At 43.9% G+C, this 72089-nt stretch overlaps 1 protein-coding gene and 1 pseudogene across 2 annotated transcripts; one reads left to right on the top strand and one right to left on the bottom strand.

Moving 5' to 3' along the window:
- Window positions 1-17854: 17854 nt before the first annotated feature.
- Window positions 17855-19119, bottom strand: LOC147423348 (uncharacterized; annotated as a pseudogene).
- A 3174-nt stretch (window positions 19120-22293) lies between these two features.
- On the top strand, window positions 22294-65317 carry LOC147423347 (translocon at the outer membrane of chloroplasts 64-like). 2 transcript variants are annotated; one of them, XM_086500906.1, is made up of 13 exons: window positions 22294-22747; window positions 22925-23077; window positions 23156-23280; window positions 62803-62928; window positions 63022-63210; window positions 63288-63447; window positions 63532-63694; window positions 63855-63989; window positions 64058-64264; window positions 64354-64481; window positions 64559-64610; window positions 64699-64768; window positions 65025-65317. In XM_086500906.1, exons 1-13 carry the CDS (start codon window positions 22395-22397, stop codon window positions 65108-65110), a joined length of 1947 nt encoding a protein of 648 aa, XP_086357032.1. In that variant the 5' UTR covers window positions 22294-22394; the 3' UTR covers window positions 65111-65317. The 2 variants fall into 2 exon arrangements, 1 of the variants encoding a protein (XP_086357032.1); XR_015186525.1 differs by lacking the exon at window positions 64354-64481 and having other exon boundaries at window positions 65025-65091.
- The last annotated feature ends 6772 nt before the right edge of the window (window positions 65318-72089 follow it).

The following is a 72089-nucleotide window of genomic DNA, read 5'->3' as shown; positions in this document are numbered from 1 at the left end:
GAAGGTGGTTCATCTTTTAGTGATAATTTTTTCTCCAATTTATTTTATTTGAAAATCTTATGGAGGACATGGTGCGCATGATCTTGGAAGCAAAGTCACTCGGGATTCTTTATAAATAGCCAAAAAAACACTAATTTTATTCATTCATTCATTTGCAAGTTTCTCTATGTTTTTATTTTCACAAGCTAATCTTTTAATCTTTTCTCATTCACATATTTACCATGTTGAGGGGAAATCACGAACAACACGATCAGCGCCACCCGCACAATGCTGGCATGGTCCTTAGTGTGATTGACCACACCCGCGTGTTGAACCCATCAACAATGTGCATGATAATAACATTCTCAACAGTGTGTATGCGCTGCTATGGATAATTTATGCACAACACAAAGTGCGTGCAATATACACAGAGGCTTTCCATACAGTCAAAGATGCCACAATGTCCATATCCAATGCCATGTATGGCCTTGATTGAAATGCACATCCAACAGAAGGGGATATTGAGAAGATTGCCACTCTTGCCAACAATGCAATCATGATTGGGGGGAACATGGTTATTGCACCCCATAGGAGTGTACAGCCTTTGAACGACATGTGGAGGCTTGGATAGAAGTGTGGATGACATATATTAATGTGCAAGGACAAGCCAATGGAGCCAACGATGACAACAACGAAGCCAACAATGACACCAGCAATGAGGACAAGTAGATTTCACCTTTCTTCTCTAGTGTTAGAGAAATAAGCATTTGACACCATATGAGCATATTGTTTTGTTTTGTTTTGGTTCATATCTATTTGTTGTAGTTGGAGTTTTAAACTCTGTACTTTGAACCTTTTTAATATTAGTTTAGATGGGTTTTTTATTGTAGTCTTTTAATGTTGTTCAATGTTGTTAACCGTTGAAATTGGCTTGTTGGAAACGATTTGTGTGCAATGTATCATTGTCCGATTGATGGCTAATCTTGTTGCACGGTGTAAATCAGGATGTTTGAAAAGAGTGTGTGTGCTATGATCTAGGTATATTTTTTGTGTTTGTATACGAGTGTGCATGTGTAGGAGTGCACACAAGTGTGGAAAAATAGAGAGAGACTTATCAAGTTGGTGGTTAAGCTTGTTGCCCAACGTATATCATGACATTTGAGAAGACTACGTGTGTAATCATTCGGGTGCATTTATGTGCTTCTATGAGTGTACATGAGAGAAGCAAAAGAGAAAAAGAAATTTGTAAATGATGGATGTTTGATCGAGGTGTGTTCGCCAAGAGATAATTTCAATGTGTGTGTGTGTGTGTGTGTGTGTGTGAGAGAGAGAGAGAGAGAGAGAGAGAGAGAGAGAGAGAGAGAGAGAGAAGATTGTTTAAAAGTCATAGGAAACTATCCCAAGAGACCTTGAAGATATCCAACTAGGAGATTTGAACGTTATTCAAGATGGAAATGGCATAACCAATCTACCACACTTGGGTGATAGAAAGGTAATACCATTTTCCTCTTTTTTTAGCACACATACAACCACCGGCAAAGCACACACACACTTGAGAAGGAAAGAGAGAGAGAAAGAGAGAATCTTTTTGGAATCTGCTCGTCGGATTCCAAAAAAACTCTCGTCAGAAAATGCTCGCCAAAAAATTATGTCCCATCTATCCCACTGGAAAAAGTCTCTAGCTTTGCTAAACTTGCAATTGTCGTCCAAACATGAGGAGTGGACAAGGCAATACTAGTGGATTGCACTTGATTGCATATTTACGAGCCCACCAATTTTCACCAAATCACAAGATATTATGCATTTGGTGAAATATATACTAGAGATTCTGAAGTAGGTGCCCTAGAATGAAGACACCAATTATCGCTAGAGGGTGTCTAAGTACAAGCAATGCCTAGAGCAGCCCCTGATCCCAACCATAAAGGATTGTAGAGATGCACATGATGTCTTGCAAGGCTTGGGTGGCTAAAAGCAAATAGGTCATGGATTATCACCCACAGTAAGGTTACTCATTTGATGAGTGATAACACAAGTCACATTTTTGTGACCCTCAAGCACTGTTGATTAATACATTGATGATTCTGCGTCTTTCGATTGTTTTCAATCTTTATGTGCATCTTTAAATGGGTTAATTTTTTGTGTTGAGTATTAATTTTGTTTCTCCCACTACCTCTTTGGTACTGTACTTCAATATAATGGTACAGATTTTGTCGTTTTTTAACTTTGAAAATGGTTTGATATGGTTTTCTTTGACAAGAAATGGCAGCACTGCATATGTTGGATATTGGCACTGAGATTAATTACGATGAAGCACAACACATCCTACACAAGGAGTCCCACATGTTTAACATGGAGGGACTGTCTTGCTTTTTTGGACACAATTTAGAGCCCAAGGGGCTCCACAGTGAGCGTCTTGAGCAGAAGCAATGCGATGAGCTTTGTCCTTTGCGGTGGGCCAGGAACACTCTTTTTTAAGTGTCTGGACATGCAAAGCAAAACTCACCATAAAGATTTTAGACCTACAGCATAAGAGTTTTGGCAAGGTGGTTGTTGGTGTGCTTCATTCAAAAAGAGCACACAACACCAAACAAAACTCAAATTCCAATGTACTTCATACAAGGGATCTTTGCACAAGGTATCTTGGGATGAAGAGTGGACTGGGCAAGCAAACCACACATTGCAGGTGTGGCCTTGGGAAGGGCCAAGGAAAGGTCCCAACAACGAAGAGAAGAGGTAGCACCCCCACAAAGAAAGAGGCCTATTGCATTGTTGCTAGAGGAGCATGATTAGATGTTGGAGATGGCTACCCAAGGGGGCACATTGGCGAGTCAAGGGGAACTTCTCTACAAGCCAAGATTGCATAAAAAGGATCACTAATAGCAGATCTCAAGGCTATCGTGGCACAAAACAAGGCCAAATACGATCCTCTTTTCCCATCAAATGAATCAGAGAATGATACAAGGGAAAATATGATCCTCTTTTCCTGTCGATTGAATTAGACAATGATACAAGGCCAAATACGGTCCTGTTTCCCCATCAACTACATACTGCCAAATACATTCCTTTTCTCCATCAACTGCATCTAGAGAACAATGGCTTTGGCATAGATGAGCTATTGACTGATGAGTAGGAGCGCCAAGGCCCTATGAACCACCGTATTTTGTAATGTTTGCAAGTTACATTAACTGCTTTCATTGAACCACCTACTCATGATTGCGATGTCGCCCTCCCTTGCAGACGACGGCGAGACAAAGACACTTCTTGGTGCTTGATACACCATTGCCAAGGAGAGAAAAAAAAAGACCTCTCCGCCTCTCTTGGATCTCTCATCTCCCCCCCTTCCCTTCTCACTTTTGGGATTCCTCGAATTGGATGACAAGTATGACAGACAGAAAGGCGGATGTCTCTGTGCTTGCTAGGCTCGTGTGCACTGTATGAGAGAGAGAGAGAGAGAGAGAGAGAGAGAGAGAGAGAGAGAGAGAGAGAGATGTCACTCTGTGTGTGGATACCCAGGGCAATGAGGGAATACATTCTCGACGCATGCACACCCACGAGAGAGAGAGAGAGAGAGAGAGAGAGAGAGAGAGAGAGAGAGAGAGAGAGAGAGAGAGAGAGAGAGAGAGAGAGAGCTTATATACATCCCCCATCGTGCATGAAGATTGGCTCCAGTGCATGGGAGATAGGGAAAGATATCCCTAGGAGATTTGTGGAAAGAAATGTAGAGAGTCCAAAACATTAAATTTTTTTCCCTTCCCTTTCCTTCCTAATCTCAAAGGTGGATCTTGAAAGATTCCATCTAATCAAACACTCATCCACACCTCGGTCTTCTTTGTTTATCTTAGGGAGAATCTTGCCAGATGCCATCTCCACTTATCAATTAAATCAATGAACACATGTGAAAAACGATCTCTTTTCCAATGATAGCATCATACTAAACACAAGACCTTGCGCATGCTAAGCATCAGCTAGGCTAAGCCAGTCGAGCAAGGTGAACACGGTGTCAACGATTTGATGAGTTGCAAGCAAAAATAAAATTCCCCTAGATGGCTCGTTGTACTCGTACTTTGCCAGGCAAGGGGTTTTGCAAACTGTGCATCCTAGGTGTTGTCAAGCCACACTTTGTACGTGAATTTGGGATATTTATGCCATCTGTCTAGCTGCACATATCATTCAATTTTTCTTTCTAAGATAAAAGAGGGTATCTTACAAAGATACCATTTAATTGAAGCGTTTGTCCAACCTACTTGCTAAATTAGCTCTATTCTCACAAGGTTCTACCCACAGTCTTCATTCAAGAAGGACAACACACCGTCCTCAAAACCCCTCTTCATCAAGGTCAAACCTCAGACATGCAAGATCCAATCGCATCAACTTCCCTAAACTTCTCCACCAAAAAGCACCCACTGACCTAAAGGCGACACCAACTTGTAGTCGTCAGCACCTCAAGGCTCAATCTAATCTTGAGGTTGGTTTGTAATTTTATGTTGTGCTTAATACAATTCACTCACGTATTGTGAGTTTGGGGAAAAAAATATAAAGCCAAATCTCTGTTGAGTCTTGCTAAACTAATGAGTCCAAAATTAGAACCATTTTTTGACTCTTCAAAGTGTTTTTTTTTTTAACCTCCCAAAGAAATTTAAAAAAGAAAAGCTTATCCTACTCACTTTTTCATTTGGTACAAAAGAGGAGAGAGAGAGAGAGAGAGAGAGAGAGAGAGAGAGAGAGAAAGAAAGAAAAAACCTCCCTCAAAGGATCTCTGTCGATGCATATCCTTTGAGGGTGTTTTTTTTAATAGAAAATACTCTCTCTCTAGGGTTTCTAGAGCTGCTCCGCTCACAGCTCTGCTGTTTGCGAGTCCCTACCAGCGAAGGTGCAAAAGAAGGGTTCTGCGACATGGAAAAGCTTGGCTGGGCTAGCTAGAGGTCAAGGGCACTAGATGCTTGGAGGGCGGGCTCTGGGGTGAGCCATCGAGTAGTTCGGTCCCTGTATCTTTGGCCTTCCTTTGCTAGGCTCTTTTTTTTTTTGAAATGGTGAAGGTCACCCCTACAAGCTCTGTGAAGGGCGCAAACGGCGGGTCACCCTGTCTGTTGCACAACAACAAAAATCTCACCTTGCACACTATTAAGAGTTGGATTGCAGCACTTTCCACCACCTGCTCATCACCGGTTTTCCAAAAGCAAGATGTGTGTGTGTGTTTGTGTGTGTGTGTGTGTGTGTGAGTGAGTGAGTGAGAGAGAGAGAGAGAGAGAGAGAGAGAGAGAGAGAGAGAGAGAGAGAGAGAGAGAGATTTGCCTCTCAAAAAAATATTACTATAGCCCCTGCCCATTGCAATCTTTGCACTTAAGGATGGTGGTGGCACTACTGGATGTGGATGTGGTGGCGAACAATCTTGCTGGGAAGGGGTAGGGTCTTTTTGTGTAGGCTATACATCACATGAATTGCCATAGAGTCATCGAAGACAAGATGCACATTTTGAGAGAGAGAGAGAAAGAGAGAGAGAGTTTCATAGAGAGAGAGGTTCTTTAAATGCAAAAAGTGTTCTAGAGTCTTTTTTTATTGCATGCACGATGAGAGAGAAGAGGGGATTAGAAAAAGTAGGGAATGATGTTTCTTTTACTTGCTAGAAAAAAACACAAGAAAGAACTAGCTCAAGAGTGATCCAATGTCAAGCTTGCTAGCACGTACCTCTTGCTTAGCATATCCATTATTAAATTTAACCACCATCTTTAGGAGGCCTAGGGCCAATTTATTTAGTCTCTTGAGTGAAGAAATGAGTGACTTACAAGAACTCTTGGCTATTACTGTTTTGATAAAGTTCCTCTCGTCGATTTTATCATTGCTCGAAAAAGTTTGCTCGGAGTTTGGGATTCCTCGTAGACTGTCCAATAGTCTTTTAGGGAGCTTAATTTCTATTGGTTCTTTTATCAAGCTTTTTAAAACTTGATTTAACTAAATTTACTGTAGCCTAATTCTCATTGGTCCACCTCTATGGCCATCCAATAGGATTTGAGGGGAGGTTGGGGGCAACTGGCCTAGGAGCTTGACATGTGTCCAGTATTCCCTTTGTGTAAAGGGAGAGAGCCTTGGAGTGTGTGTGTGTGTGTGTGTGTGTTTCTCTCTCATCCCCTACAATATGGGCTCGCCCCCTCCTTCCTAGGGATGTGGGAAGACTTTTTAGTCTTCCCATGACCATCCAATTTCCCCTTGCTTTGGACATTGGATAAAAGATTTAATTTTTGGAACCTTAGCCTATGGAAGTCTTAATGGAGCTAAACCTTAGGTCTTTTAAGCCCCATTGAAACACATTGCTCTTTTGAAGGCTATCCCCCTTTGGATCCCTATTTTTCCTCCTTAGATCTCTCACAGAGACCGGTCTGGCAGCCTTACCAATGTTCTAGCTTTTACTCCCCTGGTACTTCCCCGTATTAAATGATCAGTTTAACATGAGAAAATCATTTGGGAGTATTAGATATTAGTTTTTATGACATTACCTCTCTCTTGAAATCATAGTCATCCTTGACTATGAGGTAGAGAAGATAAAGTCTAGTCATTAGTCCGTTTTCTAGCGGGTAGAGGACCCCTATTTTACCCTACGACATCGTCCCAAAATGGATGACTAGTCTATTTGGGACTTGAGAGCGTTAGCTTCCACAAGCATGTCTGCACATTAGTCCGTATCAATCTTTCATAGTAGAGTGACAAGCTCTACTTGGTGTTCGGGAGATGTTGTCTCCACAAACATGATCCTAAGCATGCATACTTATTTAAATTTGTGCACAATAAAGAAAAAGAGAGTCTTATAAGACAAAAACTTTGTTCATTTATATATATTTACATTTGCTTACTGTAGGGAATCATTGTAAGCATTGACAAGGTTTAGGTTATCCTTTAATTGTATGCCTTGCATCCATCTAGCATCTTCAAAAGGATCATTTTTAGATAAGATATTGTTTGATAGTCTTACCACCTCGTAATACCTTGTCTTCGTGTGGGAGAATGGACTCAGGCTACAACAGCTCTTCTTGGTCCTCGATCTTCGGCAGGTCTTCATAATTGCTTCTTGAGGTGTGGCTCTCCTTTGGAAGGCTTTAATAGGCTCACATGGAAAGCATTGTGTATGAGCCAATGGTTGGGCAACTTGAGTTGATAGGCCATCTCATTGATTGGTCTAAGAATCTAGAAGGGACCATAGTACCTTTTTGTTAACTTAGCATAGTACTTTTGGTGTCCCGTAGGATTCTTGCCCTTTGTGTGCCTCAATCGAGCCTTTAGAAACTTAAGCAAGACCCAATCATTTTGTTTAAAGGCTAGGGCTCTTATGTGCTTATCAGCAACAACATTTTGCCTTTGATGAGAGATGGATATAACATCCTTAATCTTTTGGAAAGATTCTTGCAAGTCTCGGCTATATTCATCTGCAGCGAAGATCTTCCCATGTACCTTGAGTAGCAAGGGACTTTTTGATCTTCCCTCTATCACCTCAAAAGGTGCTTTTTTCGTGGAAGTATGTATAGTGGTATTGTAAGCATACTCCACTAATAGTAAGCACTTCACCCACTGGGACTTTTGATCTACTTATGTAACATAAGCTTTTAGTAGATCAAGAATGGCTAGATTAGCTATTTCACTTTGGCCATCCGTTTGGGGATGATAGATCAAGAATGGCTAGATTAGCTATTTCACTTTGGCCATCCGTTTGGGATGATAGGCCAAAGAGAAGTTTAGCCTTGTACCTGAATTCTCAAAGAGACCCTTCTAGAAATTACTGGTCAATCTAGGATCTCTATCCGACACTATGGACATTGGCAAGCCGTGGTACTTGAAGATTTGAGATATAAAGAGGGTTGCCACTTGATGGGATGTGATAGTCTTTTTGACACGTATGAAATGTGCTCGTTTGCTAAACCTATCTACTATCGTCCATATTCCTGTATTCCCATGGATAGACTTGGGCAATCCAAAGATAAAATCCATGGATATGCTCTCCCATGGTGAATTGGGGATTGGCAAAGAGTGAAGCAATCCATGTTGCTTCCCTCTATCAAACTTTGTCTTTTGGCATACCACACATTTTGAAACATACTCTTGTATGTTTGCTTCCATGGCAGGCCAATAGAAATATGTGTCTATCCCTTTTAGGGTAGACTGAATCCCTCTATGCCCCGCATAAGGAGGAGCATGAGATTCATACATTACTTTCTCACGTAGTGAATTAGCAATGCATAGTTTATTGCTATAGAGAAGATAATGATCTTGTAGGGTAAAGGGTTCTTCTTTCTTCCCTAGTGCAAGGACTGAAGTTACATCTCTAAAATCGGGATCAATAGCGTACTCATCTATCATAGAAGATAGATGATTGTGAGTTGCTATGGAAACATCATCCACTCTCGGTTGAGAGTGCATCAGCTACTTGATTATGCTTGTCAACAATGTGAGCAATATGAAAGTGAAATTGCGAAAGAAAATTTGTCCACCTCATTTGTTTGTCGGAGAGCTTGGTCTACGCCATGAAGTACTTAAGGCTTTGGTGATCCGTCCTCGCAGAATGAAAGGAGTCCCCAATAAATAGTGCTTCCATGAGTCTAGAGCATGTAAAATTGCTAAGAGTTCCTTCTCATATACACCTAGAGCTTGCTCAACAGGGTCGAGCCTTCGACTTGTATAGGCTATGGCGTGCCCTTCTTGGAGCAAAACAGCTCCAAGGCAATCACCACAAGCGTTGCATTGGACCTTAAATGGCTTTGAGAGATCCGGCAGCGTAAGAACATGTTGAGAGATAAGCTTCTCTTTAAGCTTTTCAAAAGCATTGTTCTCCTTGGTGAACCATGTATACTTAACGTTTTTCTTTGTTAGGTCATGTAATGGTCCCGCGATTTGCTAGAACTTTTCTATGAAGCATCTATAGTATGCACACATGCCTATAAAGCTTCTGAGTTCACGTAGATTCTTTGGATTAGGCCATCCTTTTATTACCTCTAGCTTTGATGGATCCATTTGGATGCCATCTTGAGAGATAATGTGACCTAAATACTGAATCTCTTGTAAGAAGAATCACTTTTATTTCAATTAATATAAAGTTTATTCTCTCGTAAAACTTGAAATATTACCTGGAGGTGTTGCTGGGTTCATTTAATGAATTAGAGTAGATGATTATATCATCAAAGAACACTCCAGTAAAGGTTTGATGAGGCCTCAATAGCTTCTCCATCAAGCGGTTAAATGTGGTTGGTGCATTGGTCAAGCCAAAAGGCAATGACAATGTACTCGTAAAGACCAAATGTAGTGCAAAATGTGGTCTTTACAACGTCTTGATCAACTATCCTTAATTGATGGTAGCCACTTTTTAGGTCAATCCTACTGAAGTAGGTCGACCCTTGTAGCTTAACAAATAGGTCTTCTACCTGTGGAACGGGAAACCTATTCTTAATAGTGATCCTATTTACTGCTCTATAGTCGACACACATACGATATGTGTCGTCTTTCATTTGCACTAATAACACGGGTGAACAAAATGGAGATGAGCTAGGCCTAAACATGCCTTTCTCAACTAACTCATGCACTTGCCGCATAATCTCCTCTTGTTGAGCTTGGGAAACTCTATAAGGAGGTTTATTAGGCGATGAACTTCCTGCAAGAAGTTCAATTGCATGGTCGTCATTGCCTCGTTTGGGAGGTAGTTCACAAGGAATATCGTCAATAAAAACAGCTTGGAACCCCTTGAGGAAATTGGATAACTCTAGTTCCTTTTGATTATTTATATTTTCTTTTGCTAAAGCATTAGGTTCAATTTGAGAATCTTTATGAAAAATCATGTACGCGGAAATAGAGCTTTTTATTGACTTATTGAAAGCTTGCTTATGTACAAGAGGTATGGTATTACCCAACTCCTTAGCATCTATGTACATATCTTTTTCCCTGAACCTAAAGTAGATTTGACTTTCAAGGAATTTAACATTGGAAGCAATGCGATCAAACCATGGTGCCCCTAGGATTACATCCTCGTGCTTGAGAGGAGAGATAAAGAAATCCTCCTTGTCCACATAGCTTTGGACATGGAGCCTCAATTTCCCAATTAAGGGAGTGATTGAGGCTTCTTGCCCCTTGAAAGCACCATCGACAGGTAGGACATCTCCCATCTCATAGGCTTGGATGCCTAGCTTGGTGGCCAACTCTGTGGATATGAAATTGTGAGTTGAACCAGGGTCAAAGAGAATAAAAGCATCATGTTCTCTTACCTTTCCCCAAGCATGGCATAGAGGAGATCCTTTGTGATGAGCATCCTCTTCTTGAATTTTGACCAAGGTATCTCTAGAGGCTCATTACGTGTATTCTTGTGGGGGCAAGCACAAGAGGCGTGCCCTTGCTCCCCGCACTTGAAACAACAGTTATCTTTTCGATAACGCTCTAGCTCTTCAGGAGAGAGTTTATTTTTGCCTTTATAAACTCCCTTCTCCTTAGCTTTGTTGTTGTTGGCGTTGCCTTTGGGAGACTTCTGGACATCGTCCTTCCCCTTAGGCGCACTACGGTCCTTGTTTTCCGTGGGCTTAATTTTATCTTAGCCCCTTGTTGGAAATTAATTCGTGAACCCGGGGCTGTCACTTATCAAAAGACCCCTGTATCACGTGCGTTCAAGAGGTAATTAATAATACCCCAATATACATACTATACTTACACTGTGAGCCTATTTAAAAAACCCCCAACCCCCTCTGTATGTATACATTTTTATACATTTCGGTCTTTTAATAATCCTCTCCGGTTAACTCACGTGATATCATACACATTCTAAAAAGTGACCGCCCCGGGTTCGTGAAGCCACCATGGTATGGTGTATGACCGCAGATATGGTGCATGGCCTTTGGGAGTTTGTTTACTTCGCCATATCCTCAGTTAAACTCGCACAAAATTGTTGTTTTTGCTCTCCAAAATCCATCTTTTTGAAGACAGTGGCTTTGAGATGTAAATCCCAAAACTTGTCTACATATTTGTGAGTAGATTCGTAGGGAGAGAGCTTCAAGCTTCGCCATTCAGTGAGTGCTTTTTCTTTGGCATCGGTAGCCAAAAACTGCTTCATGATGGAATCTCTTAAAGCTTTCCACGTTCATGGAGCTTCACCGTTTGCTTTTAGGCTAGACCACCATTGCCTGGCGGACTTTTGAAAATGCATAGCTACATGACGTAGCTTAGAGGACTCCGTGAAGCCCTCATCTCCAAACGCTGCATCGAATTGTTGGATAAAGACCAAGACTTTGTTCGTAGAACCAAAAGTTCCATTGTAGGTAAGGAAAGAGATGTTCTTTCCTCCCTCTTTGAACTTTTTGAGCTTGGACGACCTCTTTCAGGCGGCATAGGATTTCCTATGGCCTCTTCTTTTAGGTGGTCCAAGAGCTACACCGTCACTTTCTTCAGAAGAGGAAGAGTATGAGGAGGATGGAGAAGAGGGTGACCTCTTTCTCGCCTTTTTCTTCCCTTGTTCCTCCTTGTCTGCACCATCACTTTCTTCAGAGAGGAAGAGGATGAAGAAGATGGAGAAGAGGATGACCTCTGTCTCGTCCCTCTTTGAATTATGGTGTAGAGAAGTATGCGATGGTCTTCTCCATTTAGGGGGTGTTGGAGAGCGTTTTGCCTGCCGTCTTCATGGAGCCATCTCCGTAGAGGTGGCACGAGACTCACTTGTTTCTCATTATCTTGGTGGGGGCTCTGAAACTTGGGTTCTCCTTTGAGAAGGAGATGTATCATCAATTAGTAGATTTTTGAGCCCTTCGTACGGATCCTCTATTTTTTTCCTTATCAGAGAGAGTCCTCTTTTGGAAGTCTCGCTAGGAGGCTTCCTAAGTATTCTCTCTTCTTGGTGGGGAGTTTGGAGAATACCATGGGTGCGCAATTGCTGGCACTTCGCCTTGGAGGGATGGGTTGCCCAAGGCTTGTTGTAGCCTAGAAACAAGATAGTTTAGAAGCATAGGGACATCATTAGTTGCTCTTTCATTAGCAAAATCAAAGCTATCAACATTCATTTCAATCTCTTTTCCTTTGTCAGCCATACTAGCAAATTTTAGGCGTAAACTTTTACTTGGACTTTGGCACTTCAAGCCCTAGTTGCTACTCCTCTTTACCTTCAAACATAAGCACTCAAGCATCTATACCCGTGGCTCAAATATTATTAATTGCAAGGAACAAAAGAGAGGGTTCAACAGAGCCAAGAAAGCACCGGTTCCTGTCAAGCTTCTAATAGCTCAATAATGGTTCAGCCATAAGCAAGCCTCGTAGGACTCCAGTATTAAGACCATAGCTCTCTCGACGGTGTCCCGGTTAACTGCATAAAGCGAACGTGCTTCAAGGATGAAAAATCCCTATTCTACTTACTCTTTTGCAATTAATAACACCAATCATTTGTAGCAAGCTTGACGACCTCTCTTCTTGAGCAAGAAAAGAGAAACCAATAGCTTGGTACCATTGTAGCATTTAATGCACTAATAACTTGTGTGTAGCGGAAATTGATAACATAGTGAGCATTTCATTAACAACAAGTTCCTAATGAGCATAGAGAGAGTACTTAATTGAGAAAGCAACATAGAAATTTACACCTAGCTAATTTGGCATTGACAATACTTGAAAAGAGAGAGAAATAGAACAATTGACAACAATTGAGGACCGGATTTACATGGAGCCGGTCCCCCCTCCATAAAGGCTTTGTATTATAGCTTCTCCCATCAAAGGAGACTTTTGTACAATACAATCTTTGTGTTCCTTGATAAAACTAGTTGGTGTAATGAAGATGGAATCTTCATACACCAAATTATGCTTGAAAAACACACCTAGTCCTAGCCTCAGTCCCAAGACCTCACACACCTTCAAAAATGGTGAGAGCTAGCAGGGAATGAGGATAGATTGAGAGGAAGAAGAGGTATCTTATGAGAAAGAAGTATTCTCCTCACATGATCACTCTAATACCATAGCTTAGCTTAGTAATTAGCATGGTAGAGGAGATGAGCATGCCATTGAAGCATGGATCTTGGTTGGATTTTCATTCCATAGCCAAGAGTTGTTGGTGTAGGCCTCTACTTCTCAATTCTTGGAGAAGGAGATGGAGTTCTTCTTGCACACATGAGTTGTGTGTGTGTGTGTGTGTGTGTGTGTGTGTGTGTGTGTGTGTGTGTGTGTGTGTGTAGCATAGTGTTAGAGTAAAATGTAGCCCCTTCTCTCATCTTGGTCGACCCCTCTTGCTAAATGCTCATGCTGGCCTCCCATTGGCTCCTGTAAAGTTTAGCCAATCACAAATTAGAAGCATAGTTTATAGCCTTTTGACAAGCGTCCCCCTTTCCCCTTTTGTGAGAGCTTTAGGTATTTAAAGAATTCATCTAAACTCTCATTGGACCTTTTTGTCTTCTGGCCAATAGGAATCAGGCAAGCCATTGGGCTGTTAGATGCTCATTGGACCCCTTGGTAGACTGTCCAATAGTCTTCTAGGGAGCTTAATTTCTATTGGTTCTTTTATCAAGCATTTTTTAATTGATTATACTAAATCTACTTTAGCCTAATTCTCAGGGGTCCACCTCTATGGCCATCCAATAGGATTTGAGGGGAGGTCGGGGGCAACTGGCCTAGGAGCTTGACATGTGTCCAGCATTCCCTTTGTGAAAAGGGGGAGCCTTGGAGTGTGTGTGTGTTTCCCTCTCATCCCCTACAATATGGGCTCGCCCTCTCCTTCCTAGGGATGTGGGAAGACTTTTTAGTCTTCCCATGACCATCCAATTTCCCCTTGCTTTGGCCATTGGATAAAAGATTTAAGTTTTGGAACCTTAGCCTATGGAAGTCTTAATGGAGCTGGACCTTAGGTCTTTAAAGCCCCATTGAAACACATTGCTCTTTTGCAGGCTCTCTCCCTTTGGATCCCTGACAAAGACCGGTCTAGCATCCTTACCAATATTCTAGCTTTTACTCCCCTGGTACTTCCCCATATTAAATGATCAATTTAACATGAGAAATTATTTGGGAGTATCAGATATTAGTTTTTATGACACTAGAGGCAACAATCAATAACACTCGAGTGGCCACGTGCTAGAGTTCCACTTTATCTCCCACATATTCTTTCCAGCACACCGGATCTGAGTGCTTCTTAGTTGCTTTAATGTGCCCTAGATCTTTGAAGCTACCTTCTCTATTACCATAATCAACAAGTTGGTGGAAAGCCTCTCTATCCTCGTCGCATGAGAGCAACTATTCGCATACTTTTTTGAAGTCTCCCATGACTCTTCTGTTGGAGCCTTGACTATGCATTTGAAATTTGGGATCCAAAACAAATGCCTCCCATGCAAACGTATATGCATTTGGGTCCAACATATTTTTGCAGCCCCTGCTACTTATGTCTTTTTTCTAGCAATAAATTGGTTAAATTCTTTCATTTTTCCAATAGCTTCAGACATCAACCAATACACCTTGCCAATTACAAATTTGTCGGTGTTGACAATCCTTAGGATCTCCACATAAAGCTTTCTAATACCACATACCTTCTCTATATTATGCCAAAAAATTGGCGATTGGATAAGAGACACACATCTTTGGGCAGACCCTAGTATCCCTAAATTGCATTATGAATTACATACACATGGTTGATTATAGCAATGACGTACTATGTATTGGATGATCTAAAGACTGTTAAAGCAGCACTGACAGAGACTATCACCAATCGAAGATGGGAATGTACATTGACATATGAGGCCATTAGCCTACTTGGAGGTAAAAGAGAGCTAACTCATTGACAACCATGTAACACCAGTTGACAATCCACTATCTATGTCTCTTGGAAGTAAGAGTGTAAGTTCAGAACACCAAGAGATCCTAAAACATAATTCTACATAGACATGGAGGTAAAAACACAACCAAGCTACAATTAAATTCACCAATGACTTTCTCTTCCCTGAGAGGTAAGATCCATTGGCTTAAACACAACTAGTGGATTTCTAAATAAGATACCATTTATGGTCACTTAGAGGTAAGAGTGTTTGCTCAAAAACAACTAAGCAAACCTTATTGTATGTCCTAACTACACAAAGAGCCTACTTGGAGGTAAAAATATAATCTCATAACAACCAAGAGGTTTGTTTGTTGCGCTGCTCTTGTCCACTTGAAAGTAAGAACAAAGGTTTAGAACAACTAAGAGAACTCCTCACACTAAATCAATCTTAGAAGTAAGAGTAAGTGCTCAAACAACCAAGAGACCAATCACTACATTGTCATCTAAAAATCATTCTCAAGGGGTTAATTAAATCTCTACCATAATTAATCCACAAAAATAAACCCTATTTCTTACATTAATCACCAATACATTAGACCTATATGACGTACTAACCTCTATTTTTTATAGTAATCCCCAACACTCTAAACCTATATGATGTACTAACCTCTAAACTACACATGAATCAAATGCTTTAATTATTAGTATGCAAGGGATTTTCCATGCCACACTAATGATAGCAATGCCTATGGCCATTGAATGACATCAACTATTTTTAAGTATAAAAAAAGATGGTGCTAAAAAATATTTAAAGCTCATTTATCTTCATTATTGTATTTCTTCAAAAGGCACACTAAAGTGCCCTATTTTCAAGCTATATTTTCACTGCTTGGGTTAACCTTGTAGCTTAGAGAAGGTGAGAGCGGGTAAAATCGACAATATTTTATTTAATTTGATCGATAATTTTATCGATTGAATACATTATTGATCGATATGTAAGAACAAACAGATTTTTGAAAATAGTGGCGTGCCGCTGTATAATATGTTCAAATAATATGACTGAATCTATTATACGACCATTATTCACGTTTAAAACTTTTTGCAAATAATGTATCATGCAACCTAGCTTAGAAGAACCATTTTCATCCTCCTTCGTGATGATAATCCCTGAAAGCCCTTTATGACATGTTCATATTGGAGGGATTAGATTCCTCATCCAATCAGCTACTTTTCATTGGTAGAAGATCTTGCCCTATCTTTTGGTCCACATCGCTCATGAAAAGGATAACTTCATTCCCAGTTATGGAAACAACCTTAACCCATACCTCTTGATATCATCTATGTGAAAATTTGTGACACATGCACAATCTCTTCCTTTCAATCACAAAATCTTTCAAGCTGCACAAAGTAGCCATGATCCATGACATATGAAACCCTAGAAAACATTGACTAGAACTTGGCACAAGCTCTTGTGGTTGATGGAAGAGCTAGGGCTTATATCATCTCAATCCCTTCTGCTATGGTCTCTACATTCATCATCTTTGTTATGCGAACGTATCCATTGTATCTATCCCTCTGGTCAACATGCTTTCTGTGAGCCCTTCTATCACCATCCCTGTGGCTACGATCCCTTCTATATTCATCCTCTATGTCATGGTCTCTTTGTCTTTCATACCTTCTCCCATATCAATCATGTCTACGATGGTCTCCATCATTGTGTCGATCATGTCTACTGCGATCTCCATCATCATCTCTTATGCTGCTTCTTCCATTGTGTCAACTATCATGCTCACTTCTGCTATCATGTCTACCATTACCATTGCTTCTTTGTTGTCACTCTCTTGCACCATGTCAACTATCACGTTCACTTCTGCTATCATGTCTACCATTAGCCTCATGCTCAAGCTCCTTTTGCAGACTTTTGAGTCTCTCTTTCTCTCTATAGTCAGGGATAGAAAGCCCGTGGAAAGTTGAATTTGAATGAAAACGTTCATGTGAAAAATATGTTGCTCTTTGGCTTATGCACAAAGCATTTAGTTAAGAGTCAATCCAAGCTATCCTAATGAGGCATTGGAGGGCCACCCTTGCCTTAAAATTTTGGTAAGATAAAGGGATTTATTCCACGGAATATCCACATGTGGACGCCCCCCACACCAAATGCCAATTCGTTCCTATGTACCCTTGCATTTTCCCAATGGCCTACTTTTCAATAGAATTCATTGATTTACCTTCAAGAGTTTGAACGTTCGATTCACAAGTCTAATTCACTCCGAGACATTTTTTTATTTATAAAAAAGGTTTTACTCAAAGAAACGAGACAGTACCTATGACACCTTTCATAGGGTTCGTAAGGCCATACATAGGCCAAAAATCCACCATATACACTAAGGCATCTTCAAAAAGACTTACCAAAGCCGAATCATCAGCACGAGAGTACATAAGATTGTTAATCGTCCAAGATAATATAAACAAGGCTGGCACTAATTTGACAACGGCGGCACTGCCCGAGGCACAGAGAGAGGGGGGGGGGGATTTGATTACACTTAGTCACAGAAACATAGGGAAATGGTTACATTTGTTGTAGAAATAAGGTTTCAAAAAGAATAACCTTATTGGAATCATTATATTCTAGCTACAAAGGAAAATCACTAGCGAAAGTAAAGCACAATGCAGCATCTGGACCAAGAGAGACTCCAACGATCAAACTTTTGAATGTCGTAACATTCTCTCATCTTTCCCACTGCTTGAGTAGAATCAGCTACAATTTTTGCTACATATTACATTCCTTACTAGGAAAGACCCACACAATGGTAGCCATCAATCACTAACATCCATAAGTAAGGACAAGATTATGAAACATTCAGTAAAAGACCCCGCCTCTCTCTCTCTCTCTAACATTCAGTAAAAGACCCCTCTCTCTCTCTCTCTATTCTCCTCCTTTGGAAAGGAGAGACGGTTGCAAGCCACACAAAGCCATGTAATCATAGTCGCCTTTGTAAGCAGGCAACTGATACCAAGAGCCATCGTCGATGTTGACTGTAGTAGGTCTTTACTCCATCCAAGCCATAGCAATAGCACACACCTGTCATACAAATAAGACTCCCAAAGGGTATAAGGTTCATCTCTACAAGTCCTCCAAAAAGGTCATCGATAATCTCCAAGATCGGACGAGGAGGTGTTCTTCCCAGTTCTACCCAATCTCCTGCAAGTGCAAAAGATGTACCCAAACCAGATTTCGGCTGCTGCTGCAATGCCCAGACCACAAAGACAGCTAGATAAGTGGAGTCTATGACATCAACAGCCGCGAGAAGAATGGGACCTTGGTGCCTAAGAATGACTTGGCCATCCTTGTAGATATGGAACAATGGGAGGGGACGTAGTTTCATCTGACACCATTCATCATGTTTCACATTGTAGGCCAAAAACCTGAGGTCATGCTCTCACTGGGAAAACTGATTGCATGCGTGTAAAAACACCATCAGATCTGCCTGCTCTAGGTCCACCGCAGTGGCAAACCTCACATCTCACTGATCACAAACAATCATGCTCACAGTCCAGGACCTACTGCTCGAGTCGTAGAATTCCAAGCATCCCTTTCGATTCTCCCAAAGGAAGAGGCAATAATGATTCACAGGGAGAGCCTGCAATGAGATCTCAAAATGGACAGGAAACCAGCTCTCTAGGCATTCAATGCACTTGAGATTTGGCGGCAAGCGAGTGCATGAGCCAGTGACTGGATTGAGCACCAACAGGTAATATTTCCACACCTCTCTGAAAGGGCTGCAAAGAAAGCACATTAGGCCTAAAGTATTGCTAGTGATGCGGAGCCCGGATAGGCCCCCGAGATCCTGGATATTATGGAGACCGTTTGCAACCCGAGAGCCGAATAGGCCCCCCAGATCAGCCAGAGTACCCTAAGAGCATTTACTCCCCAATAGGGATGACAGTGAGAGCCAGGTTCTTGTTCTGGTGTCAAACACAATAAGCTCTTGTCCCCGCAAGGAAGACCCTGTCGATACTGTGGCGGCAATGACTAGCCAACCACTGGGATTGGACGACCAAACGCTCCAAAAATCTGGAGAAGAAAGCACAAAGTTCCAAGAGCTGCATACGGCTCGGAACAGGATGACTTGGCGCAAGGGTAGCAGGGCCATAACACACCACCAACAGTCCTCAATGAGGGAACTCCATCGACCCTCGTCTTGGCCCTGGGCCAATCCTTTTAGGAGGACACTTGTGCCCTCTAGTCGCTGCCTCTTACTATCCTCATCGTTCTGCTGTTGAAGGAAACTTGTGCCCTCTCCCTTCCTCTTTTCGTCCTGCTGCTGTTGCTGTTGCTCCTCCTGCCCCCTACACTTCTTCCTCCCCTCATCTAATCCCAGGCGGTAGCAAGAGTTGCTTACCTTCATCAACGTTGTGCATGCTTGATCTGATATCTTCTGGGTTGTCCTAGAAGAGGATACCCTAGCTTCATAGCACATGCAGTTGGCGCTTATGTTCATCACTCTTGATGTTCTGCAAGATGGCATCTTCCTCCTCTTCTTTTGGGCTATTGCAGAAGAGGGCCCTTTAGTGCAAGACGGCACCTTTCGCCTCTTCTGGTCTATTGTAGAAGAAGAGGCCCCACCCTCGATGTATCCGCAGGGCTTTGAAATACAAGACAACACCTTTCGGCTCTTCCGGGCCGTTGTAGAAGAGGAGGCCCTAGCCTTGATGTCTGTGTACATGCTTTTTTCAACCAAGTTAGAGAAACTCAAGTGTCAGCAGGCTGTTAAGTTGGTAAGCTGTCTTATTGAGCCTCATTGTTGCATTTCGTAAAGTTCCCTAAGAAGGCTGTGTTGGACTAGTCACTTTGTGGTGAAGATTGAGGAAGGCCAGATCAGACACATTACTGCATGGCACTTAATTGCAGGGCAATCTGTGATGAAGATGACATAAAGAAACTCGTTTCTCGAACACATCCAGTAGTGGCTACAAAGCTCCGACGGTATTTGCTGGAGTCTTATGTTGAAGACACCAGCAAAGTCAAATGGTGTCCTAGTGTCCCTCATTGTGGTAACGCTACACGTGTCGAAGGGGATCTGTTCAGTGAAGTGGAGTGTTTGTGCGGGCAACAATTTTGTTTCAACTGCTCAATCCAAAGCTCTTGTGAGTCATGTTTCTTGAGCGATCCCAAATGAAGTAGGTACTCTAAGAGACTAACACTGAGGGAAGTCTGAGATTACCCATATATCCATTCTGTATATTGAGCTACACAACACCCCAAACGCATTGCCAAAATCTGGATACGGATTCCTTACCAACAACTCTCACATTAGCAAATTGTTATGGAAATACAGGCGCTCAGGCATGGCAGCATAAGATGCTATGGGTGAGGTAGAAAGTTTCGGTTGTCAAAATGAGAACAGGATGTCATCTCTGAGACTACAACATACTACAGCAGAGCATCAATGATTACAATGGCAAATTTACTCCCCAACAGAGATGACAGTGAGAGCCAGGTTCTTGATCTAGTGTCAAACGCAATAAGCTCTTGTCCCCGCAAGGAAGATCCTGTTGATATCGTGGCGGCAATGACTTGCCAACCACTGGGATTGGACGACTAAACACTCCAAAAATCTGGAGAAGAAAGCACAGAGTTCCAAGACCTGCATACGGCTCGAAACAGGAGGACCAGGTGCAGGGGTAGCAAGTCCATAACACGCCACTGAGAGTCCTTAATGAGGGCACTCCATCGATCCTCGTCCTGGCCCTGGGCCAATCCTTTTAGGAGGACACTTGTGCCCTCTAGTCGCTGCCTCTTACTATCCTCCTCGTTCTGCTGTCGAAGGAAACTTGTGCCCTCTCCCTTCCTCTTTTTTTCCTGTTGTTGCTGCTGCTGCTCTTGCCCCCTCCGCTTCTTCCTCCCCTCATCCAATCCCAGGCAGTAGCAGGAGTTTCTTACCTTCATCAACGTTGTGTACGCTTGATCTGATGTCTTCTGGGTTGTCCTAGAAAAGGATACCCTAGCTTTAGAGCAAAGGCGGCTGGGGCTTACATTCATCACTCTTGATGTTCTGCAAGATGGCATCTTCCTCCTCTTCTTTTGGGCTGTTGTGGAAGAGGGCCCTTTAGTGCAAGACGGCACCTTTCGCCTCTTCTGGTCTGTTGTAGAAGAAGAGGCCCCACCCTTGATGTATCCGCAGGGCCCTGAAATACAAGACAACACCTTTCACCTCTTCCGGGCCGTTGTATAAGAGGAGGCCCTAGCTTTGATGTCTGTGTCCATGCTTTTTTTAACCAAGTCAGAGAAACTCAAGTGTCAGCAGGCTGTTAAGTTAAAAGTTGTCTTATTGAGCCTCATTGTTGCATTTCGTAAAGGTTCCCTAAGAAGGCTGTGTTGGACTAGTCACTTTGTGGTGAAGATTGAGGAAGGCCTGATCAGACACATTAGGTGCATGGCACAAATTGCAGGGCAATCTGTGATGATGATGACATAAAGAAACTCATTTCTCGAACACATCCAGTAGTGGCTACAAAGCTCTCACGGTATGTGCTAGTCTTACATTGAAGACACCAACAAAGTCAAATGGTGTCCTAGTGTCCCTCGTTGCGGTAACGCTACATGTGTCGAAGGGGATCCGTTCAGTGAAGTGGAGTGTTTGTGCGGGCAACAATTTTGTTTCAACTACTCAATCCAAAGCTCTTGCGAGTCAAATGTTTCTTGAGCGATCCCAAATGAAGTAGGTACTCTATGAGACTAACACTGCGGGAAGTCTAAGATTTTACCCATATATCCAATCTGCATATTGAGCTACACAACACCCCAAAGGCATTGCCAAGTGCTGGCTAACACAGATTCAACAACTCTCACATTGGCAAATCGTTATGAAAATCTAGGAGCTCAGGCATGGCAGCATAAGATGCTATGGGTGAGGTGGAAAATTTCGGTTGTCAAAATGAGAACAGGATGTCATCTAAGACTACAACATACTCCAGGAGAGCATCAATGATTACAGTGACAAATTTAAAACATCTTGCATTTAAAAAAAAAGTTATGACGGCCTGGGTTTACAGCTTGGAGAATTAACCAAGCAAACACCAGACTCGGTTAGAGAGGCAAGATGGCCTGGGTTTACAGTTTGGAGAATTAACCAGGCAAACACCAGACTCGGTTAGAGAAGCAAGTAGCTAAGGTCATTAGACTGGAGAGGTAGCCAACCAGATCCAGTGGCATGCTAGATCATCTCTGGAAACTTCTACCCACAGCTCTGGGCAAATTTCAGGCTGTAGAATCGTCCTTTACTCTCTCTCTCTCTCTCTCTCTCTCTCACACACACACACACACACACACACACACACACACACACACACACACACACACACACACACAACACTATTGGTCCGCATACCTTGTGCTATTTTTATCACGGGTCGAAGGGGAATCTGAAAATAGCCTCAAAAAGGCTTAAAAATGGCCTTAAAAAATGTGTACCCAATTTCATAGGCAGCACGCCTATATCACTTCCTGCAAGCAGGCAGTGCCAACAAATTTTTAATGTTTGAAAAATACCCTAATTTTTCTCTTAAACCGCTCAAGCAGCGGGGGAGGGCGTGAGGGGCAAAAGGAGAAAGATCTTTTTCTAAGAAACCCCGCAATGAAGGGTTTATGCTACTGCTGTGTTTGCGTGTAGAGTGAGTCTCCATGTTCAGGAGAGAGGCAAGCAGCAGCACGGGCGGCGGGGGACACGCCAGCGCCATAGCTAGAACGGACGTTAGAAGTATTGAGAGCAGCGGTGCCACCTCTAGCAGCGGCAGTAGCAGTAGCGACATTGAATCCACCTGGTTCTCCTCGATCATGACTCCCCCAAATGGGCTTTGGGTGCTTCTTGGCCTTGGCATCGCTGGTGCTCTCATTTACACACGCTCCTGCCGCAAGCAGCTCAGAAAAGACGTTCGTGCCTTCATCAAATACTTGGAGCTCCTTCCGCCTCCCCAGTCTACGTCACCCGCAGCTCCCCTTCCCCTCAGTGGCCTTAAATTTGCAGTTCAGGACATGTAAGTCTTCTTGACTCTCATCCTTACATCGACTAGAAGGATCTGTGGATTAAAGGCTAAATATGCCTTGATGTTCGAACCGTATTTCTTAGCGCATACAAAGAACTCAGGTCTTTGCTGCTAAGTGATTTTAATGCGCCTTGCTCTCACAATGTTTAAGTATTTTTGGCGTGGCAGATTTGATGTAGAGGGATTTGTTACGGGTTTTGGTTCCCCTGATTGGGAGAAAACACATGAGCCTGCTTCATGTACGTCTCCCTCAATTGCAGCTCTTGTTAAAGCAGGAGCAACATGCATTGGGAAAACTCACATGGATGAATTGGCTTACAGGTAATGATTGTAGTGCTCTTGTTGGCTGCAATGGTGACCACCTGTGGGCCTTAATATGTTATTTCTCAATTTCACCAGTACAAATGGGCGGAATAGGCATTATGGAGTGCCAATCAACCCGTCTGCAATTTCTCATGTCCCTGGAGGTGCTTCCAGTGGCGCGGCAGTGGTTGTTGCCTCGGAGTTGGTTGATTTTGCTCTTGGTAATTTGTACATCTGTGTCTTGCTTAAATTGCTCTGTTCTGGTTTTGTGGTTTTAGAAGGGTTTTAGCAATGCCTCTTTTTCCATTTCTCAGGTATCAAAGTGTATGTGTGTGTTTCTAGGCTGAGTGGCCACTTGGGCGCGATATAAGTTTTTTCTGACAGTGTTTGCGATCGCTAGTGTGATCTCATGCATCTTTAATGCTCTACCTCTAGTTCATGGTAGTTAGCTTTCATTTGGTTATGGGTGAGAGTGCCCTGCATTTCTGAAGCCATGAAGCAATTTAGATAGAGGACCTTTTACTGCTGTATGCCTGAGCACGTGCGTGTGTGCGTGCGTGTGTGTGTGTGTGTGTGAACATAGTGTACTTTTCATCATTGTTGATGTCCGATGTCGTAGTCAAGTCAATACTATGCATGATGGGGTTACGGATTACACATGGGTGACTATCAAAAATTTCTAATATGCATATTCTAGGGGGTTATATTGCCCTTATTCAGATTCCACTGCTAGTTGCTTGGTTAGACCAGTTCTCTCTCACAGTACACGTTTTGGAATTCAAGACCTGTCCTACAGATCAAAGTGGTTTCTTGGGATTGTTGTTATGAAACTAGAAGTCTCTTCTTTTGAAAAGGTTTGTGTATGTAGGTCGGTGTTTGAGAGATAGACAATAGAAATTCTCCTCCATAGCTACTTGCATAGAAACTACAGAATTAAACAAGGAATACATATGGCAGTGTATATAATAAGGTTTTCAATATCAATTATGGCTCATGTGACATGAGCATGAGGGTTAAAAATCAGGGATAATGTATTGGGCCAGGGGCTCAAGATTTATTGAAAGTAAATTCCTTAATTTTTTTAAAGAGTGGAATATGGTACTGCTGCCACTAATGAGTCAAATACAATTGTCAGAGCTATCTTCCAGATTTCTTCATGTCATGAAAACCACTTGGTACTTGGGCATTCATGTTGTAGAGACTCGGTGCTCCCTTTATGTAGTGAGGTTGGTGGTTTCCTTGCTCTTTGTGAGATGCTGTAGATAATCCTTCACTCTATTTACAGAAAGAGAATCTTAGGAGAGAACTAGGAACTTTAGGGATCCGAATGTGCACTATTCTATGTAGACCCTGTACAGGGTATTTCGTTTGTTTGAAGCTGTTTGCCTAGCACAGAGTCTAGGATAATTATCCAAGCTCGTGACTCTTTCAAACCCATGTTGACAACAAGTAAGCATTAACCATATTATTTATATTCTGTGTTGTATTGTAGGGTTTGTAGTTGCCTCATGGGTGACTTAGAGCATTGCTAAGGACTTGTTTTGTAATTTCGGGAAGTGAGGGACCAAGGTCGAGCATTCTTGGTTATCATGAGGTGGGTGGGAGGAGTATTGAGATGGAAATCCTTCATGGTTTGTATAACCAGCCGACACTATGTGCTGGGGGTGAAATCATTGTTACAACTTGCTTTGTACGAGGATGTATCTCATGAAAGGAAGTCACTTTCCATCGTTGAAGATCATAGGGTTGATTCGGTAAAATGTAGATGGCCATTAAATTGTCTAACCTGTTTGGGGTAATTAAAGACTTAAGAAGAGATTCTGCAAGGGACTAAGTTAAAAGGAAGATTTAAGCAAGCCTGGTACGCTTTTGAGAGAACAAAAAGGTCTTTAGAGGTCCATTGCGATGCTTTGGAAGATGAATGTAGAGGAATGATTGACTAGAGAGTATCCTCGGTCACCCTTGAGAGTGTACGACTCAAAGACACAACTATGTGATTGAAGTAAAAGTTATTCCCTATTGAGCATGCTCTCTAATGGGATTTCTATTGTCCTAGTGTGAAGAAATCGCCACATATGTTTTGTTGTTTCCAGGCTTGCTGGTTGTGACAAGTAAGTGATGTGGTGAATTTTTTTTTTCCGAGAAAAAGATCCTTCTATTAGTTAATGAAACTGCCCATAGGGCTACAACCACCTCTACGAGAGGGCTAAAACAAGCATGATGGGGAGACTCTCCCAATGAAAAGACATCAAATGTACAAAGAGGCTAAATCAAGAGATGGGAGGAGGGAAGAGCCACACAAGTGGTCGGTAGTGCCATTTGAGTACCCCCTGGACCATGGTGTAAAAAGGTGCAGGAGCCAGAGTCGAAGGAAAGCCTCTCTGCGCTCTCGCATGCGGTCGGAGCTGCCTTGGAGTCTCTCGAGCTCTCCTCTGAGAGTGTGGATCAGCTCTAGCCAAAGATCGTGAACAGTCTCTGCTGGTGGCATAGGGCGAGTCTCACAGATGCGGAAGCAACGGGCCCGCCAGATGAACCATAGTGTCAGGCCACTGATGAGCTCCCAACACTCCTCTCTCTCACTGCACCACTCCTTTGGAGTAAGCTCTGTGGCAGGTTGGAGTGTAGGTCGCCCTCCTTGCATCACTATCATCCTGCTGGTGGAAGATAGCTCAAACTGAAGTGCCGGGCCCGTGAGGGTGGACCAAGCATCTGCTCCCCAAGTGTATTGACGAGCCGTGAAAAGAGCAGGCATCAGCCGAAGAACACGAAGCCACACCTGCTGTGCCAAAGGACAGTCCCAAAGACAGTGACATTGACTCTCCACAAGATGGTCACAAGCTGCGCATGCGGTCGAGAGACCACTATGCACTAGCCAGCTCCCAACTGCTGTAGCTCTGTGTGCGACCAACTACTGAAACAAGGTGACTTGCCTCGGCTGTCTGGAGTCCCACAACCTCTCCCAAAAGGCTACCAAGAACTCAGCTGTGAGACCCTACGCTTGCCAATGAGGTGCTGCAGTGGGGCGAGCCTCTCTGTGCTGCCAGTACGGCGGCGGGGGAAGCAGGTTGAGTTGGGCAGCGCGCAGTGCGAGGGGCAGAGGGCAACGCGAGGTGGACAGGGCGGGAGAGCAGCGTGAGGGTGGGAGGTCGATGGCGAAGGGGGGGCGGGTGCGAGCAGCAGCAGCGAGCCCAAGTGACATGGTGATTGTACGAAGCTTCCGCAAATTGCGTTGAAACTGATGACGTGGTAGACCTATATATGTACATCTGCTTTTTGCGTTGACAGATGACACGTGACAATTGTGCAGGATTTCACATTTTTCGTTGGTTGCCTTGTATAGATTTTTGCGCTAGCTTTTGGATGCAAATGCCTTTAGGATTAACAACTTTTTGACTTGATTCTTTTGGGGCTCTGCTTTTGGCATCCCTTGTACTCTTTATAAGTGCGCCTAGGGCCATTCTTTCAGGTATGTGGATGCAAAGCTTGAAGAGATGGCTCCATTGGGAGTTGCACCCACTTGAATCAATAATAAAGAAATACCGAACGGGGCGCCGGTCTTTGGGGCCATCGCGTCTTGGCATGGAAGTCTAGCGCGGCGTGGTGTTGTCTTTTCTTTTAGTTAGTTAAGTTGTTTTGAAGTACTAAAGTGTTTTGCCAAGTGTGTAGATTGCCGCTCTGCCTATCTTTCCGTTTGATTACTCGTCGGAAGTGACTACGCTGGCTGGGACCTATGCTTAATATGAAGTGGTTTTATAAATATAGACTTATGGATTAAAGTTAATGTTCTATGCTCATCGAAGAGAAAGATTTGTTGACAATACTTGTTAAAAGAAAGCTTGAGATTTCTTGAATCTTTTATGATAAGCGGCAACTCAAAGTCGAGATGTGGGGACCTAGAGGTTATGTCACTGTGGGAAAAAGTGTGAAGGTTTTGGTCTATGTTAAACTCCATGGAATTATGTTGAACCCTACTATAAAACCACCATCTTCAAATGGTTTGGGGCCTAGCAACATTGGTGGAAAATACTAATGAAAGTAACTGGATTCGTGGGATAAAGGGCGTGGCATAGAGGAATAAAAGAGTCCAAGTGGTTGTTGCAAAGGAGAAGAAGTTTAGATGTAAGAGGAATTTGCAAAGGGGAATTCTCATTGGCCGTGGTATGTTAAACTCCTCCCATCAAAGAAGATTGTGGAGAAGTAGCAATTTGAGGAAGGAAAAAATTTGTGCTTGGTTGGCACCCAAGGAGGTAAAAGTCGGATGGGCATTGGTGGAATTGGAGAAACAAGTGGAAGAGATGTGGCGATAGATAATGTAGGTTGAGAAGAAGTTATCGTTTGATGTTAAGTAACCGATGGAGGTTAAGTACATCCCAAACATCACTTAAAGATTTTGAAAATCTTCACCTGCCACATAAGGTGTATATTACTTCGAACTTATAGCCGTTTGCAATTCTTGAACAAGGTCCAACAAGTTTTGACGTTCAAAGGGAATGTTGTGGGAGTCTTGTGAAGTGGAGGTTTCCGTGGAGCTCCATTGTTGCCTTTGTTGAAGTGGGAGTTGGATATGGATTAGCCTCCACATTGAGCAATTGCTCTTGTTGTGCAAACAAGAAGGCGGCTGAGCTTTGTGTCACAAACTGATGACATGGCATAACCTATTGACAATAAGTTGTTTCCAACTTATGGGACATTGTCGAGGGGACAAAAGAGGCTCAAAGAAAATCAGCCTACGTAAATAGTGTTAACGTGGCTGGCTGTATGGACGTCGTAGATTGCGTTGCCTGTTGACATGGAAAAACGTATGGATTTCCGTGGATCGCATTGATAGTGCTGATACCAAGATTCTCAGACTATCCACTGTCCCGTGCAAATACATGCAGTGCATCCAAATGACGCTGCATCCCTTCTTGAGAATTGGAGATCAACACAATATCATCAACATATAATAGCAACGGAATCCATGTCCCTGCAAGCTGAGCGCCTCTATCACCCTCTGTATGTACATAATCTGAAAACTCATCTAGATATATCCCAAAGAGAGTCGGAGATAGGGGACAACCCTGCTTCACCCCAATGGTGTAATGAACCATGTTGGACATGCCCTGAGTAGTGCGTACCTATCCTACCATTGTCTTGTATAAAGCTAAGATCCCCCAGATCAGCCTTGTGGGTACCCCCATGTCTTGCAATCTGCGTATGAGTCTGGCTCGTGGCACTGTATCAAAGGCTTTGCGGAAATCCACCAAAGCTACAATATATTCTCCTGCCATGGTGTCTACCCTCCTCAATAATGGCTAGTGTCAAAATCTGGTCAAGAGTGGAGAAACCTCTCCTGAACCTTACTTGTCCTACTGCCCGTATGCCCTCTCTCTCTGCCCATCCACTTAACTCATGCTCTAGAATTGATGTATATGGCCTAGCCAAAGTGTGACCAACCATGATGGTTCGGTAATTCCCGAGAAGCATAGGATCTCTCGACTTGAAGATAGGCACAATAGTGGATAGACTCCAAGTCTCAAGGAAACCCTCATACATTGCTGTATTAAACATCATAGCAAGAGGCTCTGCAAGCATATCTCTGGCATGGATAAAGTGCTTTGCTACGAGACCATCATGATCATGTGCTCTTCTTGTCTTCATCTTGTCAATGGCTTTCCTTACCCTCTCAACAATAAAGAGAGTACATGTTGCTGGGCATGCCTCTGGAGGGTCAGGCAAAGGTGGCTGCTCGATGTTGTATAGAGAGATGTAGCATATTCCCCCCATGTCTCTGTGGAAGTGATGGCTGGCAATGGAGAGTGCTCATTGAAAAGCCTCCATGCCTCACTAGAGTCCTGACCCATAAACAACTGATACAGATCACGCTCTAATTGAGATAGGTAAGCCCTCTTCTTTCGTCGCACTAGGTGGCGGGAAGATAATCTGTGACTGTCTATGTGTAGTAGTATCCATGAGCACCTCTCTCTGTAATCTGATCCTCGTCTCTCTACACTCCTCATCATACCAACAGTTCTGAGGCATGCTCCCAGATCGTCTGCGTGTAGGCTGGCTGTGGGGATATGCCTCTGATGCTGCATCATGTAGCATCTGAGCTCATCTAGTGGTCGTCCTGGCTCTTGAGTGCATAGCTGCCTATATATCTCATCAGTGTACACGTGTTCCGTCTCCCTCGTGAAGGTATCCCGAGTATGTGTGGAGGCCTCTCCCAATGGAGCTGTGTTGAATTGGAACGATAGAGTGAAAGACAAGATGGCATGATCGACTGCTACCCCAACTGGCCTAGTTTCCACCACGAAATCCTGAAAGGAAGGAACGAGTCCTTGCGGAGCCATAACATAATCCACTGTACTAGCGCCATGCCGATGTGGAAAGCATGTAACACCACCAGCTGTAGGGAATCTCTGTAGGCCATTCAAAATGGCCAATCCATGTGCAGTCGCCATATCAATCAAGTATCTACCATACTCAATGTGCTTCTCATCCTGTGATAATCTAGACAGACCCATTTCTATATTATCAAGCTCCCGCATCAACTCCTCTGAGGTATCATAGAATACTGTCTGGTGATGGGCAGTCCTAGCATTGAAATCCCCCAAGATAATAATGTTGCCATCTTTGGAAAACTCCCATATATCATAATCTAAAATAGAGAAGGGGGACTGTCCTCTAGGTGATTCATATACTGACATACTAGGAGGGAAATTGAAACCGGCCCGTAGGGTGGTAGGCGTTGGCTTTCACCCGAAATTCTTTACTTTAGACACACACACAGAGTACTTTGCAAAGGAGACCTGTAACGGGAATTACCACTTAATCACACACACGGCTCGGAAGCTAGAATGCTCCGAGCAAACGCCGACAACCTGTAGGCCCCAAAATTGGCGCCCCTTTCGGTATTTCTTTATTCTTTAGGATGGTAAAGTACAAAGAAGAGTCCTGGGAATCCTTTGACTGTATCCCACTAGATACCGCCTGTTTTGGCCAAATTTCGGCAGCATAACAGCCCCTAAACTTGCGCGAAACCAATTCCCCTGCTGGAACTCGCTTCTACTGGCGTATACCCTCTGATTCCCGCCCAAAAACAGTAAATTCAGCACGCTGTATTTACTGGTTTTTGCCCTGTCTTCAGCCCCAAACAGTCCCCTAACTGTCCTCTGCCAGTGGGGCACGATTCCCAAAGGTTCTGGCGTTCGTATAGCTGAAAAACAGTAAAATTACAGCGCATACACAGCGCTGATTTTGCGCCTGTTTGGTGAGGTTATGACCCTCACCAGTGCCTGCTTTCCTGTTCCTGCTCAAGGAGGCTCTTGCCTCAGCACAAAAGCATGAACCCACACAGCTGTACATCAGTCAAATGAGGAGCCCTCTTGTGGGGCATCACATAACTGCACGTAGGGGAGAGAGAGCAGTGTGTAGTGTGCAGGGCATCACTCCTAGCACCACACTGTACATGAGAGGGAAAGGAAGCACTCCATAGCTCTTAACCTGTGACAAATTGCAAATGAAGGCCTCTCCCAGCTTAAAAATCAGCGCCCATTTTTCTGTAGGAGGAAAGTTCATGAAAATGTGACACTTGGCGCATTTACAAGCATTTTTCCGTTTCGGGTTCGTCGCTTAAAAATATCCTGACCGGTTGCCCAGTTGACTTCGCGGCAGAGTTGTAAAATGTTCCCCTAGTCATACCGGAAGTAATGACGCGAACCCACATCACGGCCCAAAACAGTAGTTCCCTAAATTTTAGGAGATGCTTCCGTTGGGCTCCCACTGGTCTTCTGACCATCTATCCTCATTGGGACCGCATCCAAAAGTGCAATGTGGCCCAACTGTCGAATACTTTTTGTTGGTAGTCCCACCTTGACTTTACGCCTTAATTGAGTTCACTTCCTAGTATCCACCAACTTGCTAAGTGCGACGGGGGAACCTATATGATCTTGCTCTGAGCCTAGACATCCTCTTACCATACGAATTCCAGTGCCGACCACTACCCATCTGCGGGTGAAACTACCATTCACATTGGCCATGCAATGTCCGATCGTTTGCTACTTCAGAAGAGGGTCTCAAAAATAAAACAAAACTCCTTGGAAAGAAACCAACAACTAAAGTTAGCAGTTGCCACGTCCTCGTGACATAGTTAACAGTTGCCACGTCCCCGTGACATATCCCCCTCTTACTAGCTCTATCATTAGCCCTCCTTTGCACACGTTGGGTTGAGGCATAAGTAGGCTGTAACCCAAAGGCTTCAAGGTAAAGTTGTTATACATTTGGTGACTCTGATAGTTCATGCTCTTCCATCCACTTTGCATCCATAGGCGGATAGTTCTTGAACTTCACCAAATAGCGTCTTGCAACTTGTCCTTGAACTTTTCTGTCCTTATGTGCCGAAACTTGCTTAGGTACCAGGATCTCATCAAGTTCCTCAACTTCTGGTTGATCCTCATCTGGCATATCTTATGGCACATCACCCACGAAGGGTCTTAGAAGACTCACGTGAAACGCATTATGAATCTTCCATGCATCAGGCAATTTCAGCCTGTAAGCCACATCGTTGATCTTGTCAAGCACTTGAAAAGGCCCATAGTAACGCATGATGAGCTTAGGAAACAACCGTTCCTTGCCCTTCATCTTCTTTAACCTTGCCTTTTCGAACCTTAACAGAACCCAATCACCAGGTGATAGTAGCAATTCACGACGGCGACGATCAGTAGCCTTTTTCTGCTTTGCCCGAGTCTTCTCCAAGGCAACTTTAATCTTCTTATACATCTCATCCATGTTCTCAACATATCGATCTGCCTCAAAGATCTTGTCCTTTGTAAGCAAAATGGGAGGAACCTTTTTGTTGCCTTCAACAATCTCAAAAGGTGCTTTGCCAGTAGACGAATGCATCGTATTATTGTACGCATACTCAAGCATAGGCAAATACTGTTCCCACTTGTCCTTATTATCGGACACATAGCATTTCAACAGATCTAAGACAGTAGAATTAGCCTCTTCTGACTGTCCATCAGTTTGTGGATGAAACGAAGACGAGAACTTGAGCGTAGTGCCCGTGTTTTCAAACAATCCTCTCCAGAACAAACTGGTCATGCGAGGATCACGATCACTGATAATCGATTGTGGCATACCATGGTACTTAAACACATTGTACATGAACAAGCGTGCCATCTGATCAGATTTTATCTTCTTCCTGACAGGGATAAAATGGGCCTGCTTGCTGAACCTGCAGATAATGGTCCATATACCATCACTTCTTGTTGGTGTCCTTGGAAGATCAAAGATAAAGTCCATAGCAATGCTTTCCCATGGCCTATCCGGAATCTGCAGTGGTTGTAACAACCCTAGTGCCTTTTGTTGTCAAACTTGACCTTTTGGCAAACTATGCATGCTCGCACAAAGGCATCCACATCTCTCCTCAAGGTAGGCCAATAGAAGAATGTCTCTACCGCTTTAATTGTTGCATCAATGCCACGATGCCTTGCATACGGTGGGACACGACTCTCTTCCATGACCTTATGTCGCAGTGGCCTAGTGACACAAAGTCTGCCATGCATCATCGTAAAACCATCTCTGAGGAGGTAGTGCTCGTGATGTTGCCCCTCTTGTAACTGTTCAAAGATCCTTGCAAAATCTTCAGCAATATACTGTTTCTTCATGTCATCTAACTCATGATGATAAGGAATTGACATAGCTGAAATTTGTCGCTTTCTTGATAACGCATCAGCCACAACATTGTTCTTGCCTTCCACATGCATAATCTGGAAGTGGAACGTGGAAAGAATGTTTGCCTATCGCATATGCTTTTTGGATAACTTTGATTGTGTCAAGAAGTATCGCAAGGTCTGATGATCTGTTTGGACAACAAAATCAGCACCTAAGAGGTAGTGCTTCCAGCTAGAAAGCACATGAATCACGGCCAAGAGCTCTTTCTCATAGACTTGCATCGTCCTCTCTAGCCCTCGCAAATTCGGCTTTCATAAGCTACTACCCGTCCATCTTGCATTAGCACTGCTCCGATGCTACTGCCACACGCGTCACACTAGACCACAAATGACTTCCTGAGATCTGGCAAAACAATAACTGGATCTGAAGTCAACTTTTCCTTTAAGAGACTAAAAGCTGAAATCTCTTTTTGGGTCCATCTGAAAGTGACCTCTTTCTTTTGCAAAGCGCGAAGAGGCGATGCTATCTCTGCAAAATTTTTGATAAACCTTCTATAGTAGGAACACAATCCCAAGAAGCTTCTGACATCGTGCACAATCTTCAAGTCTGGCCATGTCTTGATAGCTTCGACCTTTGCGGGATCCATTCTAACACCATCCTTTGAGACTATGTGGCCAAGAAAGTGGATCTCTTTGAGGAAGAATTCACTTTTCTTAGGATTGACAAGTAACCTGTGACTGTGCAGCTCTTCGAACACAATGGTCAAGTGACGCCTATGCTCCTCTTCATTCTTCAAATACACTATCATGTCATCGAAGAACGTTCAACAAACTGTTGATGCGAGCGGAAAATCCGGTCCATCATTTTGTTGAACGTGGCAGGAGCATTTGTTAGCCCAAACGGCATCACTAGAAACTCATAAAGACCAAATGTCGTTATAAACGCAGTCTTGTGCACATCCTCTGGCCTTATACGAATCTGATGGTACCCACTCTTAAGGTCTATCCTGCTGAAAATTGCAGCACTCTCTAAACGATCGAGAATATCATCAATTCTAGGATTAGGGAACCTATTCTTGATGGTATTCTTATTCAACGCACTGTAATCAATACACATGAGCCATGAGCCATCCTTCTTCTGCACTAGGAGCACTAGGGAGCAAAAGGGTGAAGAACTAGGCTGAATCAGCCCCTTCTCTAATAACTCCTCAACCAGGCCCATAATCTCTTTCTGCTGCGCCGCACTAACCGTGTATGGAGGTCTATTTGGTGGGCTACACGTTGGCACCAAATCTATCCGATGGTCCTTAGGTCTCTCTGGCGGCAATTGCGACGGTAATGAATCAGAAAAACAGTCACTAAATGTCACGTGACACATCCCAACCCTAAGTGTCCGTGGACAAGCTACACCAAAGCACGGTTCAGTCAGTTCAGTCAAGTTTAGATTTAGCAGTGATCTGGCACTTTTGTGAGTCTATTCGTAGACCGTGCATGCCCAGTCACTTAGCATAGATGCATATCCTCCGGTTGCACACAGCATGATCATCGGAATTCCCATCAGAATCCATTAGCATCAGTTAGGGGAATTTTCCAGTGCATTTAGCCTATTTTCCTATTTATTGGTATTTTTCACTAATTATTTTTAAGTGACTTTCCAACAAAAGTAGGTAGGGCAATTTTGCTAAGTTAATATATAAGCAGACCCAAGTTAGCACTTTCTGGCAGAAGAGGCAGCACGAGCACCTTGCTCAACAGGCAACTTCTCAGCAAGACCAACCCCCGCGACTACTTTGGCGTTTTCTCCACAGAAGACCTAGCGTTTTTGCATCAGTTCAGCCTTGGCGATTGTGCACAGCAGATCAGCCCCGGCGTCATCACGACACAGCAGATCAGCCTAGTGTTTTTTGCATTTGCAGAACCCCGGCGAAAGAAGGACCAATTTCAGCCCCTGGCGTTTTTGGATTTCAGCAGCAAATTAAGACCGGCATTATTCACCTAAAGTGTAGTAGATTCAGCCCGTAAAGACCATCAGTTTTCAGCCCCAAGAAACCTCATTTTTCAGCCAAGAAAACGCAGCCAAAACAGTCATTTTCAGCCACCGAAACAGTCCTGAAATTCAGCGATTAGAAGATCTCAGATTTCAGCCGTCGTCGTCGTCGTCATCGGCATAGACCAAGTTGCATAGTCCATTGCATACGCATTGTACACCTTTGTGCAATCAAGACATAGACCACTCTCGCCGACGAGAGTGGGGCCTTCGGAGGAGGGTTTTACAACCTCTCGGGTGTCGTATCTCTTCTCTCTCCTTCTCTCGGTCTCATTCACTTGCACGCACAATATCCACTCACTTTGTTCGTGACCACAACACTCTACAAGACGGAAAGCTTTCTCTTTCCCTAAAGAACTAAAAGGAACCTTGAGCAATAAAGATCACTAATCTTGAGAAAATACAACACTCATTCCGCTGCACCTAACATTGGTATCAGAGCTTTGGAAGTGTTCTGCATTACTCAAGGAAAGAACCACAAGAACCACAAGAATTTTTTTTTGCTTGTTGTGATCGCACGAACCCAAGTTTACTTGGGTGTGGCGATTCCTAATCGTGTTTTGTTGAAGAGTGACAGGAATCCCAAGAAAGAAGGGCTTGTCTAGTCTCCCCTTGTGTCTCTTTTCACTCATTGAGTGCGGACCGTGCACTTAGCGGCCGGCCAATCGACGTGAGGTGGGAAAAAGCAACCTTGGTGTGAGTGCAAGGCCGCCAAGGGGGGCGCCCGCAGAAAAGGGTAGAACTCGGGTGAAGAGAAGATCCTTCTCCAACGCGATTTGCAAGCGAAAGAAAACCTCAAGAACCCCAAGAACCCAAGACCCTCAAGAACCTCAAGAACCCCAAGAACCTCAAGAACCCTAGATTCTCACGAATCAAGGACCTCAAGAACCTCAAGACCCCCAAGAACCCAAGTTCCTCGTGAACTTAAGAAACCACAAGAACCCACGATTGCAGAATGATCATCACTCGAAGCGGATTGGATACTTCGCTTGGAAGTGATGAGCATGAGAGAGGCGAAGAAGAATTTTCCCCACTAGGAGGTTTTTCCGACCCTTCCCCATCTACGACAAAGATTGCACTAACTTCTATGGAGGAGTTGGACCAAGAAAGAGAATCAGAAAGAAAAGCCTACGAAGAAGATATGGCAGCCATCGAACGTAAGTACCAAGAAAGAAGTGCAGCCATAGAAGCAAAATTTTATCACGAGACCAAAGCACAAATGCAAGAGTTATTGCGACTCTTTTCTCAAGCTCAGGCACAGATGCAATAGAATCGGAAAAAGGAGACTCTCACAGTCTCTTCTTCTCCAAAGCATGACACACAGGATTTGCATGATTGTTTGAAGCATGATGATGATTTGAATGATATTCCTAAGCATGATGATTTGATTGACAATGATAAGCACAATGATTTGCATGATGACAAAGATAAGCATGATGATTTGGATGAAAAAGACAAGCATGATGAATTGCATGAAGATGATGTGATTGTTCACAAGGATAATGTGTTAGTGGATGCTTTTCCTAGCGAAGCTAATCTCGTTGTAGAGTCGATCAATCACGCAGAACCAATCTTGGCTTTCGAGTCGAGGTCCACAGATCCCCCACAAGACGTTTCGATAGATCTCGAAGAAGCAATCTTGGCTCTCGAGCCTTGGTCCAAAGAACCATCACAGGAAGTATTATGTGTTCGCATGATTGATACGCACGCAATTTGAGTGTTTCATTCGTGAAGGTTTCCTGTATTTTAGTCAACATCGTTATGTGATCCCTTTTCCTAGGCATGACATATTGTATGTTGAGCATGTTTCTCTCATGGATGAGCACGAATGTATGCAGATTTTTCGTGAAAAGCTGAAAAGTTTGTATATAAGGAAGTCACATTGCATGTCTCTTCCTTGGCATGACACAATTTCGACAAGATCACATAATAGTATGAGCACCAAGAATAGGCATTTCCATTGTGATTTGCCACAGTTGATTGATTTCGATCAAACAGACAAGATCCGAGCGCATTGTTTGTATGTGTTTGATGAACGGGTTGTCACTCCGTCTCTATGTTCGTCTACATTGCATACACAGTCTTTAGAGAAGACAAGATTTTTTTCCTTCACTTTACATGGAATGGGTATGTTCATGGTTTTGTGTTGGAGATTGTTTCATGAATTTTCAGCCATGGAGATTCTTGAAGACGAAAGAAGCAGGACTCTAGACGAAGTTGAAGCAAGAAAGGAGATTCAGAAGACTTTGAGTCGCTTTCGGCGCGGCCCAAAGAAGCAAGCGTTGCAGACCTTTATGAAGTTCAAGTACCGCACGATCCACGCATTTGCCGTGGTTTTGGCTTCTTGCCTTTCTGGTCTTCTTTATCCTCTGAGTCAGCTGGCCTTTTCCTTTGTGGACAATTGATAGAAAAGTGACCAGGCTGCTCGCATATAAAGCATTTGTTCTCAGCCATTAGGACCTTCTTTTCCTCGAGCGACTTGCGCACAAAAGGCTTCCTTTTCTGTTTCTTTGCCTGCGCGCTCCAAAAGTCCCAGCTGAATCCTTGTCTTTGGTGGCCTTTTCTGACCCCTGTGACGCATTAGGAGCCGTTTTCACAAAGGGCTTCTTCGCTGAATTTTTCTTTTGCTGCCCTCCTTTGTCACTGCTCGGAAATCCACTGTCCTCTCCTTTCAACAAGGCAAGACCAAGGTTCGCAACTTCCATAAGCTGAGTAAGGGTAGCCACTCTGTTCTTTGTACAGTAATCGCGAAGCCCTTTAGGCAGCCCACAACAATACTTCTCTATCTGCTCTGTCAATGGCACAAATCTGTAGGAGGTCACTGAGAGTAACGCTTTACAAAACCTCCTATTGTACTCCAGCAAGCTCTTACACAAAGCTGAAGTAAGTTGGTGCCAATCTGTCATGACGTCGGCTTCAAATTCATTTGACAGCCAAGCAGATGCAAACATTTGCTTGAAGTAAACCCAAGTGGCGGGTGCCTGTCCTTGCATTAACAATGTCGTCCACCATGTAAGGGCGTTGTCCTTTAAGAAAGTGGCAGCTTTCCTGACCTTCGAGGCCTCTGTAAAATTCCCTCCCGCATAAGCTGTATCAAACTGTTGGAGGAAAGTCAGGGCCTTTGTCTTATCCTCGAAACCACTGAAGGTACTGAACTTTACAGCTGCACCACCTTCTTTGTAAGCCTTCGGCTTCTCTAGTGCCCCCAAGTTGTCATACGGAATGGTCTGCAACATGGGCACTGTAGTAGGCATGATCGACACATCTTGGCCATTCACATTTTGCGTCAGAGGTGCTATATTTGGCTGCTGTCCAGAAAAACCAGCCATGCCTAAATGACCCTGTGTCACAAAAATACGGAAGCGTAAACTGACGTTTAATTGCACTTCAAATACTCAAGAGAATTAACGGGAGAGAGAAAACTTGACACTTCATTGGGGACTAGAAGATGGGCTGGTCCCCCCCCATAAAGAGAATATCTTTATTACTAAGGGAGAATCTTTACAAGCACAGGAATGGGGCATACGCCCGTCCTCTATTCTTTCTTTTGTTCTGTTCTGACTACTGACTGAGAAAGTGTTTCCACTTTCTTTCTGCTTAGGGGATTTCCCCTCTTCTGCGAAACTGGTTGGAAGCTCTCGAAAAGAGAGTCTATCTTCCAAAACAGCTCCTCGGAAGCTCTCACAGAGGAGAGTCCATCTTCCGTTAGGTGTTGCCTTCATGCTCATTCATTCATGCATCGAACACAAAAGAGAAACAAGCAAAATGCACACGCACATGCTTGCTGTAATTTTCTGCACATAACCTTAAATTCTTACCTGTGCACACCCCTACGCCGACACAAAGGTCTTCTTCGCGATGGAATCACACCAAACTTGATGTAGGCTTAGGATAAGGAGAGAGAAGAGAATTTCTATGGTTGATCTGCTGAAAACAGCTCTAATTGACGTGATTAGGGGCTGAAAACAGAGAATTACAGCCGCCGCACTCTGCTAAGAGAGCGTCTATGGCAGCTTCTCGCGATGAAACTTCACCAGAAGGTGTCTATTACTGTGAGATCCCTTGTTCTTGACAATGGGAGCACAAGGCTACCACATATGTCGCAAGGGGCTGCTCTCATGCTTCAATGGAGGGCTCCACCGCGTAGAGCACCCTCACATTAGGGGGGGTAGGTGCACTGCCAGCCCTTGTGAAGGGGGCGCTGATGCTCTTAAATAGGCTTCATGCATGAAGAGGAGGCGCTAGGAGATAAGGGGGAGAGAGTGTGAAAGCTTGCATTGGTAAGTTTGCCACTTGGCACACTTACTTTAATAACTTAAAAACCATTCAACTTTTGACTTTAAAAACTTCTAGCTCATTAATTAAAAATGTGCAACTAACTAACAAATGCTACCAAATGATTCTTTTATGAGAACACCAAAGGTCTGCCGCCGCAATGCCGCACTGGCACTGCACCGTCTTTACCTGTTCACACTTGTCCGGCCGCCCGTCCGGGCACGGACCGTTAATTTAACGAAACTTACCCTAAGGCTTTATTAGCTTTATTAGCCTTAGGGTCACTGTTCTAAGGACCCCATCTCATTCATGTGCTTGTACTGACGCGCGTATTTTTCTGAGCCTAAAATCTGAGGCTACTGCTTACCCCTTTCTAAAGACCCGATTTCCCAATCACTAGGGCTTCAGGGTAATTTCTGCTAAGATCCTTCTGAGGTGTTGTGGCTTGCATTTAGGCTCACGTGAGGCCTTAGAACTGCTAGGTCTATTCTGGTGTGCACACAACTAATTAGATAATTCTTTTCTCGTAAATAAATTAATTATTTACAAAGTCTGACTTAGTTACATCCCTCTTGGTTCTAAACAGTTGACCTCAATTGTAGAGCGTCAACATAACTGTGCAAGATGTCGGGGTAGTCCTTAAGATCGGACTCAGTCATCCACTTTGCATCTAAAGGAGTGTAATTCTTGAACTTGACTAAATACTTTCGATGTAGACTCCCCGACTTGAGTTGTCTCTCCGAGTGGTGTATTATCTGTTCAGGTTGAAGGATTTCCTCAGTCTCTTCGACTTCTGGAGGATCTTTTTGTACGGGCGCCATTGGAGGAGGTCCAACATATGGTCGGAGGAGACTGACATGAAAAGCATTATGGATGCGCCAGTGAGAAGGCAAATCCAATCTGAAAGTCACATCATTGACTTTATCTGTAATTTTGAAAGGGCCGTAAAATCTATGGGAAAGTTTGACAACTTTCCCTTTGCCGACCCGCTTTTTCAATTTAGCTTTCTCAAACCGAAGCAGGACATATTGTCCTTTTTCAAGATTGAGATTCCTTCTGTGCTTGTCTGCTTTTCTCTTCTGTTGCTCTTGAGTACGAAGAATCGCTTGCTTTACTTATTGATGGGCAACATCAATATTGCGCACAAATTCATCTGCGGCAAGATGTTTTCTTTGGTTACCATAATAGGAAGTAAGAGTGGCTTCCCATAAATAATTTCGAAGGGGGCTTTACCAGTTGAGGAATGTATGGTATTATTATACGCAAACTCAACTATTGGTAAGTACTGTTCCCATTCGGATTGTCGTTCCGAAACATAGCACTTGAGGAGATCTAAAACAGTGGCATTAGCGACTTCGCTTTGATCATCTATTTGAGGATGATAAGCTGATGAAAAATCAAGCTTAGTTTCCAAGTTTTCGAACAATGCCTGCCAAAATAGACTAGTCATGCGGGGATCTCTGTAGCTCACAATAGTCTTTGGCAATCCATGGTGTTTAAAAATCTGAGCTAGAAATATTCGAGCCATGTGATCAGCTTTGATCGTCTTCTTTACTGGAAGAAAATGGGCTTGTTTACTGAATCTGTCTACTATAGTCCAGATTGCATCATTTCCATTCTTGGATCTAGGAAGATCCGTAATAAAATCCATGGCAATACTTTCCCATAGCGTACGGTTGAAGCTTGCCATAAACTTTATGTCTGTCATATTTCACTTTTTGGAATACTAAACACTCACGTACATGTTTTTCAATGTCTGCACGGAGTGTTGGCCAAAAGAAATACCTTTCGAGGGCACTAGTAGTGGAAACAATTCCCTGATGCCCGGCATAAGGAGAATTATGTGCTTCATCCATCACCTTCTGTCGTAAGGGCTGAGCTATGCATATTGCTTGTTGACGATAGAGTGTATTATCCCTAATGGAATAAGGTGGCCTTGAGTGACCAGCTTGAAGATCTGCCCAAATTGTGGCGAAGTTTGGATCTTGAGAATACATCTCGCTGAGAGATTCTAGTTCCTCATGATAAATTGTTGTTAGTGCATTGATCTTTGGACGCCTGGAGAGAGCATCTGCAACTGCATTCTTCGTTCCAGAAGTATGTAAAATCTGAAAATGGAACCTAGATAGAGGACCAAAACCCTCTCCGAATAAGCAGTGGAAACGCCCCCGTATCTCATAGAACACTGTGCAATGACATATGTAGTGCAACGGCTTTGCTTCTGCTTCGGAGGCGGTTCTTTTCTTCTTTTGAGAAGAAGTAGAAGAGGTAGGCTGCTCATGGAGAGCCTTCTGCTTGGCATGGTAAGTACTTTGCTCCATCTTCCTGGGAGTACCCTTGTCATGTATTCCATCAGCTATGCGGGCTGATTCCATAAGTATCTGCAAGTTACCTCGAGGGTAAAGCTTCATAGCCTTTTGCAAGGCTTCATGCAGTCCTGCTTCAAACTTGCGCATCTTTTCCGAATCGTCAATCTTCTTGAATGGAGTGACTTTGAAGAGAACGTCCCAAAACCTATCCACATAGCGTGGAACAGTTTCGTTCTCTAACTGTGAAAGTCAATCCCATTCTTTCTTTACCTCTTCCTCATAGTCTGGAGGGAGGAACTGTGCGTAGAACTCCTTCTTGAAAGCGGTCCAATCTTGGGGTTTGCGATCTTCCAGGATAAGGGTTAACCACCAATTGCTGGCGGTGCCTTTCAAGTACAAACTGACATGGCGAAGCTTGGATCTTTCCTTAAAATTCCCTTCTGCAAAGGCAACTTCAAATTAGCGGATGAAAGCCAAAGCTTTGTCATTATCACGCCGTCCATTGTAAGTATCGAATTTCACATCTTTATCTCCCGACTTGAATGTTTTCTGCCTGTGGTGCTTCTTCTTATGGTGCTCCTTCTTTCTATGCTTAGACTCCTTGTGGACAGGAGTCCTTTCCCTTGAATGCACTTCTTGTTGCGACGGATCGTCGAGAAACATGTCTTCCGGAGCAACTTTGTCATCCAGATCCTTCATGAAAGAGAACTGAGGGGAATCAGGGGGATCCTGCTCTTGAACTTTTGGATTAAACCGCACATGACGTTCTGGAGATTTCTTCTGCCTCTCGTGCATGCGGGAAGTTCCAATCAAGGGATCTTTTCTTGGTTGTGGCGCCTTTGGGTTCTGCGGGATTTCTCCCGATCCCATCGGCATTTTCTCCTTCCCTTTTTCAAGACTATGGAGAATCTTTTGGACTTCTGGATGGGAGAGAGCTTTCTGCAACTCTTCCACCTGCTGTTGAAGGAGAGAGAACTCTATCTCGCGTCCTCCCATTTCTGTAGTCTGCCAAGAGTCGTCAATCCCTTCAGGAAGAGAGAGAGGACCTTGCTCTGATACCACTGTCACAAAAATACGGAAGCGTAAACTGACGTTTAATTGCACTTCAAATACTCAAGAGAATTAACGGGAGAGAGAAAACTTGACACTTCATTGGGGACTAGAAGATGGGCTGGTCCCCCCCCATAAAGAGAATATCTTTATTACTAAGGGAGAATCTTTACAAGCACAGGAATGGGGCATACGCCCGTCCTCTATTCTTTCTTTTGTTCTGTTCTGACTACTGACTGAGAAAGTGTTTCCACTTTCTTTCTGCTTAGGGGATTTCCCCTCTTCTGCGAAACTGGTTGGAAGCTCTCGAAAAGAGAGTCTATCTTCCAAAACAGCTCCTCGGAAGCTCTCACAGAGGAGAGTCCATCTTCCGTTAGGTGTTGCCTTCATGCTCATTCATTCATGCATCGAACACAAAAGAGAAACAAGCAAAATGCACACGCACATGCTTGCTGTAATTTTCTGCACATAACCTTAAATTCTTACCTGTGCACACCCCTACGCCGACACAAAGGTCTTCTTCGCGATGGAATCACACCAAACTTGATGTAGGCTTAGGATAAGGAGAGAGAAGAGAATTTCTATGGTTGATCTGCTGAAAACAGCTCTAATTGACGTGATTAGGGGCTGAAAACAGAGAATTACAGCCGCCGCACTCTGCTAAGAGAGCGTCTATGGCAGCTTCTCGCGATGAAACTTCACCAGAAGGTGTCTATGACTGTGAGATCCCTTGTTCTTGACAATGGGAGCACAAGGCTACCACATATGTCGCAAGGGGCTGCTCTCATGCTTCAATGGAGGGCTCCACCGCGTAGAGCACCCTCACATTAGGGGGGGTAGGTGCACTGCCAGCCCTTGTGAAGGGGGCGCTGATGCTCTTAAATAGGCTTCATGCATGAAGAGGAGGCGCTAGGAGATAAGGGGGAGAGAGAGTGAAAGCTTGCATTGGTAAGTTTGCCACTTGGCACACTTACTTTAATAACTTAAAAACCATTCAACTTTTGACTTTAAAAACTTCTAGCTCATTAATTAAAAATGTGCAACTAACTAACAAATGCTACCAAATGATTCTTTTATGAGAACACCAAAGGTTTGCCGCCGCAATGCCGCACTGGCACTGCACTGCCTTTACCTGTTCACACTTGTCCGGCCGCCCGTCCGGACACGGACTGTTAATTTAACGAAACTTACCCTAAGGCTTTATTAGCTTTATTAGCCTTAGGGTCACTGTTCTAAGGACCCCATCTCATTCATGTGCTTGTACTGACGCACGTATTTTTCTGAGCCTAAAAATCTGAGGCTACTGCTTACCCCTTTCTAAAGACCCGATTTCCCAATCACTAGGGCTTCAGGGTAATTTCTGCTAAGATCCCTCTGAGGTGTTGTGGCCCGCATTTAGGCTCACCTGAGGCCTTAGAACTGCTAGGTCTATTCTGGTGTGCACACAACTAATTAGATAATTCTTTTCTCGTAAATAAATTAATTATTTACAAAGTCTGACTTAGTTACACCCTGTGGCACCCCAAACTGGCCCTGGTTGCAGTGAAAACCTTGCTGCATGCCGATACTACCATACATGGGGTTTGGCATGATGCTTTGTATACCCCCGAACACTGTTCTTGGCATGTACGGTTGATTTCTAGGCGCATAACCAGCCATACTTTGGAACACTGATCCATCCCCGAAATACCCAGGATGTACCGTGGGTGGTGGAAAAACTGAGTGTATTGCCTGGTATCCAACTCCCTGTCCATTCAAGACAGCATGCTGGCTCTGAAAGGTGGCGGGCTGAACTGGCATAACCTGTGGAATAGGCGTTCTAGCCACTTGTTCAAGCACGGGAGGAACCTGCTTTGGAGCCCCCGACTCCGCAACATGCGAGTGTTCCCTTTCCTCCTGCGCCACATGAAGTACCTGGGCTTGAGCATCAACAAGCTCCGTACGCGGCGTAGGTTGCCTATTTTGTTGTTGCACTGGTGGCGCTTGCAAGAACTCCATAAACCTCGGATTCTGCACCTGCTGCGAAAAGACATTCACCGCGGCAACTAATTGAGTCTTGAACGCATCATCCTCAAGTTGCCCAGTCATAAAGCCCTGTACTACTGGAGGGACATTCACGTTGACAGGAGGTACAGACTGACGCGGCCGTGAGCTATCGCCAATCTCAAAAACCATAGGAATCTCCTGCCTGTCCTTTGAAGTGGAACCCTCTTCCATAATTCCCTTCCCCTTGTCGGCCATAGTGTAATCTCTGCGTTCTTGCACTCTATGTCTTTACCCAAAACAATCCAGGCTCACTCTTTAAGGAAAAAGTGATTGATGTCCCGGCGACGGAACCATGAAACCGGCCCGTAGGGCGGTAGGCGTTGGCTTTCACCCGAAATTCTTTACTTTAGACACACACACAGAGCACTTTGCAAAGGAGACCTGTAACGGGAACTAACACTTAATCTCACACACGGCTCAGAAGCTAGAATGCTCCGAGCAGACGCCGACAACTTGTAGGCCCCAAAATTGGCGCCCCTTTCGGTATTTCTTTATTCTTTAGGAGGGTAAAGTACAAAGAAGAGTCTTGGGAATCCTTTGATTGTATCCCACTAGATACCGCCTGTTTTGGCCAAATTTCGGCAGCATAACAGCCCCTTAACTTGCGCAAAACCAATTCCCCTGTGCTGGAACTCGCTTCTATTGGCGTATACCCTCTGCTTCCCGCCCAAAAACAGTAAATTCAGCACGCTGTATTTATTGGTTTTCTCCCTGTCTTCAGCCCCAAACAGTCCCCTAACTGTCCTCTGTCAGTGGGGCACGATTCCCAAAGGTTCTGGCGTTCGTATAGCTGAAAAACAGTAAAATTACAGCGCATACACAGCGCTGATTTTGCGCCTGTATGGTGAGGTTATGACCCTCACCAGTGCCTGCTTTGGAGTAGCAGCTAGCTACCCCTGTTCCTGCTCAAGGAGGCTCTTGCCTCAGCACAAAAGCATGAACCCACACAGCGGTAGATCAGTCAAATGAGGAGCCCTCTTGTGGGGCATCACATAACTGCACGTAGGGGAGAGAGAGCAGTGTGTAGTGTGCAGGGCATCACTCCTAGCACCACACTGTACATGAGAGGGAAAGGAAGCACTCCATAGCTCTTAACCTGTGACAAATTGCAAATGAAGGCCTCTCCCAGCTTAAAAATCAGCGCCCATTTTTCTGTAGGAGGAAAGTTCATGAAAATGTGACACTTGGCGCATTTACAAGCATTTTCCCGTTTCGGGTTCGCCGCTTAAAAATATCTTGACCGGTTGCCAATTGACTTCGCGGCATAGTTGTAAAATGTTCCCCTAGTCATACCGGAGGTAATGACGCGAACACACATCACGGCCCAAAATAGCAGTTCCCTAAATTTTAGGAGATGCTTCCGTTGGGCTCCCACTGGTCTTCTGACCATCTATCCTCATTGGGACCGCATCCAAAAGTGCAATGTGGCCCAACTGTCGGATACTTTTTGTTGGTAGTCCCACCTTGACTTTACGCTTTAATTGAGTTCACTTCCTAGTATCCACGAACTTGCTAAGTGCGACTGGGGAACCTATATGATCTTGCTCTGAGCCTAGACATCCTCTTACCATACGAATTCCAGTGCCGACCACTACCCATCTGCGGGTGAAACTACCATTCACATTGGCCATGCAATGTCCAACTGTTTGCTACTTCAGAAGAGGGTCTCAAAAATAAAACAAAACCCCTTGGAAAGAAACCAACAACTAAAGTTAGCAGTTGCCACGTCCTCGTGACATAGTTAACAGTTGCCACGTCCCCGTGACAGAAATAGCAAATAGCGATGTAGAGATATCTGCCTGTCTCTGCCTTTAGTCTCACCCACATGTACCTAGCATGCTCATCCCTGCGAGCTATATGTATCAGAGACTGTAGCTCCTCCGTGAATAAGACTGCCACTCCACCTTGTCCTTTGTGGTGTGATCAAGTCTCTTATCTGCAAGTTCTCTCCCATCTGTGTCCGCTCACATGGGGCATGGACTGCCCGGAGGCCTGTTGTTTCTCAGAGTAGAAAATGATTTTTCTCGTTGTGAAACTATCCTCAAAGGCCCCTACATCAAGGCGCAAAGATCCATTACAACTCCATGTAGCCACTCTCAGTGTGGTCCCACAGGTCTCGCACCGTCATGCGGGGTGCTTGTTGCTAAATTGGCTTTATCTGATAGAAAAATAATTCTAAATGAATTATTGGATTTATAAGTGAGAGGGTTTTCTCGCTTGGAACACCAAGAAAAAATAATTCTAAATGAATTATTTGGAATTTTAAGTGAGAGGGTTTTTCTTAATGGAGACATCCGAGTACAGAGTATTCCTAGTGCGTCATTCAAAGTAATGACAGGAGCACTGTGAACGGGAATATCTGTAAGGCCACCAGGAACGGGTACTTCTGATGCGTCACATCGGATGGGTGACAGGGAGCATCGGGAAGAAGTATCCGACCATCCAGGAACAGACATCTCTGATGCGTCATAGGATGGGTGACATAGAGCATCGTGAAAGGGATTGTACCGTAAGTTTGGTAGGAAAGGACCAGGTGATGGGTATTCCTGATGCGTCACAAGGTGGGTGACTGGTGCATCTGAAAGGGAATATCCATAGTCGAGAGGAAATCCGAACTGGAAAGAGGATTACGCGTAAAGACGCAAGCACAAGAATAAAGATGGGTTCTGAGAAGCTTTTCTTAAAAAGCGGAATATTTTAACGAGTTTTCCGGGAAGAGCAGACGCTTTCCCGCGAGGAATCTATGTTTGCATTGTATTCGTGCATGTGGTTGCATCCAGGGACGCTTGGGAAGTGTTGTGAAAGGCATTGTTTTTAACTTATAAGGTTTTATTGAGTTTTTGGGCAGGTTCATGCCAATTTTAAAATATGCCGGCTGCCCACTTAATAAGTTGACAGCCACTTAGAAAATAAAGCAACAAAACCAACCAGCGAATTCTCTCTTGTTATTTCCGATAGAACAACAGTAAAAAAAAGAAGAAGAATAAAAAAAAAGACCGCAATTTCTACGCGAGCAGCTATTCGTGCCGTGGTCAAGGAGCTATAAAAGCACCACTTGCCCTCACTGAAAAGGAGTTACCAATGTCAGCAAGAGAAGACTCTGTCGCCAAATAACGCAAGAGATCGCGAGACTACGAAGCACGGACGTCGCTTTTCCCACGCAAGAGCGACAGGTATCTATTGTGGATTCGCCATACGAATTGTTGTCGCGTGTTTGTGTGTGTCTTTGCAGGTACTTCATCGTGAAGGAGAAGCGAGAAGGCTTCGGCCTACGCTTGGGAATTTCGGGAACTGAATTTGAAAATTGTCTGCAGAGTCTCGACTCCGAGTATATACGGAAAAAGGATTGAGAGCTCGTCTCTCGAATTTCCCTTACAGGAAGGAACGACCATCGAGTCAGAGATTTAGCACAGAGGGGTTTTCTCCGGTTCTTGTGCTTGTAAAAAGATTCTCCCTAATAAAGGATTCTCTTTAAGGGGGGGGGGACCAGCCCATCTTCTGGTCCCCAGTACTATGTCGATCTTCTGACTCTCTCTCTCTCTATCAATTTCTCTCTATATCCTTTGGCTTCAGTATTAAGTGATAAATTCTATTTATTCGAGTATATTTTATATTGCTATGCGCTCCCGTTTGTGACAGTGGTATCAGAGCATGGTCTCCTTTCTTTTTCTGTAAAGGAGGACGACTCTGGGAAGATACGGGAAGAAGCCATGACAAGCCAAGAAAGAAGTAAACAGGCGGAACCCTAGGTCTTGCAAGGAAAAGCTCGTAGAGTTAGATTTTTTTTTTTCTCTCTCTGCAATAGTCGACACAAGACTTGGGATTCTCTGAGAAGGCAACAAGAGCATGATGCTCAAGAACCCAGAGAATCCAAGGAGCGGAATGCTCAAGATACTTCAGAACTCAGAAAATATCCATGAACATCAATCCAGAACCAAAGCCAAGAAATCCCGTCATTCCAGGAAGGATATGAAGAAGATCTTTAGACCTCAAAACACTCCGGTCAAGTTTCATACTTTTGACGGAAGGAAAGATGCCCTGAAAGCTACCGCTTTAAATCGACAGTTTGAAGTTGCCTTTGCAAATTGCAATTTCTCAGAAGCGTCGAAGGTGAGGCATGTGACCAAACACCTCAAGGGGAATTGCAAGTACTTGGTGGTATATCAAAGCTCTGCAAGGAACTTACAACAAGACTTGGATTCAATTCAATACTAAATTTTCCGACAATTTTTTTTCCTCTACGCTTTTAGGAAGGCATCCAAGAAGATTGGGATCGGTTTGCCCAATAGGAACACGAGCGAGTCAAAACAAGTAGTGGAAAACACTGCTGGTGGTAATAACTCTCAAGAGGAAAAGATTGGAAAGAAGTGCCGTCGTGCACAAGGAATCTTCGGATTAGAACCGTCTGCCTACGTTGAGCGACATTTCGAAACAAGAACCTTCTTTAGTGAACTCTCTTTGTGAAAGAAAGACATCGAGCATTCCCTATGTGGGAGGACACAAGAGGTTTAATACCCTCTCCGCTAATAGTGCAGGATTATGCGTAAGGACAGATACCTAGATTGATTTCTAGGAGGAATATTCTTCTCGAGGTTGAGAAGGCGAAAGTGAGTTAACAGATTCTCGGAAAGATGTGAATTATGAGTTCTTATGTGGCTCGTAAGTTTATGATTGGTGAAAAATATCCTCGAGGTACTAGAGGAAAGACATGAACCGGTAAGGTAAGTATTGAATTATTGAATTTAATTTCTAAGTTCTCTTTTGAGAAAGGACTAGCTCAACTCAACTCACCATTGAGCAAGATTTGAAATTTTCCGGTTTCTCCCCGGCAGTTCAGTTGGACCTCTACAGTTGAGGACAACTGTTTATAACTGAGAGGGATGTTGCTAAATTGGCTTTATCTGACAAAAAAATAATTCTAAATGAATTATTGGATTTATAAGTGAGAGGGTTTTCTCGCTTGGAACACCAAGGAAATATAATTCTAAATGAATTATTTGGAATTTTAAGTGACAGGGTTTTTCTTACTGAGACATCCGAGTACAAAGTATTCCTAGTGCGTCATTCAAAGTAATGACGGGAGCACTATGAACGGGAATATCTGTAAGGTCACCAGGAACGTGTACTTCTGATGCGTCACATCGGATGGGTGACAAGGAGCATCGGGAAGAAGTATCCGACCATCCAGGAACGGACATCTCTGATGCGTCATAGGATGGGTGACATAGAGCATCGTGAAGGGGATTGTACCGTCTCTCGAATTTCCCTTACGGAAAGGAACAACCATCGAGTCAGAGATTTAGAACGGAGGGGTTTTCTCCTGTTCTTGTGCTTGTAAAAAGATTCTCCCTAATAAAGGATTCTCTTTAAGGGGGGGGGACCAGCCCATCTTTTGGTCTCCAGTATTGTGTCGATCTTCTCACTCTCTCTCTCTCTCTCTGTCACAAGGAGGACACCACGTGCCAATAGAAAGGAACAGACTGAACTGACTTTCAGCACTTCAATAACAACTGTTCAATAACAACTGAACTGAGAGAGAGAGAGAGAGAGAGAGAGAGAGAGAGAGAGAGAGAGAGAGAGAGAGAGAGAGAGAGAGAGAGAGAGAGAGAGAGAGAGAGAGAGAGAGAGAGCACCCAGAGCAACCCACTCGTATGCGTTTCTGGTTACATTCATGTCTCTCCCATGCCTATCTATAGCAGTTTTGGTCAGCCATCTGGGATTTACATGTGGCTCGTCGTATTTCCTTTTCCTGTGGATGAGTGCACATGCCGGACTTCCAGTTGGGACTTGGTTAGCTTCTATGGGTCATGATTCGTTATGTACTCGCTGTTCTTTGCGCCTACCAGAGTCACCTGCACACTGCCTTTGGTCATGCTTGTCTTCTCATGCAGTATGGCTAGCAGTTTGCTTTTTACTTAGCAGAGCTGGTGTTCAGCATGGATTTCTCACTTGGGGATCTGTCTCCTGGTTGATGTCGATGCCCGGACCGCATCTTTTCTACGAGGGCTCAGACACAGATCCAGCTCTTATGCTTACCATGACTGGTTACCAGCGAGGGACTTTGGCTATGTTACCACAGATTGCTTGGCAAGGGGATCCTTAGACACGTGATGAAATCTTCTCAGTCATCACTAGCATTGCACTCTGGAATGTTTGGAGAGCTCGTTGTCTTCATATTCTCAGTGCTGCTCCCCCGCTCCTTCCAGATACCCTCACTGCCATTTGGCTGGACATCATTCACACCCTCATTTGGCAGTGGGATTCTTCCTCAGGTACATCTAGAGCAGCCGAGGCTCGTCGATTTGACTTCCTTCGACGTTGGGCCCGCTCTCCACTCTTCTTCACACTTACAGGTGGACAGATTACATGGCATTATGCACCTCCTCAGTGGTTTCTCCTCCACTCATCATACAGACCACCATGAGATTGTTCTAGTCGAGCTGTCACTATAGTGGCTCTCAACCTTACATTCAGCTTGTACACCCCACGTGATAGGCAATGTTGGCATCCGCTGGGGATTATCTTGTACTCAGTAATATACAGCCTTGATTTTTTCCCCAAAAAAAAGAGAGAGAGAGAGAGAGAGAGAGAGAGAGAGAGAGAGAGAGAGAGAGAGAGAGAGAGAGAGAGAGAGAGAGAGAGAGTGGCGGAATTCCGCCCCAGAGAGTATTGGCTCCAAACCTTGGCGCCCCTTTCGATATTTCTTTATATTACTGCTGATTTGCAAAGTACAATAGCCGGGGAGCACCTGCTCTGCAATCTGCGCGCTAAAAAGTGCCAGAGAGGGCCCCCAAGGCTCATATTTAAAGGCCCAAAGCCTAAAAGCATCAAATATGAAAAGCTGACCCCAAAAAATCACTTTCCTAAAATTTTGGGATTCCCCTAAAAATCTGCCGCGAATTTCGGAACGTCCGTACAGGTGCCACATCATCATATTTTGATGTGCAAAGTCTTTTGAGCGTGTTTTGCTTTATTTTTAATGCCTTTATGTCACTTGGGGCCCCATCGGACGGGGTCACCATAAGTTGGTAGGACTTCTTCTTCTGTTACTTGTTCTTCTTAGGGTTTCTAGAATTAGGGTTTGCAGGTTTTAGGGTTAGGGTTTTCAGAATTAGGGTTTCAGCAGTTAGGGTTTTTGCAGAAGTTAGGATTAGGGTTTCTACTCTCTAGCAGCCACGTCATCTGTAAGTTGGCTCCTTTCTTTAGGCTTTGACACGTCAGCAATTTGTTACATCTCTCCTTCTTGAAAGAGAGTAATCGTCCGCGATTACAACATTTCTGCAAAACAACTCAAGTTAGCTCAAAAATTTCCGAGGGACATTCCGAGGGACAATCAATTTGCTCTTTTTATTAAGGAGTTAGCTTCTCCTTTCTGCTCTTTTGATCAAGGAGTTAGCTTCTCCTTTCGGCTGTTTTGATCAAGGAGTTAGCTTCTTCTTTTTGATCTTTTGATCAAGGAGTTAGCTTCTCCTTTGGTCCAGATTGGAACTCTTGATATTCCGGTGTAGTAAAATTAGCCATCACACCCAGACCGTACCGATCTTCCACGAGTGTCTTGATGCACTAAAATTACATACCCAAGCAATCTCATCCAATTAGGAATATTCAGTAGTTGGCACATCACAATGCAACACAAGTGCTTACATATGCATCTTACAAGACATAGAAACATAAAGCTGCCGATGAACACTCTCCCCGCAAATAACCATCCAGGTCCGGGCCATGAGATATAGAGGCCTTTTACAACCAAACGTCCCCCAGACCGCAGCCTGCGTTGTTTGGAGGTGCTGAGAGTAACCACTGCTTAGACTTCTTAATACTCCTCCCGCATAACCATCCAGGTCCGGGCCATGAGTAACAACAACAATACTCCCCCCGTAAATAACCACAAGGGTCCGGGCCATGAGACAATACTTCCCTCGTAAATAACCACAAGGGTCCGAGCCACGAGTTAAAAAAAAAACAACACTTTTCAATCATTCAATACTCCCCCCGCAAATAACCACAAGGGTCGGCCATGAGTAAAACCAACACTTTTCAATCATTCAATACTCCCCCCGCAAATAACCACAAGGGTTCGGGCCATGAGTATAAACAAGCATTCTCAAAGATCATTTCTCACTTCTCCATGCGGGAGTAAAATCACCAATCATTGAAACCAGTATCAAACCAGAGTCAAACAATTCAAATCGGCACCAAAACAGGTTCAAAACAGATACCATTCATTTCAAACAAATTCCAAACAGGATCACCAAACAAGATCAAACAGAACTCAAACTTAAAAAGCAATCTCGACATCAGTCGAGCTCGAAAAGTCGACTAACTTTCCATCTTGAAACCTGCACCAAAAATTAGGGTTAGGTTTCTTCCATGAGGTTGTAGCCGAGCACAGCATGGTCCGTCAGCTCTTGGACAAACAATGTTGCTTTGGCGGCGATGGTAGTCCCAAGATAGCAATCACACTAAATCTCCAAGGTCATCTGCTCGTGAAGAGACATCTACTGAGAGATGTCGAGAAATTTCAAGATAGAATCTGCTAGGGTTTCCATGGCAAGCATTTAAGGATACCCCACTCTGCCGGAAGTTGCACTCCGAAGGAAGATGTCAGAAACCATATAACTTCGGGCAATTTTTTTTTTTTCTTTGAAAGCTTGCCAAGTACTTGGAGTATGCTGCTTGGTAGCTGTAGACATGAACATCTGCATGGCTCTGCTTCTGAGAAAAATAGTGACTTCAAACAAATCTGGATCCTTCTCTTGCAAGTGATCTTAATTGGCTTATGCCCTGTAAGACATGAGCGGTGAAGACGGGAGCAAGTCCGATGCGCGATGAAGTAAGGGTGGGAGTGGCTAATAAGTCCGGGGTCGTAGCACGGACCTAAAATTTCCAATGAACTTTTGAAAGTGCAATATTGCTCTATCTGCTCCTTGGTAGGACCGATATGCTTTCAGAAAAGCACACGCGTGATGCTCTGATACCACTGTCACAAGGTGGGCACCACGTGCCAATAGAAAAGAACAGACTGAACAGACTTTCAGCACTTCAATAACAACTGAAAAGAAAGAAGTGGTGAATCTGATACTATGTCTGAGTACGGAAATTACCAGGTTACAAAGTTACCAAGTTACAAAGAACTAACACTAAAACACCAAGGCACTAAGGAGAAAGGGAATAAAAAGGGGGGGGGGGGAGGGGGGGTTTGTGGGTTCAGATGAAATCGCTCATCGGTCGATGTCGGATCTCATCGACTTCCTCCATGGTCAGAACTCTGGTTGGGCGTCTTGCATGTCGAGCTAGAGTGATCTGTATCTTCTGTTGCAACCTTCGTCGGTAGTGGGAGACCCCCCGAGGTCGTGGACGTCTGGATCTGCCAAGCTCAGTGGCTCTGTCAAGCAGTGTACCTCTAGTATGAGTAGGCTGTAATGATTGCTCCATTTGCTCTCCTCTGTCTGGTGTAAAGAACTCTGTGATTCGTCTCTGAGACTGTCTTTCCCCTGATGTCCTCAGCAAGCTCTCCCTAAGTCTGCGCAGCTCTAACAGGAACAATCCGAGACACTTCTGATCCTTGTATCTCATGACTCTAGAAAAAGGTCCGAATCCTTCTCTAAACAAGCAGTGGAAGCGTCCGCGTATCTCATAGTATGCCGGGCAGTGGCATGTGTAGTGCAGTTCTGTCTCTGGTTCTAAGTTACATAGGTGACATATCCTGGCTCTTGCCAGCACCCCTCGGAATCGGCCAGTCTCGATCTGGAGCTGATGTGAGGATGTGCGTATCTGTCCAATAGCGCATCTTATTCCATGAGATAAGTGTGTATCCATGTATGGTGGCCTAGTCACAAATCCGTCCTCCGTGAGTTGGAGAAGATGCTCTCTGTAGAAGGCCATCTTCGTGCCCAACTCCTGTGTCGGTTGTATCCATGTGCTCTTGGTATTTAGTTGAATCAGATCCTGACGTATGAGCCTGGTGATCTGTGTCCGTGTGAGAGACAAGGAGGGTGCATCCAAGGAGTATTGAAGCGGAGGTAATCTATCCAAATTGAGACCATGCGACTGGAACCATGATGCCATCTGTCCATACCAACATGCTGTATCGCCTTGTAGAGCTAGTTGTCGAGATGACTCCAAGGCAAGCCGAGCGTATCTGTCTCTGGGGAGATCCCATAAACCGTGCATAAAGGACACCGATCTCGTAAGTGCCTCCACCACGGGGGGGGGGGGGGGGGGGGCGGCTAGCTTTGCACGGATAATCTCATGTGGTACTGAGGCCTTAGCCCGAATCATCCGAGCGATCATAGAGACCAGAGGCCTCTCCATACATCACCATCCATCTGTATTACCAGATCTCCCATGGTGGTCTACCGAGGGTCCCCATACCTGAACTCCATAGAGCATAGCTGGAGTCACTAGAGTGTCAAAGAGCCATAGCTTTGTTCGCGGTTCCTGAAACTGAACCTGCGAACACATCCTCTCCAGTCCTCCCAAAGCTGCATATGCTCTCGTCAGTCTAGTCTCTGATGCTCTCCTTAGTGAAAACACCGGTCCACTGAATACTACCCCAAGATAGGTATATGCATCTGTGTACTCCACAGTCTCCTGGCCATACATAAATGTGGGTGCCGACCTCCTGACCCACTGTGGTGTGGTGTTGAACACCATAACCTTGGTTTTTCCCAGATTGACCGACAATCCACTGACACGAGCAAATGTATGCAGAGCATCCAAATGACGCTGCATCCCCTCTGGGGAGTCTGAAATCAGCACAATATCATCAACATATAGTAACAGTGGAATCCATGTCCCTGCTAGCTGAGCCCCCCTGTCTCCTTGCCGCTCTATACAGTCTGAAAACTCATCCACATACATCCCAAAAAGAGTCGGGGACAGTGGGCATCCCTGCTTTACTCCGATAGTGGAGTGGACCATGTCAGACATTCCCTCAGTGGTGCGTACCCGTCCCATCACTGTCCTGTATAGAGCCAGAATACCCCATATCAGCTTTGTAGGCACACCCATGTCTTGTAGTCTGTGTATAAGTCTGGCTCTCGGCAGTGTGTCGAAAGCTTTGCGGAAATCCACAAAGCTACAATAGATTCTCTTGCCGTGGTGTCTACCCTCCTCAATAATAGCTCTGAGTGTCAGAATCTGGTCCAGAGTGGAGAAACCTGTCCTGAAACCTGCTTGCCCTGGTGCTCTTATTCCCTCTCGCTCTGCCCATCTACTCAGCTCCTGCTCAAGGACGGATGCATACAACCTAGCTAATGTGTGGCCAACCATGATGGTGCGATAATTTGCAGGAATCATGGGATCTCTTGACTTGAAAATAGGCACAATCGTAGTCATACTCCAGGTCTCCGGGAAGCCTTCATACATGGCTCGATTAAACATCATAGCCAGGAGCTCTGCAAGCATATCCTTGGCATGGATGAAATTCTCTGCTACAAGACCATCATGATCATGCGCTCTCCTTGTCTTCATCGTGTCAATGGATTTCCTTACCCTCTCCGCAGTAAAGAAAGAAACTGTCTCTAGACATGTCTCTAGTGGGTCCGACAGAGGTGGTTGCCCTGATGGTGTGTAGAGAGATGTGGCATATTCCCCCCATGTCTCAGTGGAGGTGACCGCGGGTGGTGGTGAATGCTCGTGGAATAGCCTCCATGCTTCGCCTGAGTCCTGACTTATAAATAGCTGATATAGATCCCGCTCTAGCTGAGATAGATAGGCCCTCTGTAGTTTGATCCTCGTCTCTTTGCACTCCTCATCATACCAATTGTTCTGGGGCATGTTCCCAGATCGTCTCCGTGTGGGCTGGCTGTGGGGGTATGCCTCTGATGCTGCATCATGGAGCGTCTCTGTCAAAATCTGAGTGAGTTCATCTAGTGGCCGTCCTGGCTCTTGGGTGCATAGCTGCCTTTATATCTCATCCATATACACAGAATCCGTCTCCCTCATGAAGGTATACCGAGTGTGTATGGGGACCCCACCTAATGGAGCTCTGCTGAACTGAAAGGTCAGGGTGAAAGACACGATAGCATGATCAACTGCTATTCCAACTGGCCTAGTGCCCACCATGAAATCCTGAAAGAATGGGATGAGACCTGGCTGGGCCATAACATAATCCACTGTGCTCGCACCATGTCGGTGTGGAAAGCAAGTAAAACCTCCAGCTGTCGAAAATCTTTGTAGGCCATTCACAATGGCCAATCTGTGTGCGGTTCCCATATCTATTAAGTATCTACCATACTCAGTGTATTCCTCATCTTGTGATAGTCTGGATAGACCCATCTCTGTGACGTCCAGCTCCCTGAGCATCTCTTCGGAAGTATCATAGAATATTGTCTGGTGGTGGGTAGTCCTAGCATTGAAATCCCCTAGTATAATAATGTCCCCATCCTTGGAAAACTCCCATATGTCATTATCCAAAATAGCAAAGGGGGATTGTCCTCTAGGTGATGCATATGCCGACATACTAGGAGGGAAGTAACAAATAGCAATGTAGAGGTATCTGCCCGTCTTTGCCCTGAGCCTCACCCACATGTACCTAGCCTGTTCATCCTTGCGTGCTATATATATCATTGGTTGCAGTTCCTCCCTGAATAGAACTGCCACTCCCCTTGAGCTCCGTCCTCGATGCTCCGATCTGGTCTCTTGTCTGCAGGCTGTCTCCCATCTATATCCGCTCACCTGTGGCATGGATTGTCCCGGTGCTTGATGCTCTCAGAGTAGAAAATGATGTCTCTCCCCCATAAAGCTATCCTCAAAGGCCCCTACATCAAGACGGAGTGACCCGTTACAATTCCAGGTTGCCATCTTTAGTGTGGTCCCATAGGTCTCACACCGTCATGCAGGGCGTCGCTCCAATATCACCACCTTTCCATCCCTGTAAAAGGCAATCTTCCCCTTTTCCCTTGCGGGTCTTATTTCCGGCATTACTTCTTGCATATGAGCAATCTGGGAGAGGGTGAGGTCATCTCCAAGAAAGATGCCCGTCTTCTTTAGAGTCGCTCTCTTCTTCAAGAAATCTTTCTTCGCTTCCATGGAGGGGAAGCGGAGAATGAGTGCCCTTTCCTTCGAGGTTTCTCCGTTGCTCCCGCTTTTCTTAGTGCCCACTCTCCAAGCCCTTGTATGCGTTTGCTCGTTGACCCCCACCAAGGTCATGAGTTCTTTCACCTCTTTGTCTACATTATCTTGGTCTCTGAGGCCACATACCCTTGCGTGTAAGGCCCGCACACGTCTCCTTTGCTCCTCTTCGAGTGTCAGGTTGATGATGGTTGGTGGGAGTTATTTCCTTGCCTTTCCCTTTCTTGACAATCTCGATCCATTTTTCGGCCTTTTTTGCTTTCTGCTTTCTGCTTTCTGCTTTCTGCTGGGTCTTTGTGATGACATCTACCCATGAGGTCGTCATTTCTTTTTGTTGCTCCCCACCTTCTTTGATGGCCCGTACTTGTTCCTTGATCGTGTTAAGCTCTTCAATGACAGAGGGTTGAAGTTCTCCCTCTTCGAGGACATTCTGCGATCGCACCTCTGCAAGCTCTTTGTTGAGTAGTGTGATTTCCTCATCTTGGGCCTTCACGTGATCTTCGAGTGTACGTATCGTGATTTCTTGTGCTGCCACACGTGCGTCGAGGCCGTTAATAGTACCTAAGAGGTGGCAGTTGATCTTGCAGATGGACTCGCTCAGTTCTTCTTTGCATTTTTGGATGGCATCCTCGATCGAGTCATCCTTGCTATTCAGCTTTCTCATGGTTGAGAGGCCGCGTGCACCCACAGCGCTGCGATAGACAGATGGGGGGGAAAGGGGGCGCGCGATATACTGAAGAGGGAGGAGGAGGGGGCGCCGCGATAGACAAATGGGGGGGGGGGGAAAGGGGGGGCGCGCGATAGATTGAAGAGGGAGGAGGAGGGGGCGCCGCGATAGACAGAAGGGGGGGGGGGGGGGGGGGGCCGCGATAGACTATAGAGGGAGGAGGAGGGGGCGTCGCGATAGACAGAAGGGGGGGAAAAGGGGGGGGGGGGGGGGGTGAGAGAGACGACACGCGACACGGAGTGGCGGAATTCCACCCTAGAGAGTATTGGCCCCAAACCTTGGTGCCCCTTTCGGTATTTCTTTATATTACTGCTGATTCGCAAAGTACAACAGTCGGGGAGCACCTGCTCTGCAATCTGCGCGCTAAAAAGTGCCAGAGAGGGCCCCCGAGGCTCATATTTAAAGGCCCAAAGCCTAAAAGCATCAAATATGAAAAGCTAACCCCAAAAAATCACTTTCCTAAAATTCGGGATTTCCCTAAAAATCCGCCGCGAATTCCGGAACGTCCGTACAGGTGCCATATCATCATATTTTGATGTGCAAAGTCTTTTGAGCGTGTTCTGCTTTATTTTTAATGCCTTTATGTCACTTGGGGCCCCATCGGACGGGGTCACCATAAGTTGGTAGGAATTCTTCTTCTGTTACTTGTTCTTCTTAGGGTTTCTAGAATTAGGGTTTGCAGGTTTTAGGGTTAGGGTTTCCATAATTAGGGTTTGCAGGTTTTAGGGTTAGGGTTTTCAAAATTAGGGTTTCAACAGTTAGGGTTTCTGGCATAAGTTAGGGTTAGGGTTTTTGCTCTCGGGCAGCCACGTCATCTGTAAGTTGGCTCCATTCTTTAGGCTTTGACACGTCAGCAGTTTGTTACACTCTCTATCTATTTCTCTCTATATCCTTTGACTTCAGTATTAAGTGATAAATTCTATTTATCTGAGTATATTTTATATTGCTATGCGCTCTCGTTTGTGACAGCGCTTCTCCAGAATAACCACTCGTCCATCCCTCTAGAAGGCCACTTTTCCCTTCTCTTGAGCTATCATTATCTCAGGCATAACTTCTTTCATATGGCAAGTTGTGTGAGTGTGAGGTCATCTCCAAGGAATATGCCCATTGTCTTCAGTGTAGGAGGCTTCTTCAAGAAGTCCTTCTTTGCCTCCATGGATGGGAAGCGCATGATTAGAGCTCTTTCTTTTGAAGTCTCCCCATTTCCTCGTGTCTTCTTCTCTATCCTCCATGCCCTTGTAGCCTCACTACCCATCATGCGGGGAAGTTCTTTGACTTCCCCTTCCACCTCATCTCGGTCGTTTAGCCCGGTTATTCGTATGTGCAAAGCTCTAGTCTTCCTTCGTTGTTCTTCTTCTAAAGTCACGTTGATGATTGTAGGAGTGGGGATAGATGTGGTTTCTTTCCCTTTCCCTTTCTTAGCGACTTCTATCCATTTCTCGGCCTCATCCGCCTTCTTCAGTGTCTTCGTGATTACATCCACCCATGAAGACGTCTTTGCCCCATTCTGTTTCTCTTCCTCTTTGATCATTCGTACCTGTTCCTTGATGACCTTGATTTCCTCTATCACCGAGGGCTGGAATTCACCTTCCTCTAGTCCATTGCTTGCTCTATCAGCAAGCTCTCGCTTGAGGACTGAGACCTCTTCTTTGAGTGCTTGTGAATCCGCCTTAAATGCTTGTATCTTTATGTGCAGGTCCTCTTTCTCCTTTTCCATTGCGTAACTTCGTTAAGGAACATTTGAAGAAGGTTGGCCTTCTCCTTCCACCATCCTTCCATCTCTGCTTTCCATTCCTTCAACATCTCCCTTTCCACTTGTGTTATCCGCTTGTTTGTAAGCATGAAGGTCGCCTTCGTATGGGACTTGCAAACTGGTGAAGCGCTCATGACTTCGATCGTAACGGCCCCTGTTGTGCAGGCCCTCATTTCTGCTCGTGTTTAGTAACATTGCTGAGTACTGATGAGGTTATGCTGCTCCAACCCGCACTGGCTAAACGCGATGGCGACCTGTTGTGCAAACTGTCCCAGGTCTGCTGCAAATAGACCCACCTTGTCCCGACCTGCTGCGCAAACTGTCCTAGGTCTGTTGCAAAGCCCCGTACCCCACTGGCACTGTCTAGCGTGTGCTGCCTGCTTCGCTCAGCACATGCTGCTTGCTCTACCCCACATGCGCTACCTGAATGTCCTGAGGTTGAAACTGAAGCTTCTGCTGGCTGAATACTATTGAGGGTGGAGACTAGAATTCTGCTGGCTGAAAAGGCTTGAGTACTGCAAGTTGAATGGCCGAGTGCTGAATACTGAGAGAGAGAGAGAGAGAGAGAGAGAGAGAGAGAGTTTGGTCTCCAGATGAACTAGCCTCAAAGATTGGTGGCCCTTTCGGTATTTCTTTATTATTGCCTCACAAAGGTACAACTCCTTAGGGTCCAACTCTCTCTGAGAGGCTTTGAGTCTAGATGCTTGTTGAGAAGTGGCCCTTTGGGCACTTATAAACGTACAAGGGATGCCCAATAGCAGGGCCCCACAAGCACTTGGTCTAAAAGCACTCACACCCAAAACCATTTGCTCTCAAAAGCCCACGTTGAAAGCAACCAAATCTACCAGTGCAAAACGCAGAATTTGTGTAGCCTTCCATGTCATCATGTCAATGCACAACGCGAAAATCAGCAGAGATGTCAAGCTTTTGATATTTTTTATTTTAGGCCCCATGGTCAGTGCTTAGAATTTCTTCAAGTTGGGTAGGGTTAGGTTTTAAAAAGCCTAATCCTCTTTTTAGGCCCCTCGGCCACAACTTTCTATAGTTCTTCCGGGTTCAGTTGCTCTTGTCATCTTGGCCAATTCTTTCCTGTTGGGCACGCCATGTCATTACTTGTGACAAGATATGTATATGTAGAGATTTAGCATGATAGATGTTTAGAGATATGGATAACATGAAAGACTCAGAGAGACAGATAGTGAGACACATCACTGACCCGGAACAATCGAGCCTTTTCACAGGATTTTGTTTATTCATCCAGAAAATAAAAGTGTAAAGGGTGGAAATTCAGCATGGTGCGTTCTCCTTCATATGATCACTTTGGCAACCTCCTCCAATGTCTTCCTTCCTCGGATAAGCTTGAATGAGAGAGAGAGTAAGCATGTAGGGCTTATGGGAGAGAGAAGTAGAGCTCAAGGGAAGGAGAAGTAGCATGTAGAGCTTAAAGGAGAGAGAGGCAGCATGAGGGCAATGGTGATGGTATTGTAGATGCTTCTTGCGTTGAGATTTAGAGATTAAATTTCAGCAATGAGCCTAGGAGGTGATCCCAAAATGAGGGAAAAGGGATTGCTTTTATAAATGAACTTGCCTTTGGAAAAAGGAGGTTATGTGGTAGCATTTACACAGGTGTCTTGGCACAAGTATCTTGCCTTTTATAAAAAGTCTCTTGTCTTTGACAAGTGTCTTGATACTTGTCTGTCTTTTGGAATATTCCTTTTAGATTCTTCTCGCCCTTGACTAGAAGCTACTAGAACATTCTAGATTCAGCAAAAAACTGATAACAAAAACATCAGTATGGGAAGCAAACGAAAGCTCTTTTCGAGTAGAATACATAATGCTCAAGCATTTTCAAAACAACACTCAATTCAAGTCATCATGCATGTTTTACTGTGTGTGTGGGTGCCTAAGGTAGATTCCATCCGTTCCACACACTTGTACCCGTTTATATCTCTCGTTTGCAAAAAGGTAAAGAGGATATAGACCTTCATGCTTTTTTTCAAGCATGTCAATGGCCATTCATGCTTTCCCACTTAGGGATGGAAGTATGTATAATCAATCATAAAATAGGCTCGTTGTTTTAGAATACTTGAGAGAGAGAGAAATGGTTGACATTTGCTCTGCTTCCATTGTCTGCTTTACTGTATGAAGCATGCCATCTTGCTAAACCTATCGACAATGGTCCATATAGCATCATTTCCCTTCTGAGGTTTTGGCAAATCCTTTTGACATGTGATGCATTGTTGAACAAATGCATCGATGTCCTTCCGTAAGGTTGGCCAATAGAAGTATCTATCAACGATTTCAGTGGTTGGAAGAATATACCCGTGTCCTGCAAATGGAGGTGCATGACTTTCCTCCATAACTTGTTCCCTTAGTTGCTTCACAACACAAAGCTGATCCTTTATCATCAAAAAAACCTTCCCTTAGTAAGGCATCTTAATGTCTCCTTGCGGTATCATGCTCGAGCAGAGAGTCTTCATCTGTGCTTTATAAATCACAGCCATGTCAATGTGATATTCAATGGTGATGGCGCCAACTTGAGGCCTTATTGACAAAGCATCGGCCACCATGCTGTCTTTACCCTACAACAAGAGTGAAATAAAACATAGATAAGAAATCTGCCCATGGCCATTTGGAGAGCGTTTGCACTTTTGTCGAGCAGATCTTGTGTACGGTCTGGCTTTATCTCTTATAGTGCAGTATTTTGGCTCATGCATGTATTTTTAATTTCTCACCAGTTCTAACTTGTACACTTGTCTTTGTAAACAATTCAGTTTACACCTGTGTGTGTTTTTTTGGCTAGGGATCGATAATGGTGGTGATGTGAGAATACCTGCGGCTTACTGTGGTATTCTAGGGTTTCGCCCTTCTCATGGGATTGTTTCATGTGCTGGTGCTGTTCCTGTCTCACAAAGCCTTGATGCAGTTGGTGGGCACTTTTTGTTCTCATGATGCGTGTGCATGTATGCCATTGACCTCCAAATTGGTAATCTTGTGTCCATTCTTGCCCTCGGTTTTGCAGGATGGTTTGCTAGGGATCCACATGTTATGCGGAAGGTTGCTGATATCATACTGAAACCGTCACAATCTGAAGTCAAGCAGCCAAGGCGTGTTTTTATTGCTGATGACTGCTTCAATCTGGCTTCTTCGCCTGAAACAAGGAACAGGCAACTTTCAGCTGTTATAAACACCTTTGAGAAGGAATATGGAAGTATGTGTTTGATTGTGTACAGTTATCTTGACTATATTTGCTCAGTTTGAATGTTTAACGTGAATGTTGAAAAGCAGTCAAAGTAACGCGCATGAAGCTTGGTGAGCATTTCGCCTCAAAGATTCCTAGTTTGAAGATGTCCCTTGTATGTTTTCGAGTGGATGGTGAAAGTGGGAAAGCAGAACGAGGAGCTTCTGCTTTGAAATCCATGAGGGATGCATTTCAACTGCTGCAAGGGTGTGCATCTTTATCTACATTTTGCCATTGCACTTTTAAAGGATGTCAGTCTGTTTCTTGATCATGGTGTTCGGTATTCCAAAGGCATGAATTCAAGATGAATCATGATGAGTGGATTCAAAGTACGAAAATGGGCAGCGGGGTTCCTGAACATCTGAAGACAATTCTAGAGACAAACTCAGATCTTGTTTCAGAGTGCATGAAACTAAGAAACGAAGCTCGGATGGCCTTCAACGAGCTTTTAATGGTATCATCTGAAGACTTCATGAGATTTTTGAACTTTTTTGCTGAGATTGAGAGTGGGTTAAAAAAGCTTGAAATTCTGTCTATAGAAACCTTTTTAGGTGGTCTTTAGTGAGGCTTGTGGAAGTTTTGTGATAGTTTTTTGGGAAAAAATGGATGTGCAGGCTGATGGATTACTAGTGATACCTACTGTCCCGGGCCCACCTCCCATGTTGCACAGTAAGAATTCTGCACAGTTGGATCTTGATGATAAAGTCTCTATCCTTGCAAGCTTGGCCAGTATGTCAGGTTGCTGCCAGGTATGCCCAAATCTTCTAAAATTCTGGGTTCGTGCTTTCTCAGTTGCTGATGTGAAGACTTATCCCAGGTGAGCATACCTGTGGCGAAGTATGAAGGTTGTCCCAATGCAGTTTCATTAATCGCTAGACATGGGGCAGATCGTTTTCTTCTTGAAGTTACTTGCAAGCTTTTCTCAGCACTGCTAACTGAACCAGAGGCTCTGGCAAATGGCATAAACCATGTGGAGTTTAAGCCCTCCCGCAGGCCAGATGCTGCAGAAGCAGCGAAAGATAAGGTATAACATCTGGTAAACTTCACATTTCAAGTTTCTTCCTTTTTCTTCCATCTTGCGTGGTGTTCGCAATTTCTTGTTGTGTGCTCTAGGGAAATGCCGCTTTTAAGAAAAAAGATTACAAAGGGGCTCTTAGAAATTATTCAGAAGCCATCCGGTGGGATGAAGAGAATGCAACATACTACAGCAATCGAGCTGCAGCCTATCTAGCTTTGTACAAGTAGGCTTTAGTGTGTGTGGAACATTGATCATTTTATTGTGAACGTTCCATTTGAATTCATTAAGCTATTTGTGCAGTTTCCACCAAGCTGAGGCAGACTGCTGCAAAGCCCTGGACCTAGACAAGAAGGTAAAGAAAGATATTGAAAAGAGGACTTGGAGTTCAATGTTGAAGATGTTTGATTCTTATAGTTTTCATATATATTTTGGTATTGTAGAATGTTAAAGCTTTCTTGAGAAGGGCTACAGCTAGAGAGTTCCTTGGCTGTTACAAGGAGGCTGATGAAGGTATTTAACCCTACCTTACTTTTCATTCATGTGTCTGCCTTTGAGTCCTCTGTGGCCTCATCGACTACTGCAGATGATGCTCTTATTTAATTTTTAACTAAAGCTTGCTTCTTGAGTACTATTATGCAGGGGTGGAAAACTAGTAGTTTAGGAAATAACATTTATTATGTCAAATTTTCAAGTTTATTGCAAGCCATCTAGTAATGTGGCATTATGCTTGTTAGGGCTGTTCTAATAGTTGAAAAATCACTTGCAGACTTCAGGCAAGCGCTTCTTTATGAGCCAACGAACAAAACGGCCTCTGATGGAATCAGGAGATTGAAGAAACTGATTTTTGATTGAAGCAGCTGATTTTCACTGGTTATTTGATAAATCTTTTGAATGCTGGTGCTTGGCTGTTTGATTTGGACTACTGATCAGTTTGTTGATTTATGGTTTCTTATAATCCTTCGATTCATGAAATTGTACCAGAAGGTTAATATCCATTGTACTGAACAGCAAGAGCTTGGATGATTTAAAACGAAAATTGTTCGGATTGTTGTTGGTTGATGTTGTTTTTTGGGTTTTCTTCATGCTCAATTTTTTGATTTCTAGCCTTGCATGTCTGAATAATGGGGCAAGTAAATCAAATGTTTCTATAAATAGCTCCCCATAAAAGGGTGAATAGATCTCCTCCTGTTTGATGGCATGATGATTCCCAGCCCATTCCCTCAGTGTCTTTGGCGCTTGAATACTTCCTCAACTTTACTATTTGAAGCCTCCAGAAACAAGTGCTTATCAACCTCCCCACATTTAATCAAATGCGTGCCAGTGGAACCATCACTCAGTATAGCTTCTTTGCCCACCATACTGCAAGGATTGATGCCCCCTGCCTGGCTTTGCACTGTGGAGACCATGCCCAGGTGGGATGGGGGACCTAAGCCAAGTCTGAAGGAAGGACATGGGTCCTCTCTACGCTGCTGGTCCTGATTCTGTCTTCTATGCCCATCATGATGTTGTAGATCTGCTCTGATGTCTGGAAAAGCCTTGGCAATGAGGACATTGATTCGACTTTCTTGATTCAGGATGTGTCCCCAAGGAGGAGAATGCAGAGCCAAGCGAGGTGACGAAGAGGGATTCAAGCAATACGGTGAAGCTGGCTAGGCCTATCAGATGTGTGGACAATGTTTGGCCAAACTTAACCACCACTAGATTGAGCGACAGTCCAGCAAGCTTGACTGTGATTGGGTGAGTTTTATGCGGTAAGAGATGGTAGAACCTTGCTCCATGTGCTAAGGAGGGATGAGGAGGCTGCTTTGGCAGAACAGATATGAAGCAGTAGAGGGTTTGGTGGACATTAGCATTTGTGCAATTGCTGCATGCAAGTCCGTTGGACAATTGTAATTGCAATGAAAATGCTGGGAAATTAGCTCAGGAGAATCTCATGACAGCTTTGCCTGGCCATTTTCCTTCATTGCATTGGAGACCTTTTGGCCATGGTCTGGTAAGTGGCGTTCTTGGTTCTCTCTCTCTCTCTCTCTCTCTCTCTCTCTCTCTCTCTCTCTGTCTCTGCGCTGGAGCCCTGGCTCTTTAAGAAAGGGGGCATGTTTGCCGTTATGGTCTAAGTGCCAGCCCTTCCAGCCAGCCGATTGGAGGCATGCGTGTTTTGCTGCTTCTCCTATGTGCCAACACTCACACGGGGCTAAATGAGATTGCTATATCTAGTGCTCTAGCTCATTCACCAGCAGGTGCTCAACATGGCCGAGCTTTGCGGACTGCTCTCTCTCTCTCTCTCTCTCTCTCTCTCTCTCTCTCTGAGGGGCATAGCCTAGCGCTGGAGCCATTAGGTTCGCTGTTAGTCCATCCGCCGCTTCAAAAGATCTCTGTCTAGTATTGGCGAGGCTGAGTACCTTAAATCCACATAAATCATGTACTCTCTCTCTCCCTCTCTCTCTCTCTATATATATATATATATGTATGTATATATGTATATATATATGTGTGTGTGTGTGTGTGTGTGTGGATTTTTCTCCCCCGTGTTATGTTAATATGTTCGATGACTTCTTCTCGTCGTTTATTAGACCAGACCTTCCGCAAGTGTTTATAGAAGGCCTGCTTTACAGGAGAACTGATTATGAAACACTTGTTGTGCTTTGTGCGAGCATGAAAGGTCTGCTTTCTTGCAATTGCCAATACGTTCTCAATGTAGATGAGAGTGCCATACACTTACCCAACTCTTAAATCATCCATAAGGCATCTAAGCGACATGGAACCGTATCTATGAAAGCTACCATGTACTCAACCTCACAACTAGAGGTGGCCATGGTAAACGTCGACGAAAATGACCCCCCTCTTGGGATAAAGCAACTCAAGATATATAGTGCTACTCAAGTTGTGAAATATCATCTTAATTTCCTACCAATGCTTAGACCTTGGGCTACGCATCAATCTGCTCACTTGTGAGACTACAAACTCAACATTGTTCGGGGTCTACCACTCTGCACCACCCACTAGTGGAAAATCCCGTCTGCTTTGAAAGCCTACATTTGACATCCTCTCTGATGGCTCTCTCTCTAATCCAATAAATGAAGCCCTATCTACACACTATGTATCCAAGTATTGCCCCATCATTTGAGTCAAGTTTGTACTCACCATTTGCATTTAGTTTGATTAATTTGCTTTATGTTTTTCTCTAGGTGCATTAATACTAATCTCTCCCTAATCTTTCGTAATTAATATACTAACTATAACGTGAACGACTCACTATCGTTTTCGCCACAGCCAATTCCTTTCATGTGGTACCAGAGCCAATGGTTTACACTTACGCCTATAAATCCCTTTTCTTTGATTATCATTACCAAATTAATCGATTCTATTTTACTCCTTATTTCATTAGCATTTTAGATTTATAATAATTTTACTCTCTAACAACCACTTGGGTATGAGCATGCTCCAGTATCCTTTGGTGGTCAAGTGAGGAGAATGTTAGACCTTAGTTTCCTTGCTTCCTAGGAGCATTTTTTTCTCAATTGTCTTTTCTTCATTAAATGCCTTTCCTTATTTTGTGTGAGCTTAAAAGTGTGCAACCCTTAGTTACAGCTTTTCGAAGACTCTAATCTCGGCAAGTGAACTTGATTACGAAACCTTAATGCCTTGCTAAAAATCGGGTGTGTATATGTGTGTGTAACCTTGCAAAAGTCAACATATACTATCTTATTTTGAAGGTTGTCCATAGTCCATAGACAAGGGATATGGGTGGTGTGGCTACCTCACCATCTTAAGGGTGTTGACCCTCAAATGTATCAAGTTCAAAAATCGTAGCAGTTATTTTGTGGAGATTCACGAGTGCATCCATCACTCACAGAAGGTCAAGCAGCAGCTCCGTTGACCACCTGTGCTGCTAAGCTACCTAGATAGGAGCCTTAACCATCATGCCAAACCTTTTGGTCTACCCAGAATCTCAACAAAAGCATCCTCTTTTACTCGACTACTACTTCTCTGACCAGCTATGCATGCTTCGACTAGCTGTCAACTCAATTGACCTTGCTCTCACAGGTCGCACGTGCTCTGATCAATTGTTGACTAGCATCAACAAAGAAGCCCAAAAATCCTCGGCCCCTAAGCAGAGTGCATTCCCATAGTCCACCTTCAAGCTCAAAAATCTTAAGCCCTATTTAGAGAAGCTTTCCATAAAGAGTAGAGCAGAAACTCATGGAGCAGAGTTTTCAAAATTTTTGAAGGGTTTCTAGCTTCAAAGGGGGAGTTTCTAGGGAGAAGATCTTGCTGAGAGTTTCTTTTTGAAAACAAAGATATGTATGTCGAATCACCCAAGATGATCAAGAACCAAGTAGCCCCGAACCATGCATTTGCACAAGGCTTTCCACATTTGTACAAATTTTTGCATTCATAGTTGCATGCATACAAAGCATAATACCATTTGGCTTTTGAAGATTATGATTGTAAAAGGATTAGACATTGCTTTACCATAGGTAAGACCATCCTTATTAGGACACATTATTTGAACAAAGTTTGATTCGTATGTCATGTTTCCATCGGCATCCATGATCACTTTGACGACAAATTTTGAGAGGAGAGAGTCATCACTCAAGATAGACAAAGATAGAACACAACAAACTTTGATAACAAAAACCACTTGGAACTTGACATCGACAACATTGATTTTTTTTTTGAAGATCCGAAGTAGACATCACATTGTTTTTTGGTACATCGGATGATTTGTTTTTTTTTTTTTTGCAAGCGCCACTTTGATTTTCACCTACCACCTAGTTTACTACTCTCTAAGGACGTGTTTTTGAGCATACAAACATTGATTGCCATACATTCTTCAAGGGGAAGCAACATTTTGGTCTACTCCTAATGTTAAATTCTCTAGGAGTGACATTTGCTAACTTCTCTAGGGGAGGATACTTTGTACTTTTGGGTGCTACTTTGACACACACGAGGAGGGTTTTTGGGGTGTTCCAATCTGCACCAACACCTATAGTGGAAACCACTTCTACTCTGGAAGCTTACATTTGCAATCATCACTTATGTCACTAGATGCTCTCTCTCTCTCTCTCTCTCTCTCTCTCTCTCTCTCTCTCTCTCTACTCCTATAAAAGAAGCCCTATCTACACACTTTGTATCCAAGCATTACCCCATCATTTGAGCCAAGTTTGTACTCACCATTTGCATTGAGTTTGATTAATTCACTTGATGTTTTGCTACTTGCACAAGTGTTAATCTCTCTCCCTAATCTCTCGTGATTTACTAACTACAACATGAACGGCTCAATATCGTTTCCACAATAGCCAATGCATTTCATGATGGCCTTGTAATGCATACATAAATGAGGAAACCAATAGCTATTTGGCAATGGGTAACATTTGCCGGATCTCTAATATTTTGTATAAACTTCAAACTTGTTTCCATAAGAGTGGCAATTGGTTTTCAATCATCAAGTTCACATCTACTTAGTAAACTTTGCACATACTTTGTTTATTATATTGCAATACCCTCATTATATTTCTTAAATTGAATGCCCAAATAATAATACAAAAGCCCTAATTGTGACATTTTAAAAGCCTTAAATAACAACTCCTTTGAAACAATGGTCAATTTCATTTCAAAATGGCCTGTATTAGAAAAAATGAGAACTAAAAAGACAGGAGTTTTGAAAATGAAAGGGGGGGTGTCAAGTTTTCCACTTTCAATAATAGCGGAAGAGGGTGAGTGGGCATTCCATAGTGTAGCGTTATTTTGTTGTAGGCTCATCCTCAATGAAAACATAGTGAAGAAGGTCCTTGAAGCCCTTGCATAAGCAACCATGAATCTTGCTCGAGAGACATGCTCATGATGAGGCACAAAAAAACTATATTGAGATATGATATGAGATGAGCGATTCTGTAGACTCACCTTAATGTGTGTGTGTGTGTGCGAAGAGAGAGAGAGAGATACAAAGAGGTGTTCTGTGTGGTTGAGAATCCAAAAGCAATAGTGATGGTTGAGATGTAATAAGTTGTGCATTTGTGTGTGATTGTGGGCTTGAGTGTGTGCAAACAAGTGTTTGGAATAAATTTTTGTTGTTTAGTGTTTTTTTTTAAAGAGTATTGGGGTGTCGTGATTCCATATGAGCTATAGAGGGGAGGGGGGGGGGGGGGGGGGGGGGGGGGGGGGGGGCTGTTGTCACATGTGTTTTCCTTTTCCCCCCTTCCAATGACTTCCTGCATAGAGACTCCTTAGTTGCATCATGCTTCCCTTCATTACCTTGGTTGCCGTTATGGCTAGCCTGCTACTACGAGAGTCAAATCAATGTAGGCTGAAGTGTCCTAGTTATGAGCTGATTAATGTGACTATTTTTGTCTATGACAATGAAGATAGGATTTCTTTGTCTCTATTGTTTCTCATATAGCATGTACGTCTATCCCAAGAAGCAATGCCAAGACTTGTGAAATGAAGACTAAGTGGACTGTGTGTGTTGTTGTATTAAAGAGAATAACATATGCACAAAAGAGCACATCAAAGACATCTGGCTTTAGATAACTGGACAATGATTTGTACAAAAATGACTAGTCTTAGATTCATTTTTGTACAATATAATAAGAAAATCTAGCATAATTGGGTGCAACATGTTTATTGTCTCAAAGGGTACAAGTCACAATTAACGTTATCAAGTGGTTCATCCTTCATAAAGGCTTGCAGGTTGGTTCTAAATGTAAATATGTATTGGGTCACTCATCTACATGTAGTCATTATGGGAAAAATGAGACTCTACAACATATCTTCATTTGTTGTAAGAAAAGCATGATGCTTCAGAGATTTTATTACCCAAACTCTCACTAACTATCATGGCAAGAAACTAAGATGGGCTAAGACTCTTCTTTGAGAGACTTTTGCAAAAATAAGATGGTCTTCATGTGTTCTTTCTTGTGGTCTACTTGGAGGAGTAGGTGTTATGAAGTAATGGTTGGGAACAATGTCAATCCTCATTTATGTATTGAAAGTTTAAGTACACAAATGCTATGCCAAAGTCCAATGAAAAGTGTAAATCCAAAGTTCAAGGTGCCTCTATTGATGACAAGATTACTTAGCTATAGTTCATGATTCTTATGAGTGGGACGAGGAAATTGTGGACCATGGACATACTTATACAACTACAGCAAATGAGGATGTTCTTATGCAAGCCACCTTTTGCAATAGAGGGGCTCAAAGATAGCAAGCAGGTGGCACATGTGGCATAGGTTACTCAAACTACTTAGGTGAACCGCACATTCTATTTTGAAAGTGTGTGTTTAACTTTGTGTGTGTGTGTGTGTGTGTGTGATAACATTGAAAACAATAGAATGAGGTGTTGATGCATTGTTTTTAGCTAGCAAGGATTAAAATAAAGCTCCATATATTTTAAGAGATGATTGGTGTGTTTGCAATGATCATATAGACGGAGAGCCTTACATACAAGGAAATTAATATTACATGGAAAATTGGCAATGTGAAAGGAGGGGGGGGGGGGGGGGGGGGGGGGGGGGGGGTCCACCTAGAGAATGCAACCCGTGAGCCTCGAACCCTCAACCTTGATTACCATGGTTGCTCCTTAAAGGGTGTAATGTACAAGAATGTACAGTTGTAAATACATGATATGTGTAAAGCTTCTCCATACTACCTTCACCGTGCTCAATGGTAAAAAGAAAGAGGGGTGGGTTGGGTTGTGTTTAACCTGATATGCTTGGAGATGAGGACCACGTATAAAAGTAAGCTTTCAAATTGTGTTTCATGCTGATGCACATGAAGACCACAAGGGATAGTACGATAGAAGCATGAGGGATCAAACGATAGGAATATGAGG

Source organism: Adiantum capillus-veneris, chromosome 26 (assembly GCF_014529385.1).
Source record: "Adiantum capillus-veneris isolate H3 chromosome 26, ASM1452938v2, whole genome shotgun sequence".
NCBI classification, from domain to species: domain Eukaryota; kingdom Viridiplantae; phylum Streptophyta; class Polypodiopsida; order Polypodiales; family Pteridaceae; genus Adiantum; species Adiantum capillus-veneris.
The sequence above is the reverse complement of the archived record's forward strand: the minus strand, read 5'-3'. Positions and strand labels throughout refer to the sequence as shown.

Excerpts from the sequence above, each read along its gene's own strand:
- LOC147423347 (XM_086500906.1), top strand. The coding sequence starts at position 22,395 with ATGTTCAGGAGAGAGGCAAGCAGCAGCACGGGCGGCGGGGGACACGCC. Across the intron at positions 22,748-22,924 it reads AAATTTGCAGTTCAGGACAT|ATTTGATGTAGAGGGATTTG; the intron begins GTAAGTCTTCTT and ends TTGGCGTGGCAG. Across the intron at positions 64,611-64,698 it reads CCCTGGACCTAGACAAGAAG|AATGTTAAAGCTTTCTTGAG; the intron begins GTAAAGAAAGAT and ends TTGGTATTGTAG.